Raw genomic sequence first — 72,089 nt, forward strand, 5'->3', positions numbered from 1 at the left:
TTTTTTTAATATGCTTAACCACTCCCCCACACTTAAACCTTACATTGTCCTCAATGTAATTGAATCCTCCTAGCAAAGTTAAGGTGGGAAATCCTAACATGATATGGAACAAGAAAAAATATAAATAAATAAAACAAAAAGAAAATAAAAAGTAAAAGGTAAGAAATACAAAACCTATGGGTTGCCTCCCATTAAGCGCTTGTGTTAAAGTCGACGGCCCGACTTGGCTCTTGTAAGATTCAATCCCCATATACTAACAATCGGAAAATTCCTGTTTTGCAAACAACAACTTCATACAAATATTAGCACAAGAAAACAATGGTGAAATTATCGCTCGATAGAAACTTCCCCCACACTTATTCTTGTCTACACTTGGGAGTGTATAAAGAACATAGAATTTGGGAACTTACATGGTTTCCTTTTGGCAAACCTGCATAGTGTTAGCATAAAGTGTTTCCAATGGTGGATATCGAGAAACAAAATCGTCCAAAAATATTTTCGAAGCACATACATTCAAACCAATAAGAGGTAAAGGAGAAGAATCAATATGCAAAGGGTTAGACAAACCTTGCAAAAAATCTTGTATTACGTAATCCTCTTCATCCTTAGAAAATTCAAGTGAATTACTTACCTCTTGTATATCGTGGTCCTCTATCAAATCCTGCAACCATTCTTCATTATTTTCTACCTTCACCAAAGTCTCTACATCATTAAAATCATTGGCAAGTTCAATTGGGTCTTCCAAAAAATCAATGAATTTGGTTTCATCCTCTAGCATCATCTCTTCAACATTCTCGGAATCGGGCCATTCACTAAAATGATTTTCGTCGGTATAAATTGTAAGATCTTTTGAGGGTCTTACACCATTTATAACAATAGGTAAGTCACACCCAATCTCTTCCTTTTGAATAGGTGAAGGATCGTTATTATGATCCGGAGTTGGAATAAATTTATCCTTGTTACAATAATTTTCATAAGGTTCAAAATCATCATCTTAACCCATATAATAACGTTTTTCATGCTCCATTCTTAAAGATTTTTTAGCTTCAAGAATTTCTTCATCTGATGCTAGGCTTTCATCGATCAATTAATAAAACGTTCTCTCAAGTTCCCTCAAACTAGGTTTCCTTACACCGAGGAGATCACGCATAGATTTAGAAGCATAACTATCCTCCCCTCCTAGTGATTGTTCACTTACATACCCATCATAAGATTGTTGATATGTATGAGAATACCCATAAAGTATGTATCCTAAGGATGGTTGGAAGTTGACATAATGTTGAGGTTGAAAACCGTATTGATTGTTGTAATATGCTTGCTTTTATCCACCGTACATGGAAAAGTGATACCTGAAAATAAAAATTCTAGAAAACAAAGTTAAAAACAAAAATAAAACGAAAATAAAAACAACTAAAGATGCTCCGCTGCTCCCCGGCAGCGGCGCCAAAATTTGATGCGTGTCATAACCACAACAAATTAATTAATATTTTACTACCTAATTAACAAGTAATATAGTGTAGTCAATTTTGTTCCCACGAGGTGCAAGAGATTTTTAGTTGTAAAGTTGTCACGAAAGGGGGGAGGGGTTGGTTTTGAAAAGCAAAAGAGAATAAACAAAGCAATTAAAAGATAAACTTGAAATCAATAAGAGAGATTAGATCAAGGATTCCTTCTTCGTTGCAAAATAATGACTCAAGTTATTTTCTTTTCCACTTTTTATTAGTCACAGATTATCACCAACCGTAGGTAAAGCAGCTAGCTCAGTGCTAAACCCCTAAATCCCTAGTGTCACCGGATACTGAGGTTCTCGACTACCAGATTCTATTCACCAAACCACCTAGAAGTAGCTCACTCAAGATGTCATTTAGTTAAATGCATTAAGATTTATGAATTTATTAGGTTGATATTAGTAGTTAGACTCTTAGCTCAAGGTCTACTTGCTAACGTTGTTTTCACACACAATTGCTCCACGAAATCCCTCAGCAAGGTCTCGTGTTTGCTACTTGCGTAAAGATTCAAGAAACGATTACTTATCCCCTAACTTTCAATAACTTTAGATCAATTAAAAAATCAATTTAGTTGGCCACCTATACAATCTATCAATCAACCACGAATGTATAAACATTCCTATTTGTAAAAACAAACAATAATCATGTGAAAAACTTCAAAGTAGATTAAAAAAAAACTCAAAACATGTTAAGAACTAGGAATTCATCCTCAATCAATAAGAAAATTAGTTACTCATGCTAAGGAGTTCACACAAAGAATAAAGAAAAGAGAAGTGTTGTGTGTGTAAAAGGTGTGTCAAAGTTGTATAGAGAACTTCTCTATTTATAGGCTTCAATTTCCTAGCAATCCTCTTAGGAATAGAATCCTCATTCCATAATAACACCACTTTCCCAATTTGAGCCTAATTCCAATTTCAAGTCCAATTCTCCTAATCTTCCAAGTTTCCTTTCCAAATCCAAGCCCAATTCTTCAAACCCATGAGTCTAGAAAATTCTTCATTGATTGAGTCGCAGGAACTTCACTGGTACCACCGGAATAGGGAACCGGAAATCTCCCTGTCGGTCGCTGGAATCTTCTTCTCCGTCCACGAAATATTCCATCCGGTACCGTTATATTTAACTATCAATCTAACGGTCTTCTATTGGTCAGCTGGGTCAAGGAAGGGAGTTAGACGAGTCAGCTCAATCTTACTGGCTCTGAATTGTGTTCGCCTCTGAAATGACTAGTTTGCCCTTGTCGCCTAATTTGGATGATTTCTTCTTCTTTTCTTCCGCATGACTCCAAAGTAGCTATAAAACTCAAAACACGCGTTAAATACATAATTTACAAGAAAAATAGCAGAGAAAGCATAAACAATAGATAATAAATAGGATGTATTCTACATCCTATCAAAGGTATTCCTTGTATTAATACTCAAAGTGTCGTAGAACTTATACAAAAGGATGTACTCTCAAACCAGATCTCAAGCACATCTTTTGAAAGCCTTGAGTGGAATGACTTCTAAGGAAAATTTACATCTTGATAATACCTTCTAAGCACCCGGTAATATGTTGGAAGCACTCCGGAGAAATGATATTGGCACCCAGAAAATTTACTAAAAGCACCTCCAAGAACAAGTGATAAAAGGACCCAGTCTTAGCTAAGGGGCACCCTAAATACTATTTACACCCACCTGCTATTCACAGTCCATCAGTGGTTAGGTTAACATCACTTTCTTCTCCGTTTAAATCAAGTTTTGCAGGTAAAAAGAAATAGTCGGTAGCGTGAATTTCAGGCGAGAAAACGGTGAAGATTTTGTCATACTTTTACATGGATATAGACTGGTATGGAGTTGTTGAGACCAAACATGGTTGGTAAGGAAGTTGGTTATGTTAAAAGGGGAAATCTCATCTTATTTTCGAAGAAACGGGGGAGGATGAAAACCATTTTACCCATTTCCAATTACACCTTCTCCACACTTTAAATCTTATATTGAATTTCTTCTAATTTCAATTAAACTTCTTCTAATCCCTTAAAAGACAGATCAATCCCGAGTTCTTGGTACCAAGTATATTCAAGATGAAGATTTATCTATTCACAGTAACTTTATATTACAATCTCAGCTTAGTGCATCACCGATTAATGTAAATTTCTGGCAGAGCCTTAATGAAAAGTTTTGCAATAACACCGAAAATCGTAAAGAGTGTGATATAGCTGGATTACACCATCATTTTCAAATAATTAGCAAAGAAATGAATAATTTTATAGCTTTAATTATGCAAGAGTAAGAATGAGAGGTGAAACTGATCGTGAGTTGGTAAAAGATCTCTCCAGAAATGGCAAAGATGGAAAAATAAAGCTTATTATACTTGTTTCGAAACTGTTGAGGTATTGAAAAACTTTAACCTTTTTTAATTTAACTTTGATAGTCAGATTTGAACTTAATCTGATTCTTTGTTTGGTTTAGTTTCAATAACTAAAACTAGAAATACATTCATATTAAAATTAAATGACAAATATATCCATAGTAAAACTTGAACTATACATATTATGAATACATTCTACTGTAGTTTATATTCTTGTTCCAGAGTCTAAGACTCAAAATGTGTCTACCGGCTAACAAATTTGAGATAGTAGCCATATCTCCTCCTGCATAAGCTTGAAAAGTAGCAGAAGAAGGTTGTAAAGAGGAAAAGGATGGTGACAAAGTTGAAGAGGAAGGATATATGGGTCCAGGATGATAAGCATTATCCTAATAATCTCAATTGGTCATAAATCAACGTCCACTCTTTCCGCACCAACAAAGAAATCAGCGAACCATTGCTCCATACGTCGATTAATCTCTAGTATTTACTTGCAATTTTTTTTTTCATTGGGAAACAAAAACTTGCTCAAGTAAGTGAAATTATCACCTGTCACAATCATTTAAATGTGAGCATTTGTAACCCAAAATAAGTAACGTAAGCACTTATGTAAGTACTTAAAAAACAAATAAAAATTAGAACTTCAAGTATCAAACAAAGTAAAGTTTTATAGGTATAACGTCATAGATTATAACTTTCGATTAAGCATTTTATCAACCATTTGTCGCGCACTAGTTTGATTTCCAATAATGATCTTATATTTTCATTCCCCAATAAAAAGTAAAGTAATAAAATCAAACATGATTTTATTCTAAGTTCTTACATCTCTAATCTCTAAGCTCAAGTATCACATCTCATATTTTTAGACAAACACAACGATTTTGAAATCACCACATCTCTCAAACCACAAATACAAATGAAAAATTTCAAAATGGTTTTTGAAGATAAGTTTATGATCATAAGTTTCATCTTAAACAAATTCAAAATAGCTACAAAAAAAAGATGGGGACAAACGAATTCAATTAGGGTTAAAATTCTACGCGTCAGAAATTTTCAGCAACGTTATGCGGTTTTGTAAAATACCTCAAAAATACTTTTTGGTATTGGTGTGAAGGGAAAAGTAACCTACAAACTAGCCTGCAAGTATACAGGGAAGTTGAAGCAAGAAAGAGTAAATAGGGGTTTGTCCACAGGGACTTGGAGGATTTGCTAAAGTTCTCTTTGGGGAGTTTCTAAGGTTTTCTGAGTTCAAGGGAGGGTACTAAGGCTTTTGATTCCACTACCTGACCCTAGGCTAAGGAAATTGTGATGCAATGTATGTCTTGTTTTTTTTCATGAAAGATTACAATGAAGAATAGAGTAACTAACCTAGCTAAATGACCCCTAGCATCAGCTGTCTTTCAACAGCACAACTGATCACAAGTATTTAGCTCAACTAGCTAACTGAACTTAAGGCAATCTCTCTAATGGACTAAATTCTTACAACTGACCTAGCTGCACTCCTAGCATCAGCTGTCTTCTAACAGCACAGCTGATCACAAGTGAAGTAACTCAAATGGCATTTCATTAATCCTAAGGCAGTTAAAGCATTTCAAGACAATACATATACATTTACTATCCTAGCATATGATCAGGAGCTTCCTCTAAGCCCTAGCAAAAGAATTAGAACATGAACATGCTTATAATCATGATATTAACACATACACACATGCTCCACATGATAACAGCACACTTCACAGTCAATTTTTATGTATAACACACATTCCACATGAACTGAAAATGTAACTGCTATATGAAATAAAATGAAAACTAAAACATTTGTTCACTGGCTAGCCCCGAGATGTCCAATTTTTCAACCCCCAACACCCTTTTATAGTTACAACATAAAAAAAATCCAAAATCCCCAAATCAGTAAAATTAGGGTTTACAAAAAAAAAATCTAAAATTGACCTTTACCTAATCTCTGAAATCAATCAATGGTCTCGACCCATTCTTCTATCGCTTCTCCTCTTCCGTAATTGGTGGTTTGATTTCACTAACTCTGTTTCTCTCAAACCTAGTTTCTAGGTTCACTGTTTTTGAAAAGAAAAAAGGGTTGAGAGAGAAGGAGCTAGAGAGTATCATGGTGGTGTCCTTTAGTGATGGAGGGGGAGGCTGATTGATGGGGTACAGTGATGGAGGTGGTTGAGCGGACATGGTGGTGGTGATGGTTGCTGTAGAGGACTGGAGAAGATGGAGTCGATGGGTTTGGGATGAAGGGCGTGTTTGTTTTGCGGGTATAGGTATTTGGTTGTTTGGGTGTTGAGCGGGCTCATCAAATCTCGATGTTTCGCGAAGCTGAGCCGTATGATGCGGAAATGATAGATCGATCTAATGGCGAGATGGAAGGGAGCGAGGAGCGACCGTTGGATGCAAAAATACAACGAAACTAACGGCTCAAGATGGAGTTAGGTGCTGTAGTGTTGGTAAGGTGCATCGAAATCTGATGCATGATGACGCAGCGACCGTTGGATGATGGAATGGATCCAATCTTACGGTTAAGAAGGAAAACGGGTTTGGGTATTGAATTTTGGGTTTAGGATATGGATTTGGGTTTAGGAATTGGATTTGGGCTTAGGAATTGGATTTGGGATTAGGTAATCTTGAGCCCACTTCTTCTTTAAGAACAATTTCTTCCTTTTTAAGCCCATTTTTATCCTTGAGTCTTCCATAACACATTCTTCACTTCTTTTCCGCTAGAGATTCCACCGGCTTTCTCCCGTCTTTGCTTGCTTTTGGCTCCGCAACTCATCTAGTCTTTATTTGGTACCTAAAAATACAAAATTAAACAACATTAAGTAATTATCCTTGAGGAGAGTAAAATACAAAATTCATTACAAAAGGGGGAATTATGGTATGCAAAATGGGATAAGTGCCAATAAAACGATGATAAATAATGCAATATTTGGCGCCTATCAAATACCCCTAAACCTGAATTTTACTTGTCCTCAAGTAAAACAGAAACTAAGGAAATCCTACCTATACCACTGTCGCTGGTCTCTCGAATGCATTTAGCGTATGCACTAAGCCTTTTAAACCACTAAGTGTCCCTAGTGGACGAGTGAAGTCTCGTGAAGGTTTAGAGGTGTGCCTAAAACCTAGGAAAATATAAGCTCAGATTCCATCAAATGTGACATGTGCAAACAGTTTAAGCTCACAGCAAAATGGAGATGTCAATCTAGCTATCGAAGGCACAATCCTAGCACTGATAACAAAAAAAGACATGTGATAAGAGTGTAAAGTGTATCTACACATGTGTAAAGAAAGATCTGAAGTTATGACTACTAATCACCAAGAGATAGTTTCTCAGGCTAAGAACTGAGGTCGAAATCTAGCTAGCTGTCCGGACTTTACGAGAATTGTGAATGAGTTGGAGGTATTTCACAATTACTCGCGTTGTACATCAATGGCATACACCCTCCTTGCTTACAACAAAAACACAAAATGACTATTTACATGACTCTTATTTACATTGACTATTCTCTTTATTTTTGGAACAAGAGAGATGGAATTGATAAATACTTGATTTTTTTGTATTTTTCTGATATATTTTTTTTTTTTTTTTTTTTTTTTTTTTTTTTTTTTTTTTAAAGGAAACACTTTTGATACATAACAAAAGAAACAAAAGATTACATGACACTTTGCAAGAGGTAGCCCTTTTTGATGCACCCAGTTAAATTCGATGGTTGTTTTTCTTAATGTAACCTCCACCTTCTATCCCAACCAACCAAAGAACAAGCTAGTCAAGTTTCGTTCAGTATTCTAAAGTGATTGGCAATCGTAACTTCCTATCAAACACCTTGAAGATCGAGGCATACATGTATTGGTAGATCGTGCGCGTGCAAATTTCTTATCACTATGTGAATTGTGCTAGAATCAGGGTGCCTAAATATCTAGACTAAGACTCCTAATAATTACATATTTGCACAAGAGTCAACATTTCAAGGTAAATGAGCTCCATTTTTATTTTTTTTTTTTTTTTTTTTTTTTTTTATTATTTATTTTGATTTTTATTTTTTCAAAAAGAGGGAGGAGTTTTGTTTTCAATTATAGCATGTTATAAGGGTATATACTGATTATCACCCCTAAACCTAAATTAAACAGTGTCCTCAATGTTTAAAAAGTGCAAAAGAAAGAACTGTACAGAAAAGGAAAAACATAAAATAAAATGGAACGTTCAACCTGGTTTATGTACAAGGGTGGACCAATCAGGCCGCATAGACGGGATCCTCCAGATCGGTTGCCTCAATGTCAGGCGGAAGTGGTTCAAGGAACGGTTTCAATCGCTGCCCATTCACTTTGAACATGTTCTTGTTGGAGACATCTTCAAGTTCCACAGCTCCATGAGGGAATACCGTGCGTACTAGGAATGGGCCGGTCCATCGGGACCGCAATTTTCCTGGAAAAAGATGCAGCCGAGAGTCGTATAACAAAACTTTCTGACCCGGTGTGAATGACTTGCGCAGAATACGCTTATCATGAAACAACTTCATCTTTTGCTTATACAGCTTGGCACTGTCATAAGCCTCGTTCCTCAATTCTTCTAACTCATTGAGTTGAAGTTTCCGTTGTGCACCCGCCTTGTCGAGAGAAAAGTTAAGTTTCTTGATAGCCCAGTAAGCTCGATGTTCTAATTCCACAGGAAGATGACATGGCTTTCCATACACTAGACGATAAGGGGACATGCCAATTGGTGTCTTATAAGCTGTTCTATAGGCCCACAAAGCATCATTCAATCTCAATGACCAATCTTTCCTTGACGGGTTGACCGTCTTCTCCAGAATGTGCTTAATTTCCCTATTAGAAACTTCTACTTGTCCGCTTGTCTGAGGGTGGTACGGAGTTGCAACCTTGTGGGTTATGCCATACTTGCGTACTAAAGACTCAAAGTACTTGTTACAGAAATGTGAACCACCGTCACTGATTATAGCTCTAGGGGTACCAAAACGTGAAAATATGTTCTCCTTCAGAAATGAGAGTACCACCTTGTGGTCATTTGTCTTGGTTGCAACAGCTTCAACCCACTTCGAAACGTAATCAACAACAACTAGGATGTATAATTTGCCTTCAGAAATAGGAAATGGACCCATAAAGTCAATCCCCCACACATCAAATAGCTCAACGATCAAAATCGGATTCAACGGCATCATGTTTCTCCTCGAGATACTTCCTAGTTTCTGACAGCGCTCACAAGCAATACAATACTCATGGCAGTCTCTAAACAGCGATGGCCAGTAAAACCCACACTGCAGGATCTTTGCAGCGGTCTTCTTGGCACTGAAATGCCCCCACATGCTTGGTCATGACAGAAAGATATCACATCTTTCTGTTCCATGTCGGGCACACATCTCCTAATGATTTGGTCTCGGCAGTACTTAAACAAATATGGGTCATCCCAAAGGAAATGTTTAACTTCAGCCAAGAACTTGGAGCGGTCTTGTCTCGACCAATGTGAGGGCATTCTACCTGTAGCAAGGTAGTTAACAATGTCGGCAAACCAAGGAAGGTTTGACACAGACATCAATTGTTCATCAGGGAATGATTCTCTAATCAGCTCAGATTCATCAATAGACTCACTAGTTAATCGGGACAAGTGATCAGCAACCACATTCTCACAACCTTTCTTATCACGGATTTCGATGTCGAATTCCTGTAATAAGAGTATCCATCGAATAAGGCGAGCTTTAGCATCCTTCTTAGAAAGAAGATACTTCAAAGCCGCATGGTCAGTGTATATGATGATCTTAGATCCTATCAAATAAGATCTAAACTTGTCTAATGCAAATACCACGGCAAGTAACTCCTTCTCGGTAGTCGAATAGTTGAGTTGAGCATCATTAAGAGTTTTACTAGCATAGTATATCACATATGGTAGTCTATCAACACGCTGTCCTAAAACAGCGCCAACGGCATAATCAGAGGCATCACACATGAGTTCGAACGGTAGTTCCCAGTTGGGTGGTTGGACAATAGGAGCTGAGGTGAGGAGAGTCTTGAGTTCTTCCCATGCCTTCACACAAGCATCGAAGTTAAAGACAACATCTTTGACAAGTAGATTACACAAAGGTCTTGAGATTTGGCTAAAGTTTTTGATGAATCGCCGGTAGAACCCAGCGTGACCTAAAAATGATCGAATACCCTTCACAGAGTGGGGTTGTGGTAAATGTTGAATGAGGTCGACTTTAGCTTTATCTACTTCAATTCCTTTTTCCGAAACGATGTGTCCTAGAACTATGCCGGAGTTTACCATGAAGTGACATTTTTCCCAGTTTAAAATCAGATTCTTTTGCTTACATCTAGACAACACAAGGACCAGATGGTCCAAACATTCATCAAAAGAGGAACCAAACACAGAGAAATCATCCATAAAGATCTCGAGAAAACTATCTATCATGTCTGAAAAAATGCTCATCATGCAACGCTGGAAAGTAGCAGGCGCATTACACAGCCCGAAGGGCATACGTCTAAAAGCAAATGTCCCAAATGGACACGTGAATGTAGTTTTTTCCTGATCTTCCGGTGCAATGTGAATTTGGTTATAACCGGAAAAGCCATCTAGAAAACAGTAGTGACTGTGTCCAGACACACGTTCTAGCATTTGGTCTATGAAGGGAAGGGGGAAGTGATCTTTTCTTGTTACTGTGTTCAACTTCCTGTAGTCGATACATACTCGCCATCCTGTGGTGTACGTGAAGGGACTAACTCATTCTTTTCGTTCCGAACTACAGTAATGCCTGACTTCTTAGGCACAACTTGAATGGGACTAACCCATTTACTATCTGAAATCGGATATATGATACCCGCATCAAGTAGCTTCAAGATCTCACTCTTAACAACGTCTCTCATGTTAGGATTAAGTCTCTTTGCATTTCCCTAGATGGTTTGGCATTCTCTTCAAGATTAATGTGATGCATGCAAATGGTGGGACTTATCCCTTTGAGATCTGAGATGGTCCATCCTAAGGCTTCTTTCTGCTCCTCAAGTACTCTAAAAGCTTGTTTTCCTGTTCTATGTTTAATCGTGAAGAAATGATAACAGGTAAAGTATCAGAAGGACCTAGAAATGCATACTTCAAAGTATCAGGTAATGGTTTCAATTCCTGTTTGGCCTTAGGAGACTCATCCGAAGATATAACAGACTTCTCAGAAAGTGGGAGTTGTTCCACTGTAGTCTGCCATTTAGTGATGTCCATTTGAGGTACAGATTCGAGCAAAGATTGGACTTCACCAATGTATTCATCATCATACAACTCCAAGTTAACATCTTCCAAACATGCTTGCAAGGGATCTTTTGACATAATACCAGTCAATGAATCTTGTATCAAACTCTCAATCATATTGACCTCATGTACATCCTCATCATCAAGATTCACATGATGTTGACTAACATTAAACACATTCAGCTCTACAGTCATGTTTCCAAAAGACAGCTTCAACACTCCATTACGACAATTGATGATCGCATTAGACGTCGCCAAGAAAGGACGTCCTAAAATGACAGGAATGTGACTATCCGGGTTTTGTACAGGTTGAGTGTCTAAGACAATAAAGTCTACAGGAAAGTAGAACTTATCAACCTTAATTAAAACATCCTCAATTACACCTCGAGGGACTTTGACGGATCGGTCCGCCAATTGGAGAGTTATGGGTGTTGGCTTCAATTCTCCAAGACCTAACTGCGCATAAACAGAATATGGCAGGAGGTTCCCTAAACTTAGGTGGAGTTTTGTTCAGAATGATGGAACTCACCTGTTCAGCTAAGAAAGCACGTTTGTGCACATTAATCTTGCGCTTTTGAGTGCACAAGTCTTTGAGGAATTTGGCATATGCAGGGATTTGCTTAATTGCCTCAAGAAAAGGAATGTTGATGTTGACTCTTTTGAACAGTTCTAACATCTCATTGTAGTGGGTGCTTATCTGTTGGCGAACTAACCTCTGAGGATATGGAGCAACATCAACATTAGGAGTTAGAGGGGTATTCACAACATTGGGATTGTCGGCTTTGCTAATGTACTCAGGTTCCTTTTCTAAGTTGGAGGTGTTCTTTGGTGGTGTAGGCAATGATATGCTTGGCTCAGACTCATTTGATTGTGGTATGCCTACATTGTTCTCAACAATCTTACCACTTCGGAGAGTGGTGATGGAATGGGCTTGATCGGGTGAGGTTTCATTGCAAGATGATGTTCCTGCTTGAAATATCCTCTTTGGTTTGTTGGGGCTGGCTAGGAAGTTTACCCTTTTCTCTTGTATTCAGTGCATCGCAATTTGACCCATCTGGAGTTCTAGAGCGGAGGAGACTCGTTGATCAGTTGCTTTCTCATTCTTCATCAGATGTTGGGTCAATTGATTGATACTCTCTTCAATGCTAGACAATTTCTTGTCAGCAGTGTATTGAGGGTACGACTGCTGTTGAGGATTTTTAGGGTATTGATAGCCTTGATTGTTTGGATAGCTTTGAGTGGGTTGAGATGGTCCTCCTTGAATGGGTCCTTTAGACCATGAAAATTGGGGTGGTTCCTCCATCCTGGGTTGTAGGTCTGAGAATAAGGGTTATGCTCTTGTTTTTGAAACATAGCATGTTCCTGTTCTAGCCTAGATTCTTGGAATGCATGCATTTCCGGACAATCACTGACCTGATGGTCAGAACCGTTACATATATCACAGATAGCCATTTCGACATGTTCACAGAAAGCAGTGGTAGAAGGTTTTACGTTTTTCTGAAGTTCTAATGCTTCTATTCTTCTTGCTAGTGCTGCCATTTTTGCATTTTCCTCAAATTTAGACTCAATTCTATGGACCTTATCTACAGGTGTAGTCTTTCTAGGTTCACGAATGGACTCCCATTGTTGAGTTTTTTCAGCAACTTCAATTAGGAAAGCCCAAGAGTCATCAGCACTTTTATCTGTGAAGAGTCCATTGCACATAGACTCTACAATGTTGTCGGGTGGAGACATCTAAACCTTCATACAAAATTTGCACAAGTCTCCATTTCTCAAAACCATGATGGGGACACTTAAGCAACAATTCATTGAATCTCTCAAGATATCTAGCTAAGGTTTCACCTTCTAATTGTACAAAGCTGTTCAGATTTTGACGAATTGTCGCAGTCTTGTGATTAGGGAAGAACTTTTTGAAAAACTCTTTCGTGAGGTTGTCCCATGTCCTAATTGACTGTGGATGTAAGGCATACAGCCATGACTTGGCCTTTTCCTTCAAAGAAAAAGGGAATAGTCTCAATTTTAGGGTTTCGTCAGACATCTGAGTGAAACGTATAGTTCCACAAATCTCCTCAAATTCTCTCACGTGATGGTAAGGGTTTTCATTTTCAATTCCTCTAAACACGGGAAGCATTTGTATTGTGCTCGATTTTAGCTCATAATGACCAGTAGCTTCTGGTAAAACAATGCAAGAGGGTTGCTTGTCCTTGTGGGGTACATGTAATCCTTGAGGCTACGGGGTTCTTCCATTATCTCGGGTTGGTCCGGTGTGTTTTCCTCAGAGGATGTGGGTATGTCAATTGGGTCTATTGGATTGACTCTAATTAGTCGGTTTGATTGGTCTCTAAAGGTCACCCATATCCTAACAAGATCATTGATCGACGAACTAACATCTAACAAGCCCACAGTCAATGAAAAACACGACCTAAAATTTGGTTTTGGTTGGGTTTTGGTTTCACAATGGGTTTAGAGAAATTTTGGATTAATTGGGACAAAAAGCCCAAACAACTAAAAAGGCTTTTGGTTCTTGGGTTCTTTGGAGAATTTTGGTGAGAAAAATCTTAACTCACGGACCGACAAAATTTTTCCTTCTTTGTAAGGTTAGGAGCCCAATGGTTGGGATATAAACCTATAGTCCAAAATAAAGTGCAAACCCACAAAGAAAAGAAAAATAACAAAAATAATCAAGCCCACAAAGAAAAAGAAAAAGAAAAAGAAAAATTATTACAAGCCCAAATAGAAAAATAAAGAAAAAGAAAAAAAAAATTTACAGGCCCAAATATAAACACTTAAATACAAGCCCAGATAAATTTAATGAGGCCCAGTTGGGTTAGCTCATGGGTTAGGCTTACCTGATTTTTGGAGGGAAGCCCAAAAATAGGCTTTTAGTCCCCTTTTAGTTGCAAGGCCCAGTTGGGCTTTAGGATCGTCCTAGCAGCTCACGTCCAAGCCCAGCAGCAGCAGGTGTTAGCAGAGCCCAGCAGCAGCAGCAACGGAGCCCAGCTGAAGTTGCAAGCCCAAGAGCAGAAGTTGCAAGCCCAGCAGAAGTTGAGGTTACTGAGCCCAGCTCAGTTGGTTCGAGCCCAGTTCAGAGATTGTTGCACAAGCCCAGCAGAAGAGGTTGGCAGCAGGCCTGGCAGCAGTTGGCAGCTTCAGTTGGCAGCAAGTTGGATCAACAGCAGCAGCAGCAGCAGCTAGGCAGCTTCAGCAACACTTGCAGCAGCAAGAGCAACACTTGCAGTTGCAGCAGCAGCTTCAGCAGCAGCACAGCAGCAGCTTCAGCAGCAGCAGAGCAGCAACAACACCACAGCAACACCACAGCAGTTAGCTAGCAGCAACACCACAGCAACACTTGCACACCAGCAGCAGCAGCACTTCAGCAGTGCAAGGTAGTGAAGCAAAATCAAGACAGAAATCAGGAAACAATCAGAAACAAGCAAACCGCTACCGAGCCCGGCAGCGGCGCCAAAAACTTGTGTGAAGGGAAAAGTAACCTACAAACTAGCCTGCAAGTATACAGGGGAAGTTGAAGCAAGAAAGAGTAATAGGGGTTTGTCCACAGGGACTTGGAGGATTTGCTAAAGTTCTCTTTGGGGAGTTTCTAAGGTTTTCTGAGTTCAAGGGAGGGTACTAAGGCTTTTGATTCCACTACCTGACCCTAGGCTAAGGAAATTGTGATGCAATGTATGTCTTGTTTTTTTTCATGAAAGATTACAATGAAGAATAGAGTAACTAACCTAGCTAAATGACCCCTAGCATCAGCTGTCTTTCAACAGCACAACTGATCACAAGTATTTAGCTCAACTAGCTAACTGAACTTAAGGCAATCTCTCTAATGGACTAAATTCTTACAACTGACCTAGCTGCACTCCTAGCATCAGCTGTCTTCTAACAGCACAGCTGATCACAAGTGAAGTAACTCAAATGGCATTTCATTAATCCTAAGGCAGTTTAAAGCATTTCAAGACAATACATATACATTTACTATCCTAGCATATGATCAGGAGCTTCCTCTAAGCCCTAGCAAAAGAATTAGAACATGAACATGCTTATAATCATGATATTAACACATACACACATGCTCCACATGATAACAGCACACTTCACAGTCAATTTTTATGTATAACACACATTCCACATGAACTGAAAATGTAACTGCTATATGAAATAAAATGAAAACTAAAACATTTGTTCACTGGCTAGCCCAGAGATGTCCAATTTTTCAACCCCTAACACCCTTTTATAGTTACAACATAAAAAAATCCAAAATCCCCAAATCAGTAAAATTAGGGTTTACAAAAAAAATCTAAAATTGACCTTTACCTAATCTCTGAAATCAATCAATGGTCTCGACCCATTCTTCTATCGCTTCTCCTCTTCCGTAATTGGTGGTTTGATTTCACTAACTCTGTTTCTCTCAAACCTAGTTTCTAGGTTCACTGTTTTTGAAAAGAAAAAAGGGTTGAGAGAGAAGGAGCTAGAGAGTATCATGGTGGTGTCCTTTAGTGATGGAGGGGGAGGCTGATTGATGGGGTACAGTGATGGAGGTGGTTGAGAGGACATGGTGGTGGTGATGGTTGCTGTAGAGGACTGGAGAAGATGGAGTCGATGGGTTTGGGATGAAGGGCGTGTTTGTTTTGCGGGTATAGGTATTTGGTTGTTTGGGTGTTGAGCGGGCTCATCAAATCTCGATGTTTCGCGAAGCTGAGCCGTATGATGCGGAAATGATAGATCGATCTAATGGCGAGATGGAAGGGAGCGAGGAGCGACCGTTGGATGCAAAAATACAACGAAACTAACGGCTCAAGATGGAGTTAGGTGCTGTAGTGTTGGTAAGGTGCATCGAAATCTGATGCATGATGACGCAGCGACCGTTGGATGATGGAATGGATCCAATCTTACGGTTAAGAAGGAAAACGGGTTTGGGTATTGAATTTTGGGTTTAGGATATGGATTTGGGTTTAGGAATTGGATTTGGGCTTAGGAATTGGATTTGGGATTAGGTAATCTTGAGCCCACTTCTTCTTTAAGAACAATTTCTTCCTTTTTAAGCCCATTTTTATCCTTGAGTCTTCCATAACACATTCTTCACTTCTTTTCCGCTAGAGATTCCACCGGCTTTCTCCCGTGTCTTTGCTCTTTTGGCTCCGCAACTCATCTAGTCTTTATTTGGTACCTAAAAATACAAAATTAAACAACATTAAGTAATTATCCTTGAGGAGAGTAAAATACAAAATTCATTACAAAAGGGGGAATTATGGTATGCAAAATGGGATAAGTGCCAATAAAACGATGATAAATAATGCAATATTTGGCGCCTATCAGGTATCCAAAAATTCTTAAATCGAATATGGATGATCATCATTATGTATAGTATATCTAATAAAAATTTATAGACCAATTCATTATCGTTTAAGAGATCCACATAAAACTCTATAACATGTTACAGCTACGGTCTATTAAGATTATAGACATCAAAAATCAATTTTGGTTATGAAGAAACCTAAAATCCAAGCATCAAGATAAAAGGTTAACGAATAATTATACCGTAATGATTCGATAAAACAAAATAAACAGTGATACTTATCGTGTTTCAGCAATAGTTTCTCGTTTGATCTCTATGGCAGAAGGAACCGTCTTAAAACTGTTGGAACAATTGCTGAAAATAGCGTGAAAAAAAATCATAAAACCAAACAAACAAAATGTTATAGTTGAGTCATGACCAGGTCATTCTCTTTAAGACGTTTCACGGCTCTGCCCAATATTGTGCAAGCAGTTCTTCCATATCGTGTCGTCCCCAAGATAAAACAGCCGAGTAAATTCTCTTTCACAATCACTCTTGCACTTGAGAGTATGTGATACTTGGACACTTCCATTCTTGCTCATAATCAGAATTGTAGAAAACAAGTGATAATCATATACTAGTTTTCTTTCTCTCAAAAATTCGGATTTTTATTTTTTAAAATTCCAAAATATTAAAGAAAAAACTCTCTAATTGTTTTTCCAACCAAAAATTATTTTTATAGTCAAAATATCTTATAAATGAGTTTAATGAAAACATTAATATGATTTAATAAAAATCATTTAGTCTTCTACGAAATGATAAGGAATTTATAACAAAATAAACTTCTTTTAAGAAGATCATTAAGACTATTAAAATAATAAACGGAAATACTTTTTTGTTTTTGTTTTAAAACATATATTTCCAACAGTAATGAATATAGCTAATGGAGAAAAGAAATCAGCAAAATAAATTCATGGACTCAAAGATGATGACATCCATGTCTTCCGGACCATGTTTAGAGGAAGAAAAAAAAAACAGCAAGACAGTTCTAGAGGGAAATGGACTCAAGGATGATGATGACGACATTCATGTCGTGGTATGTACTCTCACGGCATGGATAAAAACATTTAAACTCAAAGGGGATTAGGTTTGAATTTGGAAAGGGAGAGTACGACCTACTTGTTTGGAGCAGTCCTATTCAAGGGATTAAAGCACATATTTTTTATTTACTGTGACAAAGATTATACACAAGAACAGAAAATCTGAATATCATTTCAGAGACGTGGTGTTAAATTGGCTATGAAAATTTGTGTCTAGTGCGAGGTTCACAGCCAACAACTAGATTAATTTAGGGCGTAATTTGAAATTTTTCTTGGTATGATAATTGTTGTTAGGGCTGTTCATGGTCGGTTTTGGTTCGGTTTTTAGCCAAACCAAAACCGAAATCAATACTATCGGTTTCTTAAAATATGAACCAAACCAATCCATTAACCATTGGTTCGGTTTCTTAATGGTTCTAGCCGGTTTCGGTTTATTCCAGCGGATATCGGTTAACCGGCTGCTATGTCAGTTTCAGGAAACTGACAGTTCAAATATAAGAAAAAAAAAAACATAGTTTAAAGATTTTCAAACCTACCTACAGGCTACATACATTCCCATTCCATACACAATCCAAATTCATAACATTCTTAAACACAAGTCAAAAGATAAAGATTAGTAATTCAAAAGATCCACAGTCTCCATAACATCTAAACAACATCGACACTTTCCAGCTATGCATCCACAAAATCAACTGATAGCTTCAGACTTTCCAGGGTTGCTGACTGCATGTATATGAAAATGGCAAGCAACTGGTAGTTAGAATCTAATTCACGTATATTTCCACTAATCATGATGGCAAGCAATACATGAAAATGCTAACAGTGAAAAGACGTGACATGTAAACACACCATCAGGAGGACAATGTATCTTTCTTTGCTAACTGAACAGGTAATAACTTAACAGGTTTAAGAGGCACTAAATTAGCACATTAAGACTTTAAATTAAATCCAAAGAAAACATGCTTCCAATTGGTGAGATGAATTACCTTGGTACTCCTTAGTCCTCAACATCATCATATGTTATGTTTACGAACATGGATTTAGAGAGAGAGTCCAAAAGTTCTGCAATGAACAAATGCACGATCAGTAGTATACAGTGAGTGTCCAAAAATTCTACAAACAAATTAACAAATGAAATAATACCTGAACTAACTTCCTCTTCTGGTCCCAAGGAAGAAGTATCAAGATCAATCGGCGTCTTCAACCAATTTTGAGCACAAATCAATGCCTCAACTGTTGTGGGAAGTAAAGAACTTCGATATGGATCGAGAATACGCCTCCCAGTGCTAAAGGCAGATTCAGATGCCACTGAAGAGATGGGTATAGACAATATATCTCTTGCGATTAGTGCCAAAGTAGGATACCTAGTCGAGTTCGTCTTCCACCAACCTAAGATATCAAAAGAAACTTTCTCTTTCCGTGGTTCTCGTTTCTCTCTCAAATAAGTCTCCAGCTCATTTTTTCCTTCATCATCAAAACTTTCCTCTTCTTCTCTTGCTCTCTCTGCCATAAGGGCGGCTGCAGCACAATCTCCTTCATCATCTGGTTCAGCGCCAACAGTATTACCACCACTACTATCTGTTACAACTGTTGAGTTTCCAGCACTCATTTGGACATCCCAGTATTCTTCAAAAAGTGCCTTAAAGTCCCTCATTACAAGATCCATTAGTTATGTTCTCAAATAACCACCACCAATTCCTAACTGGCCAAGAAGAAACTTCAATCCTAATTCTTTATCTTGTGGATTCAATAATACAACAATAAACATAAGATTGTTCATCTTTTCATAACGTCCCCAATACTCGTTATATTTACTTTGCATTTTAAGACCCATGCTAGAAAGAAATGTATCTTTGTGATTTGCCCATGTGTTTAAAGTTCGATGAATAACACTCACATCAAACAAGAATTCGTGTGCAGTAACATGAGTAGAAGCAGAGAACTTGACAGTAAAATCAAAAAATACCTTCAAAAACTTTGCGAAGGCTCTAGCATACGACCAATCTGATGGGTATGGCACGTGCAAAGGAGGTGCTGATGGGGCCTTATCAGAACTTGTTCTCTTGCGTTTCTTTTCTCTCTTTGCAGTAGCAATAACTTCTTCATCAGAACTTAAGTCTGCATCTTGGTTTTCATCCACATCCCAGTCAGGTTGGTTATCAACGGTGGAAGTACTAGAAGTAGAAGAAACTAAAGGAATTTGACTTTCAACAAAACAGAACTTCTTCTTGAATGCCTTGTCCTCATACTCTAACCTCTCAAAATCTGGCTGATACTTCTCAGCTGAGTCTAACATAGTAAATGTCGAATTCCAACGGGTGTCTACATTTAGGACCAAACCCTTCTTGCATTCAATCTTCTCGTAAGCGACACAGTCCATAAATTTTTTCAATCTTGCAGGAGAACTCATACAATACTTCACTACTGCCCTTATTCTCTTAATTGAGATGTCATACTCCTTCATTCCATGCTTTACAACAAGGGCAAGGACGTGAGCAGCGCATCTCACTTGTAAGAAACCCTTCACTAAATCTGAATTCTTTCTGAGTACTTGGTTTTGCAGATATGTTATAGCTACATCGTTGGCAAAAACGTTATCTAAAGTTATAGTAAACACATTTTCGATCTCCCAATCTAACAAGCATGTTCCTATCATCCTACCAATAGTCTCACCGCTATGACCTACAATTTGGATGAAACTAATGATCTTCTTGTGCAACTTCCAGCTAGCATCTATCCAATGTGCTGTAATAACCATATATCCCAACTTCTGAAGTGAGCTCCATGTGTCAGTGGTGAGGCAAACTCTGACTTTATTAACCTTGAAATAATTCTTCAATCTCACTTTCTCGTACTCAAACAGTTCCATAACATCTCTCCGTACAGTAATACAAGATGGTATCTTGAATCTACTCTCAAGTACCTTGCAAAATTCTCGGAAACCTTCCCCCTCAACTATTCTAAAAGGCTGCTCATCCACTATGATGAATATAATCAATGCTTTTCTACACGAATCCTGACAAAAAGTTACAACAACTAACTTTTCATCTTCTCCCAGCCTAGCAGGTTCAAAAGAAAGAGTCGACTGACCAGAATCCTTAGGAATAAGATTCCGACACTTTCTTAAATGGTTATTCAAGGAGCCGGTCCCATGTGTAGAAGAGTCATCTTTCATTCTCTGTTTACATTTTTTGCAAGTTACCATTATCGAAGGAGGAGGGTCCAGATCAACGTGATCCCAAACCCATGAAGTTTTCTTCCGCTTCTTAGAAGCTGGTGCAGTGACAGTGATGATACCAGCATCGGAAACATTGGCAGCTGGTGCAGATGGAGCTTCACCAGCAGTTGGTACTTTTGCAACTGAACTAACTTCAGTAGAGGCGTTATGAAAATCCAGGCCCTATGGATCGGGCAAGTCTATTTTTTTTATTTTTCTTTCAATCTTTTAGTTTTGTAAACAACAGTTAAAAACAACACTATTTTTTGGATTTTTTAATCAAAACAAGTAGTGCATTTGTTTACAATAAAACTTCAACAAAATTAAGAGAGTCACTGTAGTTCCATGTTCCTTTTCATTCTTTGTCAGCATGTTAATTAATATTGTTGAGAAAAAATGATCCATTTTAAAGTTTAATGGATTTACCAGGCTTCTTGCAACAACTAACTACTAGCAACTTAAGATTATGAACCTCTTCATCCATCCCAGCATTATTATGTGCTGATACCATTTAGCCGATCCAACGGTCAGGATTGTTTAACTTTTTTTTTGTCATATATAAAACAGTATCAGTTCCAAGTAACCTGGTATCATCCCATATCAATTTTACAGTTTTGGAATATGAATATATATTTTTTTCCTGTTAGTAACGATTCATTTAAGAAAAGCTAGTCGGGCCTTACAAACATGGAGAAGGCCCTCTCCATGACATCATGATTCAAAATATCAAGCAAAAAGCTAGGAGGATTTTGCAACCAGAAACAACTTATCGTATCATTAGCAGCTTTTTTAGCCAAAAAATCCGCTGCATAGTGGGCCTCCCTATACTGATGTACAAAAATTATAGAAGTAAAATCTCTGGACAGAAAATTGATATCCTCAACTAAGTTCGCGAAATACCAAGGAACGTCACAATACTTTCGTCAAAGGCGGACAATATAATGAGAGTCGCTTTCAACGACAAGCTTAAAGATTCCTAAACTTGCAGCCAGTTTAAGGCACTCCCTGACTGCCCATAATTCCGCCATATTGTTTTCATTTTTGTAGATGTACTTGGAAAAACCTGCCACAAATCTCCCTTGGTCATTTTGAATGACTCCACCTGTTCCTGCATAGCGATGATCAGTAGAAGCACGATCATTTAACTTATGATAAGAAGGATTTTTTTTCTTTTTCATTTCATCATTTTTAGACTAAAATGAAAAAAATAATAATATCTATTTATGAAAATAGAAATCTATAACTATTGTAAAGGGAACACCCCTGAGGCATTACAGTGAACAGTGCTTTGAAGCTGCAATTTTCATGCGGATCATTTTGCCCTTATTCTATGCTGATAGAAGCGATGAGAAATAAATAATATGAGGGTATGATAGTAATTTGAGCTGTTTGAACATACCCCACTCTTTTACATAAGTTTCTAGGCAAACGTGATGGATATAATAGTAATTTGAGCAGTTTGAACGTGGACGTGAATCACGTGCCAAATACTAGTAGTAATATAGAAAGTACCCGGCGTTATCCTTCTCTAAAATCAAACAATCCATCCTTCCAACCAACATGAAAACAAGTGAAATTAATGCATATGTATATCACCAAACCACGTCCGTTTTAAACCTTCCCTGGCCACGCTTAAAAATATCAAGACTTATCTTAATTAAATAACAATGACAAATCAGTAAAGATGAAGCAAACAAAAAACACTGAAAAAGAAAACAAACAAAAATAAATTCTATGGAGCCATTGATGTTGATCTTGAAACTTTTGCTTCAATGGTGCAAATAATTCTCCTTAACCTCAAGGGGATGGTTTATCACATGGCCTCTAAGAGAACTTGAATCCAATTCTTAAAACGATGACATTTTTATGGGACCCTAAGTGTGTTATCGATAAAAAAGAAGAAAAAAACTTAAAATGGCTTATGCGATAGTTATCTTTAGCATGAAAATAATATCTTTAGCAAGAAAAAGAAACAAAATTCCTATTCCCATTTTAATCTTTTACTGTGAAGCCGACACAATGACATATTGACAAATGATATTCGGATGGAATTTAAGAAACTAGTCAAGATCCTACCGGATTGCAGTAAAAATGTTCAAAGGTTTATTTAGAAAACTTACACATTCAGTTCAAGATATCTTCATAGTAATGCCCTAAAGGTTTTATTCGGAAAAAGACCACCTTCCATATGATTATCCAGAAGTTCTCCCCCGTTAGGAATTCAATGGTCAGTATGGAAGGCAACTTTGCAAATTGACCAGTCAAACAAGATGTTTCGCCTAGATTTTTTTTAGTAAAGAATCTGGTGCTGGCAAGTTTTCGAACTCAAGTTATTTATATCATTATCTAGTAATTTTATCAGTGCACTACAATGATACTGGCCGTCGTGTTGGCTAATTGGCCAGTAGGTTTCGGTCTAGTTTTCCGCATGGTGTCTCCAATGAACAAATAAGATGATCTAGTTTTGCGCATGGTGTTTCCAATGAACAAATAAGATGATGCCAATGAGAATAATTCCATTCCCATGTAAGGTTTTCTTTTGCAGCCAAACCTGTTGCTCAATTCTTTTTTACGGAATGTACAAAGATGTGTTGAGACAAAAGCATGATGATATTAAAGACTATTTGGGCAGCACAATCTTAAATGATCTTGATAGGTCCGAGGTAAAAACAGCAACAGTATGGATCCTTTGCGAGTCCAAAGAGCCAAACCAAATTTATGGTGACAACCTTAAGTTTTGGGCAGCACAATATTATTGAATACAGACTTAAGTTTTGTGTGGCAGAGGGCCGATAGGCGACAAATACGGTGCTCCCTTGTACGGTGTTCTTAAGTGGTCGCAGCAAGGTTAGTCATAAAAGAGTTATGCCACACGCACCAAGAGAACTAGTTTAGGGGAATGTTAGTGAATCCTTCTGAACCTTCAAATCCAAGCTTTCAACAAAGAATTTTCTAAGGTCGTCTCCTCAGAATTATTTTTAACAAAATCCAGAAATTATAGACAAGCAATTATGTAGTGGTAAATCATCAAGGCCGCTAACGGGGGTGCCAATTTATTTGGGGGTGTATCAATTTAAAGGCAAAGGCAAATGATTGTTTTGTCTTATATGTAATATGGTACATTCCCAGACAATTTGATACCCCTATTAGCAATCTTGGTAAATCACTACGTACAAAGATAAGCGTTGCAATGATGCTGGTTAACTTGGACTTGGATAAGAAAGTAAACGAAAAATCCTGAATATTTTTGATGGTATGGGGATTTGGGATGTCTGTGGTGTGGGTATGGATGACATACCTCCTAGTAAAAATGGAGATAGTGATGGTCTTTAAGTTTGGCCCGCAATCCTTAGAAATGATGGTGGTTAGGGGGACATACACATTTAATGGGTCATTAATACACCCACGAGTGCATCATCAAATAACATTCATTCCCCATGCCCGCTATTTTTTGTGTACAATATTGAATTATTAAACTGGGTGTCAATTTCGTACCTTGTTCACATGGTCCATGATTTCAGGGTAAGGGTTGGGCTCCAAAAAGGTTAAAACAAGTGCACGCCCCTTGGGCCGGTGGGTGATGAAATTTTAACATATCAGACAAAGCGTAAGGGAGGGTTTAAACTTTAAACTCAAAGAGTTCGAAATATATATAAGCGCAAGGGTAGTTTGGTCACTTTATAGTCTCCATGATGTTTATTGCATAAATTTCTAGTAAGAATAATATGGTCATTTTCACAGTCTGAAATATTAACTTTACTTATTTTTAATAAGGGTAGTCTGGTCATTTTTACACTCTCAATAATATTTATTGCACTAATTTCCAGTAAGGGTAATATGGTCATTTTCACAGTCTGTAATATTTACTTTACTTATTTCCAATAAGGGTAGTCTAGTCATTTTCACAGTCTCCGTAATATTTATTGCATATGTTTCCAATAAGGGTAAAGTGATCATTTTCATAGTCTGTAATATTTACTTTACTTATTTTTGATAAGGGTAGTTTGGTAAGTTACATATTATCCATGATATTTATTGCACTTATTTCGAGTAAGGGTAATATGGTCCTTTTCAGTCTGTAAAATTTACTTTCCTTATTTTTGATAAGGGTAGTTTGGTCATTTTCATAGTCTCCATGATACTTATTGCATCTATTTCCAGTAAGGGTAATATGGTCATTTTCACAGTCTGTAATATTTACTTTACTTATTTCTGATAAGGGTAGTTTGGTCATTTTCGTGGTCTCCAGAATATTTATTACACTTATTTCCAGTAAGGGTAAAATAGTCATTTTCATAGTATGTAATATTTACTTTACTTATTTCTGATAAGGGTAATTTGTTCATTTTCATAGTCTCCATGATATTTATTGCACTTATTTCCAGTAAGGGTAGTATGGTCATTTTCACTGTCTGTAATCTGGTCATTTTGACAGTCTCCATAATATTTATTACACTAATTTCCATTACGGGTAATACAGTCATTTTCATAGTTTGTCATATTTACCTTACTTATTTCTGATAAGGGTAGTTTGGTCATTTTCATAGTCTCCATGATATTTATTGCACTTATTTCTTGTAAGGGTAATATAGTCATTTTCATAGTCTCTGTGATATTTATTGCACTTATTTCTAGTAACGGTAATATGGTCATTTTCACAGTGAGGGTAATATGGTCGTTTTCAAAATGTGTAATATTTCCTTTACTTAAATCCGATAAGGGTGGTTTTGTCATTTTCACAGTCTCCATAATATTTATTGCACTTATTTCTAGTAAGAGTAAAATGATCATTTTCACGGTCTGTAATATTTTCTTTACTTATTTATTATAAGGGTTGTATGGTTATTTTCACAGTATGTAATATTTACTTTACTTATTTCCGATAAGGGTAGTCTGGTCATTTTCAAAGTTTCCATAATATTTATTGCATTAACTTCCATTAAGGGTAATATGGTCATTTTCACAGTCTGTAATATTTACTTCACTTATTTCTGATAAGGGTAGTCTGATCATTTTCACACTCCACATAATATTTTGTTGCACTTTTTTCCATTAAGAGTAATATGGTCATTTTAACAGTCTGTAATATTTACTTACTTATTTCCGATAAGGGTAGTCTGGTCATATTCACAATCTCCGAAATTTTAATTGCACTTATTTCGATAAGGGTAGTCTGATAATTTTCACCGTTTTCGAAAAAAACAGATATGTCTAAGTCAAATTTCTATAAATGGGTTATTTTGCGTTTCCTCCCCTCCAAGATCGATAATTTGCATTTCCTACCCAAAAATTTTTAATTAAGGTTTGCTCTCATTGTTAGTTTTTCCATCCAAATATCAATTAGTTGACTCAGCATTAGTGCAGGTGTGGAGAATTAATACAGATGACATACAGATTACCAAAAATACTCTCAAATTTAAATCAAATCTCATTATTATCGCTGAAATTCCACTGTGATCTCTCATCTTCCAAACAAGGGCATCATTCGTTCAATAACGTCACTTCCTCAAATCGTGAATTTCATGAACAATATCATCATTTGGCCTCACTTTACTAAACCCCAAGAATAGTAGACAACAATCGCATCATAGCCGTCGAAACTCCAATCGTGAATTTCATGAACCGCGATCATACAATACAACTGACCTTCCATTAAAAACCTTAGAGTTTTATTATCGTATTGTGATGCATACACTACTTCAGATTGATCTTCGTTTCGATGCTATTTACTCTGATTCAACTAATGGCACAGTTGATGTTGATTGTGTTGGTAAACCAGTAAAAGAAGCTCGTTGTAATTAGTTTATCGAATCGATCATGTATGTTTAGGCGTGAAGAAAACTTTGTTGTTGCCTTTTAGGTATTTTGACGAACAACTATTGGGCGTTTTCCTATTGGTGATGATATGTTTCTCTTGTGGTATTTGCACCCCCATTATAGCCTCTAGTCCCTGCAATTCTGATTAGGATAGACACCCAACACTTCTAAACACACACAATTATTCAAAGTACACTATCAATCACATCTATTTATCTCACAAAATTAACAACAAAGACCGCACTTGTGAGTTGTTTTGTGTAAGCAAAACAGACCCAAATACAAAACAAATTCGACACAGTCCCTTCCTTACTTCAACTCCAGTTAGAAAGGGTTTTTGGGTGAATGCTTCGTATTGTTTCCAATGTTCTAATTTGTGTGTCTAATTTGTCCCCAATGTTCCGTATTGTTAGTACTCGTTTCGTACTTATTATGGTGTTATGTATGTTTGTAGGTATTTTTTGGGAAATAAATATTGTTGGAAAATTCGTCTCGAAAAGTTGCTCAGAGCACCCCCGGAGGGCAATTGTTATTCGGACTCTCACTATTAGTTAAGGGGCACCTCAGTTGGACACATGCTATTCGCACCCCAGTTCAGGATAGGGGGACACCCCTTCTTCTTCAATTTGAAAACGTGTTTTGGCGGGAAATATTGGCAGTGAAGAACATAATTTTGATTCGATTTCTAGACATCTTAGGAAGAGATTCAATGGTTGTTATTCATGGGGATGACTTTATGGAGCGTAACAGACATGGTATGATTGATATTTTCGGTTTAAATTGGCTACAATCTCGTGTGGAAGAAAACAGAGGAGTGAACAAAACACGGTTTTTCTGGTGGATGTGGCGTGAAGATATCAGCCCTGCACGGGTATACAGCCTTGTAAACATATTTTGGAGCGTGTAAGGAGTGCATTTGGATCAAATCAAGGCTCGGAAGTTAAAAAAAAAAGTAAGAAAATATTCCCGAGAATATTTTCCTTAATGCCGAGTAATGAAGAATCATTCGCAGTTATGAAGGAGATTTCTTGTGCATGACAGGCTATAAAAGGTGTAGAGGATCAGTAGAGCGAGGGACGGAAAGTTTCTGAGAGTTTAGAGTAACAAGAGAGGAGATTGATCGTGTTGCAGAGAAAACTTTTCTGTTGCTGCACCAAGAACACGAAGAACATAAGACACACACAGAGCAGTCTTATATGCTACAGTGACAACGATATCAGACGAGGGTCGCAGAGATACAACAACAACAGTTCTTTTTTATCGTTCTTTGTAACAGTGTTTTGCAACAATTATAAACGTTGCAAACACCCGATTTTCATTATTTTCTCTCCATTTCATCTTTGGGAACAAATTTTGAGCATGAATCAATATATTGAGCAAATCTACACAATAATGAGCTAAACCATCCTCTGGGGCGACGGAGGAAGCTATTTCGCCAATGAAATGTGGTAATCTCTATTTTATTTAATTTATGAAATTATTATATGATTATTTTCCTCGATAAATAAATAGATAAAATGGTTGTTGTTAAACAATTGTTATTCCAATTGATGGAGCAAGCTAGCCTAGGGTTTTGATGTCCCGTACTTTCGATTTACAATTGTTATTTCTAAAAAATCAACTTTTGCAATATTAAGAATCAATTTGAATGAAGGATTTGCATAATTATAATTAGAGAATGTAAATCACTTTGATATTGGTAATTAGTGGAATCCATAGCCCCAGTCTTTTCCATATTTTCCATATCACTTTTATTTAAGTTTTCTATATTTATTATTTAAAATTAAGTCTAAAATCTGCTTTCACAAGTCTTGAACGAATCTTATTACTACAACATCATTGAAAATCATATCAATTTTTGGCGCCGCCGACGCGTACTTGTCTTTAGGCTAGAGTTTTTAGATTTTTTTTTTTTTTAGGTTTTTTTTTTTTTTTTTTTTTTTTTGCGTTTTTGGGTTTTTGTCTTTTTCTTACAGAATTCGGAATTTGGAGCGAAAGAAAATTTTGCCAAAGCTTTTGGTGAACACTTAAAGACTTCGAGTAAAAGGCAAAGCGAAAGGAGCGAAAGAAGAAGATTTTTTTATTTTTTAAAAAAAAAGAGAGAAAAAAAAAAGAGAGACATTTTTATTTTTGTAGATTTTTATTTTTTTAGACTTTCTTTTTCTTTTTCACTTTATATTTTTGGACTTTGGACTTTAAATGTTGGGACATCATTTTTTAAACCCTACGGAAGGGTAGTTTAAATATAAATTGTTTTCAGAAAAGGACGGTGATTACGATATCACCTCGGCCCCTCGGGTTCGTACATGACATAGGAATCGTGGCCCGAGTCGACTACAAAGGTTCATCCCCCGTCTGGTACGGGAGGTAAGTTTGTCGAAACACTCACGAATCCCCTGTCAGCGAGTTACTGTCTTCCGTCGTATGCATATATGTAGAGGACTTGAAAACGGATGCTTTAATTTCCTAGTAAAGGGAAAGGACTGGCCATACAAGATAAGGGTTCAGATTTCATCACCGTTCTCTTCTTGCCCGCCTTAGGAAAACGACATTAAACGCGAACCTAAGCCTAAAATTTTGACTAGAACGAGACCGATAGGGTAACGAGCTTAATAGGAAAGTCATTCCAAAATATTGGTTACTATTTTATGCATATTTTGAAGTTCTTGACGGTTTCTGTAAGTTGAATGGTGACTGCGCCGCCTTATAATACCGGTGAGGCCTTGGGTATCAAAGCTCCACCGAGCTTCCCTCGCATGTATTCAACTTACTTTAACTCGGATTGATTCCAGAGGGGTTTGCTTAAATTGTAACGAATTCCCGTTCGAAGGATTAGAAGCTGGTCTAGAAACAATCTAAGTGGAGCCATCGTGCTTTTTGTTTGCTAGAAATCAGTAGGTTTGCTGTGGTGGAGTCAGCCTTGTTTGTGTTTGCGTAGAACATCCCTTCCTTTTTAGGACTTTTCTTTTTAATTTTGTTTTTCTAGTGTATGCCTGATGTTTTTAAACGGGCTTGGAAAAGAAACACTCTAGGTCGTTTGATTAGTGACAAACCTAGTAGTTCTTCTTGTGAAGGCGGGGAGCTCGAAGACTCTTCTTTTGAGAGCCCGTTTTTGGAAACTTCAGTTTTGAGAATCTGTCTCTTCGTGAGGAAAGTACCTCTAGTACTCCTAGTCCTTTGGTAGTGCCAGAAATGGCAACTTTGAAAGCTTTGCTAAACCCAACTAGGACCTCTCGTCCATCTTATATCAAGTTAGCTGAAACCGAGGCAAATTATGAACTGAAACCTGGGACTTTCCAGATGTTCCCAATGTTTTTAGGGAAGGAGAATGAGAACCCCTATTTTCATGTTAGGGAATTTGAGGAAGTTTATAGTACTCTGAAAATTAAAAACCTAAGTGATGATGCTTTGAAACTTAGGTTATTCCCCTTTTCCTTAAAAGATAAAACCAAAACTTGGATGTATAGTTTGGACTCTGAGTCAATTGAAACCTATAATCCTGGTTGGAGAAACCATCCAAACCTTTCTTGGTCCAAGGGCCAGAATCAAGGTCAGTCTAGTAACGCTCAGGTTCCCCCGACAGCGGCGCCAAAAATTGATATGATTTTCAATGATGTTGTAGTAATAAGATTCGTTCAAGACTTGTGAAAGCAGATTTTAGACTTAATTTTAAATGAAAAATATAGGAAAATTAAATAAAAGTGATATGAAAAATATGGAAAAGACTGATCAATTGATAGACGCATTTATGTGTCTAATTTGTCCTCAACGTTCCGTATTGTTATTACTCGATTTCGTACTTATTATGGTGTTTTTTGTGTTTGTAGGTATTTTTTGGGAAATAAATATTGTTGGAAAATTCGGCTCGAAAAGTTGCTCAGAGCACCCTCGGAGGATAATTGTTATTCGGACTCTCACTATTGGTTAAGGGGAACCTCAGTTGGACACCTGCTATTCACACCCCAGTTCAGGATAGGGGGACACCCCTTCTTCTTCAATTTGAAAACGTGTTTTGGCGGGAAATATTGGCAGTGAAGAACATAATTTTGATTCGATTTCTAGACATCTTAGGAAGAGATTCAATGGCTGTTATTCATGGGGATGACTTTATGGAGCGTAACAAACATGGTATAATTGATATTTTCGTTTTAAATTGGCTACAATCTCGTGTGGAAGAAAACAGAGGAGTGAACAAAACACAGTTTTTCTGGTGGATGTGGCATGAAGAAATCATCCCTACACGGGTATACAACCTTGTAAACATATTTTGGAGCGTGTAAGGAGTGCGTTTGGATCAACTCAAGGCTCGAAAGTTAAAAAAAAAAAGTAAGAAAATATTCCCGAGAATATTTTCCTTAATGCCGAGTAAGGAAGAGTCATTCGCAGTTATGAAGGAGATTTCTTGTGCATGACAGGCTATAAAAGGTGTAGAGGATCAGTAGAGCGAGGGACGGAAAGTTTCTGAGAGTTTAGAGTAACAAGAAAGGAGATTGATCGTGTTGCATAGAAAACTTTTCTGTTGCTGCACCAAGAACATGAAGAACATAAGACGCACACAGAGCAGTCTTATATGCTACAGTGACAACGCTATCAGACGAGGGTCGCAGAGATACAACAACAACAGTTATTTTTTATCATTCTTTGTAACAGTGTTTTGCAACAATTATAAACGTTGCAAACACCCGATTTTTATTATTTTCTCTCCATTTCATCTTTGTACGCAAATTTTGAGCATGAATCAATATTTTGAGCAAGTTTACACAATAACGAGCTAAACCCATCCTCTGGGGCGACGGAGGAAGCTATTTCGCCAATGAAATGTGGTAATATCTATTTTATTTAATTTATGCAATTATTATATGATTATTTTCCTTGATAAATAAATATATAAAATGGTTTTCGTTTAACAATTGTTATTTCAATTTGATGGAGTATGCTAGCCTAGGGTTTTGATGTCCCATACTTTCGATTTACAATTGTTATTTCTAAAAAATCAACTTTTGCAATATTAAGAATCAATTTGAATGAAGGATTTGCATAGTTATAATTAGAGAATATAAATCACTTTGATATTGGTAATTAGTGGAATCCACAACCCTAGTCTTTTCCATATTTTTCATATCACTTTTATTTAAGTTTCCTATATTTTTTATTTAAAATTAAGTCTAAAATCTTCTTTCACAAGTCTTGAACGAATCTTATTATTACAACATCATTGAAAATCATATCAATATCTGGATTTTGCTTCACCCTGAAAACACATTTAGAACCTACAACATTCATTCCCTTCTCATACTTGACCAAAGAGTAAGTACCATTACTTATAAGTGCATTGATTCCATATCAGTCCTCCATCTGGGATTCTTGACAACATCAGTGAAGCATGTGGGTTCCATAAAATCAGACTCTGGTAAAGCATGCTTTGATGCAGTCAAGCACAACTTCTGAATTGGCTTACTAATACCTGACTTGGCGCGATTTATTATTGGATGAGACACAACATCTGAATGAGCTGATGTCACCTCATTCTGAGAAGTACTTGGTGCAGAAGACAACTCAGCTGAATTCTGCACAACAGCTGGGGATTCGTGAGAGTGCACATCACCATCAGACGCAGCTGAAGGACTTTGCAAAGCTGGAGAACCAGACAACATTGGTAATGGTTTCACATGTGACAAACTAGCAGATGTTGATGGCTCAACACCCTGCAGCTGAGAAACTGTTGTTGAAGCTTGCCTAAAAGGTGGATATAGTAATACACTAGTATTAGATGGAATCATACCTTGACTGCTTCGAGGAATTTTATGCTGCGTTGACAAGAACGGGAATCAACTTTCTTCAAAACAAACATGACGCGAGATTTATATTCGATTTGTATGTCTGTCCAGGCATATGTAACCTTTATGAGCACTGCTATAACCTAGAAAAACACATGGCAGTGACCTTGGTTCTAACTTATTTGAGCTATACTGCCTAAGACATGGATAAGCTAAACATCCAAAAACTTTTAGGAGCGCGTAATATGGTTTCTTGTTGAAAGGAGTTCTAAAGGAGTTTTACTTTCAGAGTTTGATTTAGGGAGCCTGTTAATGAGATAACAGGCGGTGGTGATAGGTGCCAAATATTGCATAATTCTTTATCATTTTATTGGCACTTATCTCATTTTGTGTGCTTTAAATTCCCATTTTATGCTGAATCCTGTATTTTACAGTCTTCAAGAATAATTACTTAATACTAATTAATTTTGTGATTTTTGGTAGTAAATAAAGCTTGGATCCTTAGAAGAGGAGATAAGGAGCAGAGAAATGGTGGCCAGAGACAACCAGGAACAAATTGGCATGGAGAGTGAAGGAAAAGTATCACACAAAAGTTGCGCAATCCGCTTGGCTGAACCAAATGGTGGGATTGGAAGAAAAATTATCGAAAGACCCAATACCTTAGCCCACTTCCATCTCCAAACATCAAAGCTTGATGCTACTGCGCAACACCCAGCAACACTTCCACACGGTACACCAATAATCGATGCAACTGCTCGACACCGAATCACATCAACTTTTCTATTCAATTTCACTAATCGACTAGAACCCTAACTCCATCTTCCCCATATCTGTGTACTCAACCACCACCATTCTAACCCTCTCCATGTACTCCATCTCCCATCTGAAGCCAACCCCTCTTTGTACATGATCTGCCTTCACCATCAATACCAATTAAACCATTTCTCTCCCTCATCCTATTTTATCTCAAACAGTAACCCTAGCTAGGGAAATTCATAGGTTGAGTAAAATTGTACCATTCAAGGAAGAGAAGAAATATGAAATTGTCAAAGTAAGTGAAGATTTCCGTATGATTTCATCTCTGAAACTCCCTCAATTGCAGCATGCTATGTGACGTCAATGGAGTGGTTGAAGACAGTGGAATGTATCTCAGTTGTGTTTGGTGAGTAATTGACAAACCCTAAATTTCAGTTGTGCTGTTGAGAAATTAGAACCCAATTTTGGGTGAAATTGGTGTATAAATAGAGAGGGGTTTGTGATGTAAAAGACATGCCCGGAGTAGCCGGTGTACCAAGCCTTAGTAATAATTTAGGTTTAATTTCAGTTTCTCCATGTTTTAGTTTTCTTTTCTAACTAGGGTTGAGATAAAACCCCTAAATGATAAGAATTGCTTGATTTGGTTCTACTTTTTCTCCATGAATTTACATTAAAAGGCATGATTTAGTCTCTGAATTCATATCAATTTACTCTCACCTTGTATGTCATGCATCCTTGGTAGTTTGATCAATTCTTTGATGTGTATTCAAGCTTTGTAAACTGATTTAGTTCAATTTGTGATTACCTATGCCTTAAACAGATAGGTAATGCTAGGAATTGACACTTATAGTTCAGTCTTTGATTGGTTGTGCCGTAACAAGACAACCAATGCTTGGGTTTGACAGATTTTTAGCTTGACGTTAATTCATCCATTTGTGCAAGTGATTTATCACTTCTTCAAGGTAGTTTGAGGATAGAACTTTTGTATCTCCTTGATTAAATGAGAACTAGTATATCGAATCAAGAAATTATATGCATTTAGGCGGTAGATTCGACACCATAGTTATCTTTGTATTTGTTTTACATTTGTTGCTTTAGTATAATCATCAATCTTTGTCGTATCGACGCAAAAACAACCCTCTTTTGATTACTCCTTGTTAGAAGTCAGTTGTAGTAAGACCATAGAATCAACTCTACACCCACCTTGTCCCTGTGGATCGACCTGTATTTGCACTATACACAATAAGGCACTGTGCACTTGCAGTTTATTGTAGGCTTGTTTAAAGTCCTACTAGGTGGTGAAAGCATCAGACCAAAAAGACACCGGCATATGTGCATGGAATAGGAGGGCTAGGCCAGATTCAGTAACATGAAGAATTCTACGCTCAGCAAGACCATTTTGGGGTGATATATGTGGACATGAAAATCTATGTTGGATCCCTGAATCATTTAGATAGGTAGTAAATTTCTTAAACTCCAAGGCATTGTCACTTTGGAAAACTTTGATTTGATGCTCAGTAAGATTTTCTACTTGCTTACGAAAATGTAAAAAGGTTTGCTGAACATCTGAGCGTTTCACAAGAGGAAAAATTCAGGTGAAATCGGAATACACATCCATGATAAGTAAATAATATTTATAGCCATTTCTTGATAGATTAGGAGAGACCCAAATGTCAGAAACAACTAAGCTCAAAGGCTTATTATAAACAGTACTGCTAACATGGAAAGGAAGTTTCTTACTCTTGCTTATGTGACAAGAGTGACAATAATCAAATTGTTTATTGGAAACAGGAAGGGAAAACTGATGATAAACTTTCGAAACAGTACGTAGCATAGGATGACCTAATCTCTGGTGCCACAGCGGAAAAGAAGATGAGACGTAGGATTGTGGTTTTGTTGGAGAACTGATCTTCTCTACTCCAGCAAACATATAAAGCCCATTCCTATTCTGTCCTCGCAGCAGTATTATCCCCGTGCACTTGTCCTTCACAACAAAATAAGATGTGTGAAATTCAAAGAAAACATTATTATCCTTACAGAACTGTGAAACTGACAGTAGGTTTGTTTTGATCTGTGGGACATGGTAAATGTTGTTTAAATGGTAATCTCTGTTCTTAAATGTAAAAGAAGCTTTACCAATGTTTGCAATGTTAAACGCACTACCATTGCCAACATGAACCTGTTCAGTACCATCATACTTATGTGGGATTGTTAAGTTCCTCATGTCCGCAGTCATGTGATGTGTGTCTCCTGTGGCGGTCACACACTGATTACCTTGATATCCTCCAAGTAAGGCAATGTAAGCCGCTGGGTATTTTCCTTTGTTGGTGTTTCGTTTATCATAATGAAACCAGCATCTGTCACCTTTGTGGCCTTTCTTTTTGCAGATCTGACATGGTTCATCAAATTGACCGATTCTTTGAGGCTGATCACAATGATTGGATTGGTTACTGTTGGATTGATAAGGCCCTCTATTCTTATTGTTGAATCTCCTCGGATCACCTCTGCCTGATGAAGTTGAGGAGGACGCTGCTACATTAGCAATGGGTGTCTGCAACAATTATAGTTGGTGCTCGAGCCGCAAGTCAAAGGTGAGAAGATGAGAGCAGAAAGTATCTATGTACATTCCCTCCACTGTACTTAAAGAAGTTACAATAGGATCGTAACTCTGGTTCGGTCCATTGCTGATAGCTTGCTTCTTTTTATCTGCAGGGACAGTATATCCGGATTCTGCCAACTGAGCAAATACACCCTTAGCATCAGTTACATATTGTTTCAAAGTTTTATTACCTTTGGACAAGCTGTGTAGTTGTTTCTTTAAACTCATCTGATGAGCAAAAGTTTTTGGTGCATACTCTGACTCCAATTTTTCCCAGATTTCTTTGGCTGTGTCAAGACGTGCAACCGTACTTAACACTTCAGGTGTTAAAGTTGAATTCAACCACTCAACTATCAAGGAGTCTTGTTGTTCATACGCAGTGAAAGCATGATTTATAGCTTCACTGTCTGGTATAGTTCTTGCTGGTTTTTCTTTGCTTCCATCTATGAAGCCTGTGAGATCATGACCCTTTAGGATAGGTTTAAACTGAGCCTACCAGAGTAGATGATTCGTCTCTGTGTGTTTTAGGGTAACCAGATGGTGGATTTGTACTTGGCGAAGACTGTTTGTAACGTCTGGCATTTTTGATAATTAGGGTTTACGTTGGGTGTGGGTTTGTGATTTATTTGCGGAAGGTGGCTTGGATCAAGGTTGATACCAAGTTAGAAATGCTTTTTGGGTGAATGCTTCCACACTTGACTTGTGGAGGCTTGAATGTTATCTATACTAGAGATTCATACAAGAAGTTACAGAGATTAAAGGAAAACAGTTCAAAAACCTAACAAGTAAATAACTAACTTAAGAGACCGAGTTACTTGGCATTAGACTAGCACAACTAACAATATATGACGACTGACTTGACTAAGCACAACTAGACGTTGTATGTCTAACAACTCCTAAATCAAATTCTGGTTGCTTCCTGAAAACCCTCCATTGAACCATGGTTAGAACAAGATGATACATGTTATCTATAACAAAATAGAGTGCTTTTGTTAATGGTGGTGAGCATATCTGTAACGACGGTAATCATAGATTAAAATTGGGTAGGAGTAGATGGAGATGCAAAAGGGGAATAAGAAGTTTCAATCAAATAAATGCAATGTATCAATGGTAGCGGTATCTTAATCAATTCAACTATACCCAGAATCGGATCTTGATTACGATTGATTTAGTTTAGTCTATTTAGTCAGTGATTTATCTCCGTCTATATAAAGAAATAAACAAGATGAGGGCACTTTTGGTAGTTTACTCAAAAAATGTTTTTGGTTCGCCACGTTTTGTTACTGCTGAGTCAGCTAACCTGGAATGGATGGAAAAACTAACGACGAGAGGAAACACTAATTTTAATCTTTTTGGGGAGGAAACGCAAATTAGCAATTTTGGGATGAGAGGAAACACAAAATAGCCCTAAGAAAATTAAAAAGAAAAAGAAAAATGTATTTTGATTTATAGAAATGAAATATAACTGTTAGTTTGTACAAATGTGGGAAAATTAGTGACAAGTAAAATTCAAAGTGTTATAATTTTGGGGTTGTTTTAGATGTGGTGAAATATTTGGTTGGAATCATCACTTTGAATTATAATTGTGATTGTTTGTAAAATTGGAAACAAATATTATTGTGACTAATAAAAGAATTTAATATTCCTAATTATTATCACGAATACAAAATTTAATTACAGTTATAACTGTTGCAGGACTTATCACAGGTGTATCATTGACTAAAATATAAACTGTGACAAGTTGCACTGTTACAAAATCCTGGTTTTGGTGTAGTGGGGGGCATACAAATTTAACCTGGCCAAATTGGAGCCTATGCCAATTAATTGGGGACAATGGATTTCTTCATCCACCCAATAGAAAATGATAAGGGGTGTCTAAAAGATTGTAAAATTAATAAGTTAACCCGTAGAGAAACCTTAATTCTTCTAACACAAATACAAACACAAAATAATAACTTAACTAACAAATCTTAATCAATCAAAACTCATTTTATTTTTCAATTTCCATCAAAATTAAAACTAAATCTTAATCAATCACAAATAACAATTAAAATCTAATTTCTTTTTGTTAAATAATAAGAAAATCCAAAATCAGACAATTTAAGTGATTGAGTTAAAATCCCCTTTAAACTATTCTATCTAAGAGATACTCTATAATGATTTACCACTAAATCTTTTAAAAAAATTCTGAAAACCCACCCAGAATCGGTTTATATGTTCACCATAGTAATCCGATTGTAATCTTAATCGGGTTTTAATGTGAACCTACATAACCCGATTCTGGGTTGATGTGATGAACATCAAATACCATCGGGTTACATTAGTGAACACATCAACCGATTCTGACTTATTATTCGGATCATTTTGGACCATATGTACTCCGATTGTGTAGTTGAAAATTTCTGTGTACCAACAATCAGACTACATTATCGTCAATATAAACCGAATCTGAAAAAGCTGCAGCAAACTACCTCCAGAATCGTACTTTATAAACATTTTATAAGTCCGATTCTGTTACAAATTTCATGAGTCCAAGTTACCCCAAAAAAAAACCACTTTCCTTCATTAAGCTTGGTTCAAGTTCTCTTAATACAATATAAGAAAGCGACAAAATATAAGCATTCGATTGATCTAGTTTTTAACATAAGGAAAATACTCATTCCAACAAATGGAGACCATCGAATTGATCCGTCTTGATCAATTCCTCTCATGGCCTCATGTTGGCATCGTATTTTTTTATCCACTCCTTGGTAACCTCCGTGACCTTGTTAAACTTATCTACCGGTGGTAATGGACAATCATCACGTACTCTAAGACAGATATAATGTATGTTGTTATGGTTGAATAAAAAAATTCTCCGATCCTTAAGCGATTCATCCCAAATGGTGTATTTTGGTGCTTATTTATAACATGATCCCTTACCAAATAGATGAACAACGCAACTCCACGTTTCCTCCAAGAGATGACCACATAGAGGCATACGCATCCAATACTGTCGGGTAATTGGTCCATTCCCCTTTGGCCCTTGTACTCTAGGAACCATTTTTTCAAAATTCACTTCTTTGTGTTGTCTTGTTTTTCCTTCCTTCATCATCGATATGTAAAATTCCTTGTCTTCTTGTAAGCGCAAGGCCATCATCTTTCTAAAGTATTGACATTAGGTTAGGTTTTCATCGTCCACCAAACTTATATGTCCTATTTGTTCCGACGCAACGTGATAACCACAATTCCCATCTGCATCCACGTCGTCGGTGGATAACATATAGGGGCTTATGATTTCAGGAAGCTTATAGCAATACTCCTCGAATATGGTGTAACACGTTCGATGGGGTCTACCTCGTTCATCCCTAGGCGTGCTTCCATCACCAAGAGCGGTCCTTAGCACTAGTGGAAAATGCAAAAAAAAAAAGTCTGCCAGAAAAACACTTAAAACCTCTAAAAAAGACTGTTTTTGAGAGCCCAAAGATTGTAGTCTTATTTCTCAAAACGTCTGTTTTTGAAATTCTTTGATTTTTTCAAATTATGACTTCCTTGAACAACCCAAAATCAGTAGCTGTTGGAAGCGGACGTTTCATTAATTTTATAATACAAAAAAATATTTAGCTGAAATGAAATATGATTGAAACAAAATAAGAAACCAAAATTGAATTAAACTTATATTCACTAAATTCATGGTACAACCCCAACAAGCTATAATTACTCAAAGTTCTAAATTTGTACAAATTCTCTAAACACAAGCGGACTTCATTTTACAATAACAAACTTTAATCAGTTCCAATCTGAAAATAATTTATGAAACATACATAAATCTAAAAAGCGAATTGCTGTAGAAAATTATTAAGGAAACATGAGTGCAGTTCCAGGAAGCCAGAATGCTTCTCCATGGTCCATAAACCCCCATGCTACCGTGAAAGTTTGCTTGTCGGAAGTATGGCAAACAATGTTTAACAACGACATATTGTATTTGTTGGTCTTGTATGTACAATCTATTAACAAAACTTGATAGAAGCATTGTGCCAACTTGATCATCTCCGGATGCGCCAATAAAATACGAGTCACTTTGCCTTCCAATACTTGCTTCCTCATTGTGCATCCATGTTGATCGGCTAACCATTGAGATTGTTCCATAACCGCTCTACCATCCCATGACCTCCTCCTAAAGGCTTCTCTTGCCGTGTATATTTGCATCAAAGTGGACAAGTTATCCTTATCATCCTCCTTAATATTCCTAAGGATATCACTTGGTTTACATGCTTTCATCGACCTTACCGTTTCCCATTGATGTGGTTTCAATCCACAAACGAAGGCGTGTCCAACAAGAGATTCCAGATCATCATGATTATGATAACCATTCAACACTTTAGACAGCTTGTATACCTTACTATCATCGGATTTCTTGTGTGTATTAACTATAAGCTTAAGCGGGAAATCATACTTCTTTGAATTAGTAATGTATTCCCTTGTCGTCTTCTTCACGTATAGTCTGTCCTTTTCCCAGTGAATTTTGTTAGAGCATTGCTCGGTTGAACTCGCATGCGTTGCTATCTCAAGCATGTTTGTCAATGTTAGTGATCAAAACTATAAGTCTTGATCTCTAGTCTATTATAGCTATGTCTCGGACTAGGATAGAAAGTGCAGTTGAGTTCAAGGACTTCATGGCGATTCATCATACAAGAAGAAGAACTACTTAAGGAACCGGTGGAACTTCTCGACAAAAAGGTATGTGAAGACTTGAACTTATCCGTCACTCAAAAGTCTATCTACTCTATATCCCACTTCTTGAGACAAAAAGTCGTATGCTATATATATAGACTTAGATTATACACATTTGGTATTTTGATCCGAGTATACCTCGCCTATCTAAATCTCGAAATATGTGTTGGTAAGTGTTTCACTTCGACCATGTTTATCTTTACCTAGTGACGAAAGTCATGATATGTTTCAATCACTTTGAAAATTGCTTTGACGAGAAATGGTGTAACAATTATATAACGTCCTCTAAGAATGTTTCAATGGTTGGAATGAGAGTTTAGATTACATAACCAATTATGGACATAAGTATTGTTGTGGAAACACATATGTGCATAAGTCCTATTCCTTGAACCAAAGTTTGCGAACTTTGTTGATCAAGAGAAACCGGAAGAATGGCTTGTTGCCAATTCCGCGAACTCAGTCCGAGAACTGCCGAACTTCTCATCCCGAGAAATTCTGCTGGATTTGACAAACTTGTTATGTGAGTACCAGTCCTCCAACCAGAAGAAAGTATTTGCCGAGATTTTCTGCTGGAGTTTGTAAACTCTGCACGGTTTCTTAAGTCCGCGAACCTAGTGTGCGAACTTAAGAGGTTATATATCTGAAGATGATTTCTGAACTTAAGCTTATAAAGACTAAGGAATGCAAATTGAAAACCGTGGCTGTAAAGTTCATGAACCGATTCAAGTGAATCAAATCATCTTTGCTTCAATTGTGTCTTGTGTAGTACATAAGATTTCCTTGCAATTAAACAACTCTCTAACTAGTTCATTTGAGTCACTTGAACTAGTTATGATGAAGAAGAATATGGTTGGTATGAAATGCTCATATGCCTAACCTTTTGGTTAACTATTGTTGAACCAACAATGTACACGTTTGGGCACGGTTAACAAACCTAGAAGCGCAGATTTCATTTGTGTATAACAAGTTAAGTTTTTGATCTAACGGTTGAGAAATATTAGCTTGAATCTAAATCAGGTTTTCATCTAACGGTGGATATTGTTTTCTTTGTGACCAAGGCGAAACCCTGATTTGAAAGACTATATAAGGGGACATCTAGCAACTCTGCAAAACTAATACCCACATCTCACGTGTGATACTAGTTTGCGTGCTAGAGTCGTTTCTACTTTAACCTTTGGTTTTCTTCTTCTAAAACCAGGTTAACGACTTAAATAATTCATTAGTATTGTGAAGCCATACCGATACTACTTTTATCATAGTATTGTGATCTGATCTTGCATCTTCTATCGTACGAGTACAATTAGATTGATTGGCTTGAGTTTAATATCTCCGATAGGCAAGATATAAAAAGTAATCACAAACATCTTTGTCTCATTGTTTGTGATTCCGCAACATCTTTTTCGCTACCATACGATTAAGATTGTTGTGAGGTGATTGATTTATCTAGGATGTTCTTCGGGAATATAAGACCGGATTATCAATTGGTTCCTGTTCACCTTGATTATTATCAAAAAAGGGAACAAAAACTTTAGAGTTTTTCTATGGGAAACAGATTGATCCTTTGATAGACTTGTATGTGTGAGACAGACTTGTTTATTGTCAAAGCCTGCGATTTTGGGTCGTAGCAACTCTTAGTTGTGGGTGAGATCAGATAAGGGAATCAAGTGCACAGTATCCTGCTAGTATCAGAGGCGTAGGGAGTACAACTGTACCTTGGATCAGTGGGAGACTGATTGGGGTTCAACTACAGTCCAGTCTAAAGTTAGCTTGGAGCAGGCTAGTGTCTATAGCGGCTTAATACAATGTGTGTTCAATCTGGACTAGGTTCCGGGGTTTTTCTGCATTCGCGGTTTCCTCGTTAACAAAATTATGGTGTCTGTGTTATTTCTATTTCCGCATTATATTGTTTTATCTTTATAATTGAAATAATACAGGTTGTGTGTTAGATCATCAATTAGAATATCCTACCATAGGTTATTGATTTTCATTGATTGATCCTTGGATATTGGTCTTTGGTACCATCCAAGTTATTCCTTGTGTTTGATTAAAGACTCGCTGATTTATATTAGCTCGAGTAAATCAAAACAAGAGAGAGATATTAACTCCTTCAGATACTTTTACCTAGATTGAGTCTGACTGTCTAGTTGATTCTCTAGAAAGTATTTCGGAGTTAGTCCATACAGATTGCTAAGCGAATTATTTGGGTGGTGTTGTTATACCCCCACTTTTTCAACTTTCTTGCTTTCCACCTCTCTCACAAACAAATTCCAAATGATCTTTACTTGAATGACGGCCCAAAACTAACGCGCATTTGATCTCTATTCCCTTGTCTATAAACCATTGCTTTGCATCGTCTCTATCTTTCCATTCCAAATCGATGAAATAATAGATAGAGGTATCAGGATCCACCTGAGATACATATTTGGGTTGATCTTCTTCAAACGCCACAACAATCTACAACAAATATCAAAAAGTTGATGATTCAAAATCGGTTTGTATGTTACAGTCGAGTAAAATGATTGTAGGTAATCGGATTATATGTGCAACTATAAAGACCGATTAAGGAATTGTCGAAAAAATTTCAAAGTATATAATCGGTTCACCTCTCGTGTCATATAATCGATTGTTGTTCACATTTCTCCTGGATCTTTTTTCTACAAAATCGGATTACATATGCACGAAAATAAACCGATTGTCAACTTTGTGTATTCTACGTGATTATTCAAGTGAAGGAATCAGATTATGCACATCACCATCAAAAACCGATTCTCGTCATGTACCCATTGCGCCAAAAATTAACTACAATCGATTTATTTGGTGATGAACAAATACCGATTCTTGTTCCCAATTTGAGGATTTTACCCAGAATCGGTTTATGGCATGCTATCGAATAAACCGATTCTGGGTTAAAGTTTTGAATTTTTTTGCCTTATTTGGCAATTGGGACATGCAAATACATGTTTGTAGACCATTACAACTCATACCTGTTTATTAGAAGCAATATCATATTCTTCCTCCCTACGGAACTGTTCTTGTGCTTGAATAATATCCCCAAGCATTCTTTGGTTCACTTTATCTTCTTCTTCATTCAACAAATTATCCAATTCGGTAGGATCGAAATCATGATAATCTGATGCACCCCCTTCTTCATCACTACTATAGTCTTCATCATCACTATAAAGTTTCATTTTTGCTAAGATAACCAGAAACCCTAGTTTTTCCTTTTTTTCCTCTACTTCTTTCCCTCCCAACCTTGAAAAAAATGATTTTCTACTCTAATCCAAACTTTATAATCCTACTCAAACACTTATTAATTTAATAAATATTAACTTAATTAATCATCACTAATTTAATAAGGGTATATTAGGCATTAATATAAATAGTGGATAAGGGGTTTCTACAAATTACTTCCTAATGATCCTATTTTGTCATGTAGTTATAGGCCCCAATTAAGTGGCATATGCCCCAATTTAGCCAGGAAATTTAATGGGCCATCAAACCCCCACGAGTGCATCATCAAATTACATTCATATCCCCCTAAGTCAATTTTTTGTACCTTCTCGACATGGTCCATGATTTTAGGGTGAGGATTTGGCTGAAAAAGGTTAATAACTCGTACCTCAGGTGCACGACTCTTGTGGCCGGTAGGTGTTGATAGGGGACCGTTCTCACGGATGCTTTCTACCGAGATAAAATCAAGGATTCTTTTTTTCTTTTATCAGAAAAGAAGATATACTTTCCTAGGAGTAACCCAAGCTCAACGGTCGCTCAGCAGTAACATTGACCAAATTCTATGTGCAATCTTACAGTGCAAAAAAATATGGTCTTGAGTTTCCAAGTCATTCCCACATAGTACACAAGAAGTATCTACTCCAGTTCCTTTATGCATCCGTACGTCTTTTATGTTTAGTTTATCATGCACCAGACTCCAAACAAAGAGATTTATCTTGAGTGGTATAGCTGCCTTCCAAGTAAACTGAAATGGGAAATTATCCATTCCATCTGATTCCATTAACTTTGCATATAAAGTTTTCACCAAAAACACACATGTGGAGTGAAACGACCAACACCGTGTATTTAACATGCCGTCTAAAACAGGTGGGTTATCTCCAATAATGGTTAGAAGAAAAGCAAATTCATTAGATTATGAGTTCGTGAGAACCATCTTGAAATTGAATTTCCAACTTCCCTCAGAATTAATCATATCTGCCACCTTTATATTCTTATCCATGGATAGCCTGTAAAGAGTAAGTGAAATATTGGCTAGCATGCCCGCACCAAATATCATTTCAGAATGAGATCTCTGTACCTGAATGCAAATAAAGAGAGAGTTGGTACCAATTAAAGCTACCGTGTCTGCAATAGCACGCCAACACGAAACACTATAGCATTGTGTAACCGATCCAGGTATCCAACAAGAGAACTCCGTACGTATTTATCTGCTATAATCTTGTACCAAAGTTAAAGTTTGTTCTTTTCAACACCAAATCTCCAACACTATTTGGCTAACAAAGCAAAGTTCCTAAGTTTAAGATTGCAAACACCTAAGCCACCACGTTCTTTAGTAACACAAACCATGGCCCAATTAATTAAGTAGGATAGATTTGATCCTCTCTGCACTCACACAAAAAGTTTCTCAAATGACAGAAATATGTGCTTTGAACAAAGATAAGAAATAAGTGGGTAAATATGACCAGATGCATTTCAAAAATGCGAGTTTACCTCCCTTTGATAAAGATAACCTCCCCCAAATGGATAATTTAGCATCAAACTTCTATATGATTGGGTCCCAAATACTCTTTGAGCCTGGTTTGGCTCCTAAAAGCATTCCCAAGTACAAAAAGAGTAGGCAATCTGTTACACCGCCAAATTCTTCTGTCCAAATGTATAACTCCGGAACCTCTCCAACAGCAATGATTCTTGTTTTTGAAGTGTTTACCTTCAAACATCTATGAACTCAAAAAAATGTAAGGCAGAAAACAAGTTAGTAGTTCCTCCTTTTTATTATCTACGAAAAAATAGTATCTTATACATAATGAATGTGATTAACTGTGATACTTGTAGGAGAAACTGAGAAACCACTGAACAATCCTTGATTAGCAGCTCTATCCATGAATCTTGAGAAACCTTCCATCGCAGTATTAAACGGAAGATGAGAGATTGGACAGCCTTGTCTGACACCCCTTGAGATGTTGAAGTAACCAAAAAAAGATCCGTTTATGAGCACTGAAAAGGAAAATTAGAGTATCTCAACCAATGACACCATTTTATATTGAAACATATTTGGTTTTACATAAATTCAAGGTATCTCCAATTAATTTTTGTCAGAAGCCTTATCAAGGTCAGTTTTGTAAATAACTCCAACATTCCCGGACCTGATTCTAGAATCTACTAGCTCATTAGCAATCCAGGTATCATCAATAATTTGCCTACCTTCAATATACGCACACTGCACCGGAGATATAACCTTATCCATAACCAGCTTAAGTCTCGTAGCTAAGACTTTTGCAATGATCTTATAGACACTAGTGAGTAAATAAATAGGTCTACAATCTTTTATAGTCTCAATATCATCTTTTTTAGGGACAAGAGTAATAAAAGTAGGATTATGCTTAGAATTAATGGTATCTGTGGTGTGAAGCTTATGCACAATATTCATTATATCATCCTGGATGAAATGCCAACACTTCTGGAAGAACATTATAGGAAAACCATATGGGCCAAGTGCCTTGTCATTCCCTAAATCCCTTATGGAATATTGGACCTCTTCTTCTGTGAAATGGGAATCCAAAATTTCAGACTCCATAGATGTGATGCAATTGAGCATAATACATTCTAAATCAGGAATTATAACTTCTTCCTCGGTAAAAAGATTCATATGGTAGTCTACAATATGCTCATGCAACAACACTCTGTCAGAAACTAATTCGTTGCCGATATAGAGTTGCCTGATTTTGTTGTACCGTCTTCTTGTTGAGGCACTGCTGATAAAGAAAGGTATATTTCTATATCCTTCTTGCAATCATTTAGTATTGGATTTGATTCTCCAAGAGGTCTCTTCCATTTTTGTTATCTTCTCAAACTTAGCCTTATTATGTAATTTCACTTGCAATTCCTCTTCTGAAAGTATGTTATCTTCAGCTATGCCATCTAAAGTTTGAATTTCAGAGAGAATAGAATTCAAATTTGTGTTTGTGTGACCGAATACTTCCTTGTTCCAAACCTTCAACTTTTCTCTAAGTGCTTCGAGTTTCAACTAGAGAACAGTGCAAGGTGTCCTTGCAAAATAAAAAGAAATCCAACACTCTTCCAAAAGTTCTAAGAAACCATTCTCCAAAAACCATAAGATTTCAAACCTAAAAGGACTAGGTCACCAAGAAGGGTCTGATATGTCTAAAACTAGAGGTATATGATCAGAGGTAAGTATTGATTTGGATAGTTGGGAAACAAAATGGTAGTGTTGTTTAATCTGCACATAACAGGGTTTGTCTGACCATTACACGAAGTGTATCTTCCTCCTTTTAGAGGTAGGTCAATAAGATCATGCTCAACAATAAATTATTGAACTTGTTCATGCTTCTTGTAATCTTGTTACAATTTTTCTTCTTATCACACTTGGTAAAAGTATTAAAATCATCAGGAAGACATCAAGGAATTTTAATCCAGTATATACATATATTGTCCAATTCCACCCAAAACTCTATTCTTTCAATAGGTTGTTTTGGACCGTACACATTTGTGAGAATTAATTGTAAGTTACCTATCTTATTAGTGCAAAGTATGAAGAGTGTATACGTACTCACCTACAAGAGAGTCAGTAACTTCCACAAGATCTCTATCCCATAGAATAAGCATACCACCAGAGCTTCCTACAGATTGTTGTAGTGTCCATCCAACATTTTTGTGCCCACAAATATGTTTTAGAAGAAAATTGAATCATTTTTGTTTCTTGAAGAATTATAATAGGATCCCTTATCAACTGTATCATCCTGTGAACAACCGTTCTTCTACTGTTAGAGTTTAAACATCTAACATTCCAAGTGAGGATTTTGAGACTCATTTGGAATTATAAATGCCCTTCAAATTAACTGCTCTTCTAGTTCTTCCTGGAGGAGAAGTAATAATATCTACAATAATACCCAACCTTCTCAACTCATTCTTCAACTTTAGTGGTATGACCGGCTGATAGACACATTTTTGTGTCTAAGTTGTCCTCAATTTTCTCTATATTGGTACTCGATTTTAAACTTATTATGGTGTTTTGTATGTTTGTAGGTATTTTTGGGAAATAAACATTTTTGGAAAGTTCGTCTCGAAAAATCACTCGGAGCACCCCTCAGAGGACATTTGCTAAGCAGACTCCAACTTTGGATAAGGGGCACCCACGGCTATGTGTAGCCAAATTTGTCCTCAGCACCCATCTGCTATTCGCACCCCAGAACAGGATAGGGGCACTTCATCTTCAACATTTCAAAACTGTATTTTGGCGGGAAAAACTGGTTGCAGATTAGGGTTGGAGTTTTAGGCATGCAAGGGAGAGACTCAATCGCTGATTCATTTGGGGTTGATTTCTTAAGCCAGAACAGGACATGTATGGGTGTTATATTCGATCAACTTGGGCAGGATTGTGCTAGATGGTTGATTAAAAGCGAAACAGGAAAATGAGAGATTTTCTAGTTTGGTTTCGAAGGTTCCCGGAGAGATTTAATCACTCAAATGAGTTGTATTCACCCTGTTTTGACTAAACGGGGCTGGTAAGTCAATTGGATTCGATAAACTTGGGCTGTATACGTGGATGCTAGAAAACAGAGGCGGGAAGATAAAGATACTCGGGCTTCTCTGATATGTTGTTTTGGGAAGTTTGCGTGAGTCTACATCATGTTACACTGTGGAACGTGTAGGATCCTATTAAGAAGGTGCTGGCAGAAAATCAACGCGTGAGAAGACAAGAATGGAAAAAAAATATTCCCGAATTTATGGCCTGCATGAGAATATTTTGGGGATTTTATTATGTCAATAGCAAGGAATCTCGCTGCTATGAAGGTATATATAGTGTGCTGGGGACTCAGAGAGGGATACAAAGAGTTTAAAACACCACAGTGCAAAGAAAAACTGAGTTACAGAGCTACCATTTTTGCTGCTGCATAGCTGAAGAACACGAAGAACAGACTAACCAAGACAGTTGTTTATCAACAGTGTTAACGACACAGAGGCGTGGGTCTTAGAAGCTACAGTAACAACGACAGTTTCCTTTTATCGTTCTCTGTAACAGAGTTTTGCAACAATTAAAACGTTGCAAAGACCCGATTTTCATCATTTTCTCTCCATTTCATCTTTGTAAACAATTTTTGAAACAATGAACAAATATTTTGAGCGTGTTTACATAATGATGAGCTAAACCCATCCTCTGGGGAGAAGGAGTAAGCTATTTCACCAATGAAAGGTGGTAATCTCTAATTTATGCAATTATTATATGATTATTTGCCTAGATAAATAAATTGATAAAATGGTTTTTGTTAAACAATTGTCATTTGAATTGATGGAGCATGCTATCCTAGGGTTTTGATGTCCCATACTTTCGATCTACAATTGTTATTTCTAAAAGATCAACTATTGCAATATTAAGAATCAATTTGGATGCATGATTTTCATGATTATAATTAGAGAATATAAATCACTTTGATATTGGTAAATATTGGATTCGATAGCCCCAGTCTTCTCCATATTTTTCATATCACTTTTATTTAAGTTTGCTATATTTTTAGTCTTAAAATTAAATCTAGAATCTTTTGCTTTCACAAGTCTCAACGAACCTATTACTACTACAACATCATTGAAAAATGCCATCACTTTTTGGCGCCGCCTACGCAGACTTGTGTATAGATTTATTTTTAGGTTTTATTTTTATTTTTATTATTTTTGTTCTTTTTTACGCCTTTTGGTACTTCTTGTTTGTTTTCAGATTTGGAAATGAGCTGAAGAAAACGGGAGAAAGTGTTGAAAAAAAGCGAAGTCAAAGAAGGAAAGAAAAGAGGAATCCAAAAGGAGTGAAGAAGAAGATTTTTTGCATATAGATATTTTATTTTATTTTATTTTTAGAAACTTTAAAGAGAGAATTAATTTTTGTAATTTTTTATTTTTGGACCTTTTGAACTTTATTTTTGGAACATTGGAAATTATTATTTTTGAAACCCTAAGGAAGGGTTTATTTAAATAAAACTGTTGCAGTGAAAGACGACAGTTACGATACTGTCTCGGCCCCTCAGGTTCGTACACTGACATTGGAGTCGATGGAATGAGTCGACTTCAACAGTTCATCGCCCGTCTGGTAAGGGAGCTAAGACTCTATCCACCCACGAATCCCCAGTCAGTGGGTTTTATTTTGTGTTAAGAATGTCGAACTGGTATTATAATAGCCAATACAACGAATATCCGACTGAACAAAATGGACATTGCTACTTTGACCATAATGTGAATAGTGATTGGGAACATCAACCTATTGAAAGCTTCTCATATCATGGTGATCCCAATTACTATTCGCACACCCCCGGGTTATACGAGAAAAACGATCCTCCTATTTCTCTAGAAGAGTCTCTCAAGAGTTTCAATGAGTCAACACAGAAGTTTCACTTATTTATGAAGGAGACTTATAATATTCCGCTTCCAGAAGAGTCCGTAGAGCAGTCAACTAAGATGTCTCTAGAGAGTCCCTCAATCAATTTACTGAGAGTACAAATAGGATTGTGGAAAAATTTACTCAAGATAGTCTTAAATTCCAATAAAGTGTTCCCAATACCACCCTTGAAAATAAGGATAGTTTTTATTCACATAATCAAGATGACGAGGTTAGAATTGGTAACACTACTTGTTTAGATGAGGTTCGATCATTTTCATATAATGATGATTATGATGAGGATAGTATTGATGAAGAATCTGAAATATGTAGGCATAGTGATCAGGAATTTGTTACTCCGGTTGAGATTTATAATGATAATATTATTTCTAGTACAAATCCAAATAATTTTAATAATTATTCACCTATTCAAAAGGACGAGGATTTGACTAGAAATATCCCTGTTTTAGACGATGTAGTTTTTCCTTTTCACAAAGCCAATGAAGGTTTAGAGGAATGAGTTTATTTTGAGTCTACCGATTTACAAACAATAGTCTTAGACAAAGAAAGTGAACTCGTAGAGATGAGTGAGGATGAACCTGACTTAGAAGAATCAATTGACCATTTCCAGGAATCTGATGATCTAGAAATTAGGGAAGTTGTGACTAGTCTTTCTAGAGACACTAAAAACTATAAGTTTGGGGGTGATTATCATTCTCTGTGTTCTTTAACTCTTAGAAAGTTCCCTCACTTGGGACTTGATATATGTGCCTCAACCATTGTGCCAGATTACCATCATACTAGCTCTCCCGAACCTAATAATGTCCAGGAAGAAGTTCAGTTGTTAGAAACCCATCCTCTGGTTGATGTGGTTTACCCAGGCTATGATACCCACATTGATTTTGTTTTCCCACCAACAACTTTTATTCCAATTGTGGGAACGTTTGAATTTGAAATGTGTCAGTTATTGAGTTTTGAGATTAAAATTAATTACTTTAGGAGATTAGGGTCGAAACATTTGTTTAAAAAACACCACAACTCTCATTGTGGTCAGATGTGTGAGTAAAATATGATTGACTTAGAGGATCCCCAGTTATTTAGGTTATTATTATGTGCTTCTAAGTTTTGATTTGAGTTTTTCCAGACTCTAGAACCTGAACATTCGGCTCTAACTTATGAGGAAATGCAACCCATGGAAATATTTTATCTAGACCCTGTTATAGAACCTGAACCTGAACCACAGCTAGATGTAGTTGTGTTAAACAGGAAACTAGACAAGGTTGTGCTTTATTTGTTAATTTTCTTGGAAAGTTGCAGATTCCTTTTACTTGTGATAGCTCTATTTGGTTTTGGTGATCCGCAGTTATTCCGGCTATTACTTTATGATTTTATAAGGTGACTGATCCTTTCTTGGTCTGGCTGAAGACGTTAAACTTAGCACTTCTTGGGAGGTAACCCAATCTCATGCAATACGGTAATATCTTTCCTTAACTCTTTTGCTTCAAATGGTAACAGTTTCTCCTTGTTCATATGCTTTTAATCTTATCTTTAGAACATTGAGGACAATGTTAGATTTAAGTTTGGGGGTATGGGAGAAACTTTTTAGTTACAATAAATAAACTCCAGAGCCTAGAAATTTATGTTTATTAAGGATCGCACTAACCTATCTAAGTGGATGGAAGCATCTTGGTTATAGGAGTTGAGGAACCAATCTGATTAAATGGAAACATCTTAAGAGTCTATTCATAAAAGCACAGAGCTCAGGTGTTAGAATTAAAAAAAAAAACATGGTAGTTTCGCATATCTCGTTGAATCCTTTTCACCTTTTGTTTTTATTTTCTTATAAGTGATTGGGTGAAATAGAGTGATTGAGATACAAAAAAAAAAGACCAGACCATCAGACCAACAGGAATAAATTCAATAAAGTCGACCATTGAAGCCCTTGTATATGCCAGTTGTGTTGACCTAGAGTTAGGATTATCACCCGCTGGTTCTCTTGTATATGCCAGTTGTGTTGATATTAGTCAGACCGGTATCTCAGTCCATTAGGATAGGTTCACCTTAGTCAACATCAAAACCATCTATGTTTTTCTCTACATCCATCTTCTTAATCTTTCCATGTGATTGGTTGACTCCGGTTATGATGTACAGAAACTATCTGAGTAGAGCTCTGTCACTTATATATGAATTTTAGTATGCTGAGTGAAAACTCGTGTATAAAAATTGGAATTTCGCATCAGGGTACTTCCTCCTGTAGTCAATGAGAGTATGTCAACCAAAGAGATTCTTTAGTTCCTTCCAAGGTTCTGCGTAGATAGCTAGAGTCTGGAGTAAAGGTTTTGTGGGTACACCTCTGGTAAACCCTCCGGAGAAAACACTTCGCCGCTAGGGCTACCTAGCGGTTTAACGGCTTGCTGCACGTGCTAAGTGTAGTCATTTTATTTTCTATATTAGTTTTGCTCGAGGACTAGCAAATAATAAGTTTGGGGGTCTTTGATAGACACATTTTTGTGCCTAAGTTTTCCTCAATTTTCTCTATGTTGGTACTCGATTTTGTACTTATTATGGTTTTTTGTGTGTTTGTAGGTATTTTTGGGAAATAAACATTTTTGAAAAATTCGGCTCGAAAAATCACTCGGAACACCCCTCAGAGGACATTTTCTAAGCGGACTCCAATTTTGGATAAGGGGCACCCACGTCTATGTGTAGCCCAAATTTGTCCTCAGCACCCACGACTATGTGTAGCCCAAATTTGTCCTCAGCACCCATCTGCTATTCGCACGCCATAACAGGATAGGGGCACTTCATCTTCAACATTTCAAAATAGTATTTTGGCGGGAAAAACTGGCTGCAGATTAGGGTTGGAGTTTAAGGCATGCAAGGAAGACACTCAATTGCCGATTCTTTTGGGGTTGATTTCTTAAGACAGAACAGGACATGTATCGGTGTTATATTCGATCAATTTGGGATGGATTGTGCTAGATGGTTGATTCAAAGCGAAACAGGAAAAAGGCGAGATTTTCTAATTTGGTTTCGAAGGTTCCCGGAGAGTTTTAATCGCTCCAATGAGTTGTATTCACCCTGTTTTGACTAAACGGGGCTGGTAAGTAAATTGGATTCGATAAACTTGGGTTGTATACGTGGATTCTAGAAAACAGAGGCGGGAAGATAAAGATACTCGGGCTTCTCTGATATGTTGTTTTGGGAAGTTTGCACGAGTCTACAACATGTTACACTGATTATGGAATGTGTAGGATCCTGTTAAGAGGGTGCTGGCAGAAAATCAACGCGTGAGAAGACAAGAATGGAAAGAAAATATTCCCGAGTTTATGGCTTGCATGAGAATATTTTGGGGATTTTTCTGTGTTAATAGGAAGGATTCTCGCTGCTGTGAAGGTATATATAGTGTGCTGGGGACTCAGAGAGGGATACATAGAGTTAGGGAGAGTTTAGCACACCACAGTGCAGAGAAAAATCGAGTTGCAGTGCTACCATTTTTGTTGATGCATAGCTGAAGAACACGAAGAACAAACTAACCAAGGCAGTCGTTTATCAACAGTGTTAACGACACAGAGGCGTGGGTCTTAGAAGCTACAGTAACAACGACAGTTTCTTTTTATCGTTCTCTGTAACAGCGTTTTGCAACAATTAAAAATGTTGCAAACACCCGATTTTCATCATTTTCTCTGCATTTCATCTTTGTAAACAATTTTTGAAGCAATGAACAAATATTTTGAGCGTGCTTACACAATGATGAGATAAACCCATCCTCTAGGGCGAAGGAGGAAGCTATTTCACCAATGAAAAGTTGTAATCTCTAATTTATGCAATTATTATATGATTATTTTCCGAGATAAATAAATTGATAAAATGGTTTTTGTTAAACAATTGTCATTTGAATTGATGGAGCATGCTATCCTAGGGTTTTGATGTCCCATACTTTCGATCTATAATTGTTATTTCTAAAAAATCAACTATTGCAATATTAAGAATCAATATGAATGCATGATTTGCATGATTATAATTAGAGAATATAAATCACTTTGATATTAGTAAATAGTGGATTCCATAGCCCCAGTCTTCTCCATATTTTTCATATCACTTTTATTTAAGTTTGCTATATTTTTAGTCTTAAAATTAAATCTAGAATATTTTGCTTTAACAAGTCTCAACGAACCTATTACTACTACAACATCATCGAAAAATACCATCACCGGCTGTAGGTCAGAATCCAAAGAGTCCCCCGAACATGCATCATCAGATAAATGTTCTGAGATGGGATCAAATCCAGGTGGGTACAAGGGTGTGCTTGTATCTGAGGATCAAGAAGAATCTATACCATTTCCAATGTTCATCATGAAATAATCTTCAAGAACCAATAAAGGAACTACATGCTGTTTTTCCTCATGTGTAGGTAAGAAATCCACATTGTCTATGAAAACAGTACTTTGAATAACAAAATCTTTATGTATCTGCTTTTTGAGTGGTAGAATAGTGATGGGTTTGATGATGGGTCAAGTGTTGGAAATCTTAGAGATTAAGAATTACCGGGAGTAATTTGGCTTGGAAGAAAAAACAATGCCAAGAGTGATACCAAGATCAAATAGCTGATTTACTTCGTTCAATACCCAGGTTGGGATTGAAAGTTGTAAATATTGCTGCTTGTGGATTGAATGGAATCTGGTTTTAATCTCTGAAGGTCCAGGTGGAAGCATATCTTGGTAAACTGGACTTTGGGTGTCAACTGGATGAGATACATGAGGTACAGTTGGTGATATGTGATATAAGCATTTATGTGTCCATATTGATCTCGATTTTCTATACTGTTAGTACCCATCTTTGTACTTATTTTGGTATTTTATGTGTTTATAGGTGTATTTGGAGAAATAAGCTTTTGCAGATAAATTAGCTCGAAAAGTAGTATTTAGACCCCAAGAAAAAATTACTAAAGGAATCCAGAAGATATGTTAAAGGAACCCCAGTAATACGTTGGAAGCACCCCGGAGAAAGGGTATTGGCACCCGAAAAACTTACTAAAAGCACCCCAAGGACAAGTGATAAAAGGACCCGATCTTAGCTAAGGGGCACTCTAAATACTATTTACACCCACCTGCTATTCACAGTCCATCTGTGGTTAGGTGAGCATTACTTTATTCTCCGTTTAAATCAAGTTTTATCGGGAAAAAGAAATATTCAGTAACGTGAATTTCAGGCGAGAAAATGGTGAAGATTTTGTCAGACTTTTACATGAATATAGACTGGTATGGAGTTGTTTACGTTAAAAGGGGAACTCTCATCTTATTTTCGAAGAAACGGGGGAGGATGAAAACCATTTTATCCATTTCCAATTACACCTTATCCACACTTCAAATCTTATATTGAATCTCTTCTAATTTCAATTAAACTTCTTCTAATCCCTTAAAAGACAGATCAATCCCGAGTTCTTAGTACGAAGTATATCTAAGATGAAGATTTATTTATTCACGATAACTTTATGTTACAATCTCAGCTTAGTGCATCACCGATTAATGTAAATTTCTGGCAGAGCCTTAATGAAAAGTTTTGCAATAACACCGAAAATCGCAAAAGGGTGTGATATAGCTGGCTTACACCATCATTTTAAAATAGTTAGCAAACAAATGAACGAATTTATATCTTTAATTATGCAAGAGTAAGAATGAGAGATGAAACTAATCGTGAGTTGGTAAAAGATCTCTCCAGAAATGGCAAAGATGGAAAAATAAAGCTTATTATACTTGTTTCGAAACCGTTGAGGTATTGAAAAACTTTAACCTTTTTTAATTTAACTTTGATAGTCAGATTTGAACTTAATATGATTCTTCGTCTGGTTTCGAAATAAAGTAATAGTTTCATTAACCAAAACTAAAAATACATTCATATTAAATGACAAATATGTCCATATTAAAACTTGAACTGTACATATTAGGAATACATTCTACCATAGTTCATATTCTTGTTCCAGAGGCTAAGACTCAGAATGTGTCTACCAGCTAACAAATTTGAGATAGTAGCCATATCTCCTCCTGCATAAGGTTGAAAAGTAGCAAAAGAAGGTTGTAAAGAAGAAAAGAAAGGTGACGAAGTTGAAGAGGAAGGATATATGGGTCCAGGATGATAAGCATTATCCTAGTAATCTCAACTGGTCATAAATCAACGTCCACTCTTTTCACACCAACAAAGAAATCAGCTAACCATTTCTCCATATGTCGATTAAGCTCTAATATTTACTTGCAATTTTTGTCTTCATTGGGAAAAAAACTTGCTCAAGTAAGTGAAATTATCATATGTCACAATCATTTAAATGTGAGCATTTGTCACCCAAAATAAGTAAGGTATGCACTTATGTAAGTACTTAAAAAACAAATAAAAATTAGAACTCCAAGTCAAGAATATAAAACACAGTTTGGACAAGTTAGGCAAGATAAAGAGAGGTCCATATTTGTCTAGGGAGGAGATAAATTAATGGCCGTAGTTTGTTCAACTTAAAAATATTATGAATATTTTATTAATTAGTGTCTTATTAATTGATCATAATAAATAATTCATTAAATTTTCATTATACATGTTCTCTAATTAATCTAATAAATATGTATTCCAATTAATAAATAATTTTAATAAAAATTAGATTAATAGATATTAGTGGCGGTAGTGTAAGAAGTAATGGCTGATAGAAGCAGTGGAGAATCTTACGCCAGTGGCAGTGATGGAGTAAATAGTGGCGATGGGTGGTTTATGGTGGTGCTTATTGGTGAATAGCCGTGGAATATATTTGTTCTGCATATTCAAAACACGGGTAACATTGTATTGTAAAAAGATGTAATTGGTTGTTTTAACAAGATTGATATAAAAAGATACCATATTTTGAGGACGATACCATGTTATTTAGGAAAAAATAATCATAACTGCCGGATCACCTAAACGGTATCATGCTTCCTTTAATAACCAATGGTATAGATCATGGTTCTAAATGTTAAAAGAAAATTGATCGCAATACAAAAGAGAATATAATAAAAAAATATAATGAAATAAATTAATTAACGACCTAGGTTTTTTCAATTAAAACTTTATATATGGTTTTTGTAATTCAAAATTAAAAGTACGAACAACGGCTAACGGGAGGTGGGAGACGTTATAGTGGAGAAAGAAATAGTATCATATGGTTTTGTGGTGGTGGAATGCCACAAGTTAATGAGTAGTAATAGACTATGTTAATTTTGTGTCGCCACAAAATGGGTAACATTATAAACTAAAAGATGTGGTTGATTGTCCTTAATGATAAAATAGTCTCGGTTAAAGTACATGAAAGATTTAACAAAAAAACAAACTGTCACGTCATATAATTACTAAAGGAAAATGACACAAGTCAAAATCCATACAAAAAAATTACTTATTGTCAGGTAAGGGTTGTACTCTAGGTAGGTATACTTTTCTGTCTATTTGTTTGTACTGTATTATAAAATATAGCTTCGCTAAGTTAGGAAAGATAAAGACCGGTCGTGGTTTTTACGCCTCCTAATTGATAAATTCACGACCGTGGTTGATCCTACGAATACAAACTTTAATCGAGAGAAATTCATTACATGTTCTCTTCTTCCCATCTCAAAACAGAGAAATTTGATCAACTGAAAATAACAAACCTACCTTCCCACAAAAAGAAAAATACATTCTCTCACTCACATCCGTGAGGATGAGTGGATTTTGAAAACTTTAATTCCTCATTTTGGAGCAAACAAAAATCAGAAATAAAGTTAGGAAGCACAGATAGATTGCAGAAAGAAAGAAAAAGATTTAAATCCAAAAATATAATTTTGGTCAATCTTCTTTCCATGTTCTCTCAATCTTCTTCCACCAAAACGTACATCTCTGACCAATTAAATTACTCCGAGGTAATAACATTTGAGAAAACCATTTCTTTTGACATCGCTTCATGTATGTATTTTTGGGGTTTATATTATTTTATTGAATTTAATTTATTGTGTATTTAACTGAATTATACATTTTCAATGATAGCCTATTTAATTACAATAATGTCATGGTTGAATTTGGGTATCTGTATTTTGTTATTAGCCAGAATATGAAACTTTGGCTATCATAGGTCGCCGAGGTTTTAGTCTGTTCACGAATTTGTGGTCCAAAAAGGTGATATTTTCTTAAGTACCAATTTTTTATTTTTTTTCTTTAGATTATAGTGGAAGTAACATTTTGGATTCATCTTGATAGATACACTTAGCGAGAAACTACTAAAATTACTTAGATTGCACATTATAATTTGAGAATCGACTGGCATTTACAATATACATATATATATATATATATATATATATATATATATATATATATATATATATATATATATATATATATATATATATAATGCCCCTATTTTTTGGGTTTCTATTCAAAAGTACAGAGAATTTGATTAGAAACAATTTTGACTAAACAATCTAATATAATTATACGTAATTTATATAACACCATGCTATAATGACACGGGTTAATAAATGATCTATTAATTATTGTTTCACTAGTTTCTCATAATAAATGATCTATTAATTATTGTTCCACTCATTGGTCATAATAAATGATCTATTATTTTTTTACATTAAAAGTTCTATTAATTATATTTTCACTAATTGCTCATAATACATGACCTATTATTTTTTTCATTATAAATGTTTCCTTAATTAATTTAATAAATATATATTTCCATTAATAAATAATTTTGGTAAAAATAAAAATGATATCAATAGATACTGGTGGAGGTAATAAGCGGTGGAAGCAGTGGCGTTCTTAAATAGTGATGGAAGCGGCAACATTAGTGGTGGTCAAGGACGTAGCCAAGCCCAATTTTAATTTTTTTTGATCTTTTTTTAATCATAAAATGGACTATTAAGTTTATTTTGCACCGTATCCAATTTCAAGAATTTTTGGTCCCCTTTCCTCAAAATTCTGGCTCTGTCCCTGGTGGTGGTGTTGGAAGAAGTAGTGGAGTTGGGTGCTGGACAATATTGGTACTGTGTCGTTACAACACGGATAGTCGGATAACATTGTATTGTGAAATATGCGATTGGTTGTTTTAGCAACATTGAAAAAGGCATGTACCATATATTTCAGGGATGATATCAAATCATATATGACGAATTGTTCATGACAGATGGATCAACCAAATGGCACCCGTGCTATCTGTGGTACCATATCGTATAAATCATGATTTTTAATGTTGAAATAAAATTGATTGCAGTACAAAAGAGGACGGAAAAAAATGGGACAAATTAATTAACGACTTAATTTTGTTCTAACCTAAACCTCATATATGGTTTGTGATTGAAAATTAGAATTACTCCCAACAACCTACAGGGGGTAGGCGGCGGCGGTGGTAGCAGCGGAAGAGTCAGAAATTGAGAGGGTTTTTTTTTTTTTTTTATTTAAAGAAACATGTAAACTTTGTTGGACTAAACCTTAAATATAGATGTGATAAGTACTATGTTTATAAAATGAAATTAAATATTTACTGGGTAGTTTTGTGGTGGAAGAAATGGTATCATGTGGTTTTGTGGTGATGGCGTTTAATGGTGAGTAATAATAGACTATGTTAATTCAGTGACGCCACAAGACGTGTAACATTATAAAGTGTAAAACGTGGTTGACTGTTTTAGTGTTAACATAAACACGGATAAAACACATGACAATTGAAAAAAAAACTAGAATCAGTCGTCACGTTATTTAATAACTGCAGACAAACATCATGAATCAAAATCAGAACATATGAAATTACTAATTATCGAGTCGTGGACTCGATAGTTAATAAATATTAAATTTAATTTGAGGGAGGATCCCCTCACACTTTTATTTTTATAGTATCTCACACTTTGGGCGCTATCTTTTCTATAAAAATCAAACGGTAGTGTATTTGAAGCTAATATTTGGGGATATGTTCGTCTTACCAAGCTATACATACCCACAAAAAATGAGCAAATTCTGAAATGTATAACTCCATAATCTACTACTTAAAATCAACCGTCGAAAACCAACGAATTTCCAACGGTTAAAATTAAGATTGATAGATGGTGGGGTTTTGGCGTTTCAGAATATGCTCATTTTTTGTGGATATGTAGAGGTTTGCGAGACGACATATTTCCAAAATATTAACTTAAATACTCTCACATTTAAGTTTTATTAAGAAAAATATCTCCCAAAGTGTGAATCTAAGAATGTGAAGAGATCCTCCCTCATTTAATATCCAGAAAAAAATTATCCCCATGCGATTTCGACATGGGTTAAGCGCTATATCGTATTTAAAAGACAAAAACCGCTATAACATGAGTTGATAAGTTTTCGGGACACAATTAGTACGATATTAAAAATTAACCAACGTCAAGGATCATGCCGTTACGGCACGGGTCAAGGCCTAGTATCAAACAAAGTAAGTTTTATAGGTATAACGTCATAGATTATAACTTTCTCTTAAGCATTTTATCAAACATTTGTCGCGCACTAGTTTGATTTCCAATAATGATCTTATATTTTCATTCTCAAAACAAAAGTAAAGTAATAAAATCAAACATGATTTTATTCTGTGTTCTTACATCTCTAATCTCTAAACTTGAGTATCACATCTCATATTTTTAGACAAACACAACGATTTTGAAATCACCACATCTCTCAAACCACAAATCCAAAGGGAAAATTTCAAAATGTTTTTTGAATATAAGTTTATGATCACAAGTTTCATGTTAAACAAAATCAAAATAGCTACACAAATATGGGGACAAACGAATTCAATTAGGGTTAAAATTCTGCGCGTCAAAAATTTTCAGCAACGTTATGTGGTTTTGTAAAATACCTTAAAAATACTTTTTGGTATCCAAAAATTCTGAAATTGAATGTGGATGATCATCATTATGTATAGCATATCTAATAAAAATTTCTAGACCAATTCATTATCGTTTTAGAGATCCACATAAAACTCTATAACATGTTACAACTACGGTCTATTAAGATTATAGACATCAAAAATCAATTTTGGTTATGAAGAAACCTAAAATCCAAGCATCAAGATAAAATGTTAACGAATAATTATACCATAATGATTCGATAAAACAAAATAAACAGTGATACTTATCGTGTTTCAGCAATAATTTCTCGTTTGATCTCTATGGCAGAAGAAATCGTCTTAAAATTGTTGGAACAATTGATAAAAATAGCTTGCAAAAAAATCATAAAACCAAACAAACAAAATGTTATGGCTGAGTCACGACCAGGTCGTTCTCTTTAAGATGTTTCGCGGCTTTACCCAATATTGTGCAAGCAGTTCTTCCATATCGCGTCGTCCCCAGGATAAAACAGCCGAGTAAATTCTCTTTCACAATCACTCTTGCACTTGAGAATATGTGATACTTGGACACTTCCATTATTACTCATAATCAGAATTGTAGAAAACAAGTGATAATCATACACTAGTTTTCTTTCTCTCAAAAATTCGGATTTTTCTTTTCTAAAATTCCAAAACATTAAAGAAAAAACTCTCTAATTGTTTTTCCAACCAAAACATATTTTATAGTCAAAATATCTTATAAATGAGTTTAATAAAAACATTAATATGATTTAATAAAAATCATTTACTTTTCTAATATGAAATAATAAAGAATTTATAACAAAATAAACTTCTTTTAAGAAGATCATTAAGACTGTTAAAATAATAAATAGAAATATTTTTTTTGTTTTTGTTTTAAAACATATATTTCCAACAGTAATGAATATAGCTAAGGGAGAAAATAAAATCAGCAAAATAAGTCATGGACTCAAAAGATGATGACATCCATGTCTTCCTGACCATGTTTAGAGGGAGAAGGAAAAAAAAAAAACCAGCAAGACAGTTCTAGAGGGAAAGGGACTCAAGGATGATGATGATGACATTCATGTCATGATCATCAGACCATTTTCGCTGTGTATAGTAATGAACATAGCTAGGCCTGTGTTTTAGAGAATTATTGTCCTGGTGTGTACTCTCACGGCATGGATGAAAACATTTAAACTCAAAGGGGATCAGGTTTGAATTTGGAAAGGGAGAGTATGACCTACTTGTTTGGAGCAGTCCTATTCAAGGGATTAAAGCACATATTTTGTATTTACTGTGACAAAGATTATACACAAGAACAGAAAATCAGGATATCATTTCAGAGACGTGGTGTTAAGTTGGTTATGAAAATTTGTATCCAGTGTGAAGTTCACAGCCAACAACTAGATTAATCTAGGGCGTAATTTGAAATTTCTCTTGGTATGATAATTATTGTTACCCATCAAAAGGAAATGTACATTTTTGTTCACACTCTTGTCATTTCTACCAAATTAGTTTTTCTCCAAAACAGACCTTCATAGCTCCACAAACACATAAGAGTCAAGAGAAGTCTTCGAATTGGCATGAAGTGCCACCCAAGCGTAAAAGTTTGCTCTGATTTTCATAGGAATGAATATTTATCAGCTTCTCTATTGTATTGTAATTGGTTATATATAATTGACAACACAATAGTAGATAGTCATCTGTTTGTTGCTTGCTTGCGGAATACCGATCATTTTCGTAAAAAATCAAGGGTTATGAAAACCCAGGCCCTCTGGATCAGGCAAGTCTATTTTTTTTTTTTTTTTTTTTTCTTTCACTCTTTTAGTTTTCTAAACAACAGTTAAAAACTGCACTATTTTTTGGATTTTTTAATCAACAAGTAGTGCATTTGTTTATAATAAAACTTCAGCAAAATTAAGAGAGTCAGTATAGTTCCATGTTCCTTTTTATACTTTGTCACCATGTTAATTAATGTTGATGAGGAAAAGTAATTTTTATTAATCAAATTTAAGATTATGAACAAATTAGGATTATACCATCTGGGCTTTAATCAAATCATGTACCCAAAAAAGTATTTTTATCGACTTTAAACTTTATCACTTTTCTAAAAACGGAGACAGTACGTAAAATATACCATGGATTATCCTTATCTGAAATCAAACAATCCGGTTAACCTTCGAACCAACAAGACCAAAATTGGAGATTGAAAACAAGTGAAATCAATGCATATGTATATATATCCCCAAACAAAAAAAATATCTGGACTCATCTTATACTTATAAATAAAAACGACAAACCAGTAAAGATGAAGCAAACAATACAACACTGAAAAGGAGAACAAACGAAAATAAATTCTATGGAGCCATTGATGTTGATCTCTAAACTTTTGCTTCAAAGATTATAAAATTCTCCATTACTACTCACAAATTCCTTAACCCCAAGGAGATGGTTTATCACATGGCCTCTATAAAACTTGAATCCAATTCTTAAAAAGATGACATTTTTATGGGACCCTTCGACCCTATGTGTGTTGTCGACTTTCTTTCTCAATCAGTTAAAAAAGAAGAAAAAAACTTAAAATGGCTTATGTTATCTAACTTATCTTTGGCATGAAAAGAAAATCTTTAGCAAGAAAAGAAACAAAATTCTTATTCCCATTTTGATCTTTTACTGTGAAGCCGACATAATGACATATTGACAAATGATATCCGAATGGAATTTGATTCAGTAAGAAACTAGTCAAGATCCTGCCGGATTGCAGTAAAAACGTTCAAAGGTTTACCAAAGATCTCCTAAGTAATGCCCTAAAGGTTACATGCGGAAAAATACATTTTTTTTCAGAACGATAAAGAGTTTGGTGTTGGCGAGTTTCGAACTCAGGTCACTGGTATTATCACCTGATGACTTTACCACTTCAACGGTCTCAGTTTTGGTCCGGTTTTCTGCATGGTATCTCCAATAAACAAACAAGATGATGCCAATGAGAATAATCCAGTATAAGGTTTTCTCTTGCAGCCAAACCTGTTGCTCAGATTTTTTTTATACGGAATGTACAAAGATGTGTTGAGACAAAAGCATGATGATCTTAAAGACTTTTTGGACAGCACAATCTTAAATGATCTTGATAGGGCCATGATGAGACTCAAGTTAAAAACAGCAACAGTATGGATCCTTCGTGATAATCTTAATTCCAGGTGGATCCTCCTAAACATTCAAATCCAAGCTTTATTGTTAACAAAATCCACAAAAAATAGACAAACAAATATGTAGTGGTAAATCACTGTTTAAAACGATAAGTAATACTGTGATGCTGTTTGATAACTTGGACTTGGATAAGAATGTAAACGAAAAATCCTGAATATTTTTGATGGTATAGGGATTTGGGATGTGTGTGGTGTGGGTATGGATGACATACCTTACCTCCTAGTAAACAATGGAGATAGTGATGGTCTTGACTTTGTTGAAGAACAGATAGCCATAACTGTGTATTTAAGTGTAAGTTTGGCCCTCAATCTTTTGAAGCGATGGTTGTTAGGGAAACATGCAAATTTAATGGGCCATCAAACCCCCACGAGTGCATTATCAAATTACATTCATTCCCCATGCCTAGGGGTGAGCATGGGCCGGTATGGACCGGTTTTCACCTCATCCGCATCCAATTCAATACACTACGGATTTCAAATTTAGCATCCGCATCCAATTCAACATCCAACAGATTTGCATCCAATGGTTGCACGGATGGACAGATTGGATATGAATAATCCAATGGATTTGTTGTTTTAGTTAAAATTTATAATAAAAAATAAAACCATCATAAGTGCCTTTTTATAGAACTACATATCCTATATATGTATACAAATAAATAAATGTCATGCACAACACCCCAAGCAAACACATTAAAAATTCCTAATTTATCTATAGTGTTTTCTAAAACTATATAAATACCCTTAATTTAATGGATATGGATGCCCAACAAATTTTCAAGGTTGCATCCGGACTCGATCCATCATCCGTTGGATTTCAAAAATTCCATCTACGTCCAACCCATTAACAAACGGTCCGGACATCCTTCAGCAAAAATACGGTTGGTCCCGATTAAATCCACGAATTACCGGCCAAATGCTCACCCCTGCCCATGCCCACTATTTTTCCTATTGAATTATTAAACTAAGAGCCAATTTTTTGTACCTTCTTGACATGGTCCACGATTTTAGGATGAGGATCTGGCTCAAAAGAGGTTAATAAGTAATAACTCGTACCTCAATCCTCAAGTGCACGACTCTTGTGGCCAGTAGGAAATTTTTACATATCTCTCTTAAAGGATGGGGAGAGTTCTCACAGATGCTTTCTCCCACGATAAAATCAAGGACATTGCTTCAGCAGTAATATCGGTAATTCTCTTCCTACATGGTAGGATTTGGATGCAGAGTTTTAAAGGTAGGATTTGTGTTTTTAAAAAGAATTTTTTTTCCAGTAAATTTTCTGTATGGAGTTTGGCTCTTGTTTTGCTGGAAAATTATCAAAGTTTTTTAGACTCACTTTTTTTTAACTCTAATACTCAAATATACATAAGATCCTGATGGTAATGCCAAACAGTACATGTCCTTTAGAATAAAGGACTTTATGAATTCAAATAATATTAACTGAGTTACCAAACAAGCGAGTAACTTGTAATCCCATGGAATTGTGAATTCCTCGTAATTGTAAATTCAACCAATTATTTATTTCTCTTCACAAAACCCAAGTAACTGCAACGGGGATTAGCAGCCAAGAGAATACTACCAGAACCAGTTAGACTAACACATATCAAAGTTAAAAAATGATCACGAGAAAACCCAAAACCAGTTTGCATTGGTGTAATCATGCCCGATCCTTTGTGCGATTAGGCATGTATGAGAAAATGCTATAATGTCTCCCCCTCCTTGCCATATATAGATACATGAATTGTGAAACTATCCAACTTTCTTTATCAACATATTGAGATTGAATGTTGAATATACAAAGGCCCTGTACGAACTTGATCATACGGCCTCGTTGGGAACTTCCTATGGATTGTTCAAAACACCAAGCTCGTTCATTTTGTTCATATTATGGAATAAACAAATAATAAAAACGGATGGCCGAATCAACAAAATTTGAAGATTTGTACATCGAGAAGGAGAAGATGTCGCGAGACACAGTCAAGGTCGTCCATGCATCCATGCGGCTATAGTTCTGTCTCCCAACATTTTTCTTTGAATTCCTTATAAATACAAACCATTTGACCCATTTCAAGTTACACCTTCTCCACACTTTAAATCCCATACTAAATGTTTTCTATTTCAATTAAACTTCTTCTAATCCATTGAAAGATGGATCATGTCAGAGCAATGCTTGGTTAAACCCACAAGTTTTGCTATCCCAAGCTTGTTATCAATGTTAGTCCATCAAAAGTATATCTTGATTTCTAGTCTACTAAGGAAACACTCGGACTAGGTTAGAATTTGGTAGTTGAGTATCAGACATCACCCTCGAAGACCGAAGATCGACAAAGACATTTGAAGGACTTCATTATTCAGGTATATAAAGACTGAATCGTTCTATTTTACTCACTATCTTACAATTTTACGGTATGAGACTATGTCGTATGACTAACGGTAGATTTATCGCAAAGAAGAAATTTTAAGTCAGGATTGTCTTGTTAAACATCTCGAAATATAATTCAAGCATAAATGTTCAAAGGTCCTTAATAATATTAATTTGAAACAATTTATTGTTCAAGAATTAATTTGCAGATCAATTGAAAATTGCTCATGCAAATGATTTTATCATTTGGGAATGCTTCAAACATCAAACGAGAAAAGTTCAGAACTTTTTATATTTCGGCTCAGGTTAGGATGGCGAACTACTTAGCAAACCATAGATAATTGAGTTTCATAAATACAGGGAAGGTTGGCAAACCTAGTTTGCAAACCGCAAGTTTTGTTGGGCTGGGACAGTTCACGAACCGTGGTGATATGAATTTTCCAAGTTGGTGTAAAAGGCTAGCAGTTGGCGGATTCAGTTCACGAACCGTGTCCATCCGAGTTCTCGAGCCGAGTAGGGTTAGCGAAACCGGTTCATGACCGTAACACACTGACTCGTGAACTATTGCCTTACAGTACACGAACCGTCTCACTAACGATCCTAGTAGATTTTAGCAAATGCTCAAAGACGTATTTTTTGAAATATGTTTAGCATTGATATGACTTTCATAAACACTTCTAATTGATCAATAAAACACTTGTGTACATGCATCATGATTAAATTCTTAAGTACTTAAATGAACATCAAAATGCGTATTAGTTCATAAGGCATATTTTTCAAAGAACTAACATTGTATACGGTTCACGTACGCAGACCACTATGTATATTCTTCTAATGTGATTTCAAGACTAATTCTCACATGCTTACTTAAAACCCTAATTAGAGTTTCACCTAAACAGAGAAAGTTTTTGCTTGATTCTCAAGTTATCTTAGCTTGAATTATAAGAAACCCCCAGTCTTGAATAACTATAAATATAGATGCTCTTTCAACTGGTAAATTCAATCCATTGACACTTTTGTCCTAGTTGATTGCTAGAGTCGTCCTCTATTGACCTAGGTTTCCTCTAAGAAACATAATTAGGTCTACGACTAAAAGAAGTATCTTTGGGATTCATGAAGCTATGTCCGATATATTTATCTTGATAGTTCATGTATCCTGATATTTATTTTCTATTATCGAGGTTCTCTTAATCTCTTTCAGGCAAGATAGATAGAAATCGCAAAGTTATCTTCGTCTCAGACTTTGTGATTCCTCAAGATAGATATCTGAAAACTATTTTTCATTGATAAGTTGAAGATTGTTCTTGAGAGGTGGTAAAGAATACATGATTCCCATCTAAGAGAATGTAAGTGTTCCGAATTTGTGAGGTTTGCTAGTTTTGTCTATTGAAAACAGATTTCCAAGCTTTGATCTTTGATCTAAAGGAAAATAAAATAGTCTTATGTGTTATAGGTAGATTGTTATCAAAAGTCTTCGCTTAGGTTGAAGCAACTCTTGAGCTATAAAGGACGTCAGCTAATGGAATCAATTGTGTAGAGCCTTGCGAGGTTCAAGAGATGTAAGCGGCGTGAATGTAACTGAATCGCTTGAAGGGAGGATTCAGTCTCAACTACATTCTAGTCCAAAATCTGATAGTATGATAGTGTTTATAGGTGATCAATACAGCTTGATGTTCATATCTGTACGAGGTCCCGGGTTTTGATGCTAATGTGGTTTCCTCATTAATAAAACTTCTAGTGTCTTGTGTTTCTTTCTTTCCGCATGATTCTGCATATCTTTATCATTGGATTTACAAAGTAGTACATATTCAATCCTAGTACATATGTACATATAATTATGATCGATTGTGAAACTAGTTTCTAGTAGAATTCGTATCTTTAAAGTTTAATTACTTGGCAGAATTTTGATTGGATTATTTGGATGCGACTATATTGATTTTGGACATTGATTTTTGAGATCATACAAGTACTCTTCTTAACACTCAGGTTCACATAATCTTGGTCTTATACATATCGATTGAGAAGAGGTAGCAATATAAATTCTATATACTCCCTCCGTCCCTATTATATAGGCGGAGAAGTAAAATTATTTAGTTCCTATAGATAGGCATAAAACCAATTCCAATGTGGTTTCTTCCATATTTACCCTTATTGAAGAACATGATACTAACAAACTTAGTTAATGCCTTTAGTAAAATTATACGAACATGATACGAACACAAGGAAAAATTATAAAAACCCAAAATTTTCTTATTCTAAGAAAATTTCACTTTTCCGCCTATATATAGGGACGGAGGGAGTACATATTTTCAAGGATCATTAAGATGGTCTTCTTGAAATTGTATTAAGTTTTGTCCATACGGGTTTTCGAACGAAAAAAGTTGGTGGTGTACTTGGCACCCTCTCCTTTTTAAATCAATCCCGAGATCTTGATACCAATTATATTCAAGATGAAGATTTATCTATTTATAGAAACTTTGTATTACGATCTCAGCAAGGTGCAGCACCGATGAATGTAAATTTCTGTCAAAGCTTTGATGAAATTTTTTGCAATGACATCGGAAATCCTAGAGGGTATCGTGTAGCTTGCTTACACCATCATTTTCAAACAATTAGCAAAGAAATGAATGAATTTATAACTTTGACCATGCAAGAATAAGAATGAGAGGTGAACCGGATCACGAGTTGGTAAGAAATCTCTCAAGAAATGGCAAAGATGAAAAATAAAGTTTTTGCTTACTATGCTTATCTAAATACTGTTAAGGCATTTTAAAAAATTTAACCTTTTTTAATTTAACTTTGATAGTTAGATCTCAATTAAACATAATTCTTAGTTTGTTTCAAAATAAAGTAATAGTTCCATAAGTTAAAACTAGAAATAAATTCATATTAGAAATTAAATTACAAATATGTTAATATTAAAACTTGAACTATAAATAAGAAATACATTCTACTGTTGTTCATTATTCTAATTCCAGGGGCTAAGACCCGGAATTTGTCCATCAACTAATAAATTTCAAAAAAGTAGCCATATCATCTCCTATATAAGGTTAAAAAGTAGGAGAAGAAGGGTGAAAAGAAAAAGAGGAAGGTGGCAAAGGTCAAGTGGAAGGATGTACGGGTCTAGGATGATAAACCCCATTCTGGTTCAATACCTGAACCCATGCTCCTGATAGTCTCGTCTCGGATTGAAATTGTTGGACAAATTAGATTTTAACTGAGTTTTTTTTTTTTTTGTCTTGGTTTGGATTTGATTTAGTGATCTATGGGTCTTTAAGAATACTTACTCATTTTCATATAAGTGAATGAAATAGAACTTTTAATCTGTATTGAGTACACTAAAGATGGATGTCCTCCATATAACTAAATTCATTAGTTAACCATATAGGTGGGAAAGAAACTACAATTTCCTCTAAGGATTGGACTTGCATCTGCGTCGTGGAATATGTTAACCAAGATTTATTCTTTTTTGGTAATTTGTTTTGAATTATTCCTAAGGAAATAAAAATGAATTTTGATACTCTATAATAGTTTTGCTTAACTTGAGGACTTTTGGACCAGAACTGAACAAGATTTTTTTCTTCTAAGTGTTAGTCAATAGTTAATCAAATAAAACATGTTTTCTATTGTTTTGAGTGATATTTTTTCGGCATTTGCGGGGATTCCCTCTTCGATTTGAGTGTGATTTGTTCAAATATTCATGGTGGATCATGGCTTGCTATTTTTGGTTCAAAAACATCAACTCTTCAGCACAGTATAACTTTGATCCATTCTCAATCTAAGAGATTTAGGGCCACCGGGTTCGTTTGGGTATACAAGATACGGGCAAAATACTCATTTGTTTTAGGAGCATCTCTTATTAAAGAAGAAGAAAATCATATTAAATGGTCGGAGTTGATTCCGGATAACATCATCATTCTTCTCTACTACATAAAAAAAAATTGAGTATATTTATGGTTTATGGCTCTTTCTTTTTTGCGATATACTTTTAAATTGATACCTTTAGTTGTATTAGGGTTTTAATTATCTTATATTTTGATATTTTTGTTATTCTTGTAAACGATCATGTAATCACAAAAAAAAAAAATACTTAAGGATTTTGACTAACAAAAATGTCTACATAATGACAAAATAATTATTTAAACGTTCTATAACATTATTGGTTTGCTTCTAAAATAAAACGATTCTCTCTCTTCAAAACTTACCAGAGCAGACTACTATCCTTAGTACTTTTCCCCCTTCTTGTTTTGTTATGTGCTTTGTGTATCTATTTCTCTTATTAATCTTTGCTGTTGTGTTCAAAGTTGGGTAGATTATTACGGGACACATTTCGGATGTTGGAGTGTAGCTGTAGCATCCCTCATTCTTTTGATGTACTCGCATACTATTGTGTTAAGGGAAGTTTGCTGAGCAGGTGGCTTTGTCCTACTTCCAACACAAATGCACCCGGTTTTGTTTCTACTTCAAGCTCTTGCATTTCATTTACAATCTCGTATTCTGAGTCATTGTGGATATTATCTCCGGAAATCGCATCAACATTAGTATTCAAAGTTGATAATCACAATCCAAACATCAAGCTTTCCACCCTCCATCAATTAACCTCTTGTATATGAAGAGTTACCATTTATTGTGCTCTCATGGTTTTTCTAGAAGAAGTCTACTTGATTGTTGTGTCATGATCGAGATGCACTAATCCTGGCATATTAAACCCATAAATATGCATATTCTTAACACCAATCACCGGATGTACAACTTTGTTGCACCATTTGAGATACTAATTTTCCGCACTACACGACCTTACATTTTCTCATACCTTACCCAATCGGCTCGTCCCAGTCTTATAAAATCTGTTTTGGTGATTGTACCACAAGGCTTCGCAAAAATACTCTATAACTGACAAATAAATCTTTCCCCCAAATACTAACAATCTTTCCTAGATGACGGAAAAATGGCTCTATATAGTGAATAATTAAAAAATTGTTACGCTTCAGGTTCTGTAAACTCTTCAAAATCTTAGTTATAAACAACAACATTCTAGGAGCTTCTTATCATTTGTTGAACCTAATAGAAGAATGGTCGTAGATCCGTTATCACATTGTTGCTTAGCCTAATTGTCTTTGAAATACTTGTTTGTAAGTAGAACTCTTCTTCGGTTACATTCGTAGAATTAAACTTACCAATCTCACAATGTAGGAAATGGAACTTGTGAGTCGTAGGCCACCACCTTTCAAATAATTGGCTCACACTTATGGTAATGTATTTTTTGTGATCTATAAAATAGAAATTACGCCAAGGATTCTTTATCCACTCTTTCTCTGACTGGAGCTGGTAACCATTAGGATGCAATTATGATCAACCATATCTCTGAATCTGTGGTATGTTGATGGTCGTTCTTGATGCCCTGACACATAATGTGAAAGCATATCTGGACTTGACGCTAATCTAATAATTCACAAACTCATAAAATGTTCTTGTTCAACATTTCGAACTGCAGAAGCTCTGGGTAATTCTTCACTTTTTCGATTTCTTTTAATCTTTATATTTCCTCCGAGAATTATCAGAATCATTTTGTAACTGAAAAAAGATTAGGTTTGGTTTGTGAGAATAAGAGTTTTTGTAAAACGTAGAGAGGTGTGAGATGAAACATTGAAAATAAGCTTAATTTACATAATTTCAATAGT

At 35.8% G+C, this 72,089-nt stretch overlaps 1 protein-coding gene across 1 annotated transcript; it reads right to left on the reverse strand.

Moving 5' to 3' along the window:
* Positions 1 to 21,375: 21,375 nt before the first annotated feature.
* On the reverse strand, positions 21,376 to 21,885 carry LOC113306498. The gene is made up of 2 exons (XM_026555428.1): positions 21,643 to 21,885; positions 21,376 to 21,534 (listed from the first exon to the last, which is right to left on the reverse strand). The coding sequence occupies exons 1-2, from the start codon at positions 21,883 to 21,885 to the stop codon at positions 21,376 to 21,378; spliced, it is 402 nt and encodes a 133-aa protein (XP_026411213.1).
* Positions 21,886 to 72,089: the final 50,204 nt, after the last annotated feature.

This window comes from Papaver somniferum, chromosome 8 (genome assembly GCF_003573695.1).
Source record: "Papaver somniferum cultivar HN1 chromosome 8, ASM357369v1, whole genome shotgun sequence".
Lineage (NCBI taxonomy): Eukaryota > Viridiplantae > Streptophyta > Magnoliopsida > Ranunculales > Papaveraceae > Papaver > Papaver somniferum.

Excerpts from the sequence above, each read along its gene's own strand:
- LOC113306498 (XM_026555428.1), bottom strand. The coding sequence starts at position 21,885 with ATGAAAAAGAAAAAAAATCCTTCTTATCATAAGTTAAATGATCGTGCT. Across the intron at positions 21,535-21,642 it reads AAAGCGACTCTCATTATATT|TATAGGGAGGCCCACTATGC; the intron begins GTCCGCCTTTGA and ends TTTGTACATCAG.